Source organism: Podarcis bocagei (assembly GCF_964188305.1).
Source record: "Podarcis bocagei genome assembly, chromosome: Z".
In the NCBI taxonomy this organism is placed as follows: Eukaryota; Metazoa; Chordata; class Lepidosauria; order Squamata; family Lacertidae; genus Podarcis; species Podarcis bocagei.
The window spans coordinates 34,754,333-34,825,174 of NC_138140.1; the positions used below are offsets into that span (position 1 = coordinate 34,754,333).

At 46.4% G+C, this 70,842-nt stretch overlaps 2 protein-coding genes and 2 long non-coding RNA genes across 7 annotated transcripts in view; 3 read left to right on the forward strand and 1 right to left on the reverse strand.

Annotated features, from left to right (window-relative positions):
* Positions 1-628: 628 nt before the first annotated feature.
* On the reverse strand, positions 629-27,485 carry LOC308578909. Its single transcript, XR_014004204.1, has 3 exons — positions 27,307-27,485; positions 1,865-2,035; positions 629-703 (listed from the first exon to the last, which is right to left on the reverse strand). It is a non-coding gene; the product is annotated as an uncharacterized lncRNA (long non-coding RNA).
* Positions 27,486-27,998: 513 nt separating this feature from the next.
* OCRL (OCRL inositol polyphosphate-5-phosphatase) lies at positions 27,999-57,373 on the forward strand. Of its 4 annotated transcripts, none has more exons than XM_081179408.1 (24): positions 27,999-28,217; positions 29,469-29,539; positions 30,943-31,019; positions 31,486-31,524; positions 35,459-35,569; positions 35,659-35,751; positions 36,027-36,147; positions 36,230-36,397; positions 37,662-37,763; positions 38,078-38,192; positions 38,921-39,037; positions 39,172-39,359; positions 40,619-40,730; positions 43,118-43,227; positions 45,040-45,175; positions 45,672-45,782; positions 46,322-46,487; positions 47,208-47,443; positions 47,820-47,843; positions 50,679-50,798; positions 51,579-51,663; positions 52,483-52,610; positions 56,184-56,295; positions 56,379-57,373. In XM_081179408.1, the coding sequence occupies exons 1-24, from the start codon at positions 28,158-28,160 to the stop codon at positions 56,501-56,503; spliced, it is 2,727 nt and encodes a 908-aa protein (XP_081035534.1). In that variant the 5' UTR covers positions 27,999-28,157; the 3' UTR covers positions 56,504-57,373. The 4 variants fall into 4 exon arrangements, with proteins under 4 accessions (XP_081035534.1, XP_081035536.1, XP_081035537.1 ...); XM_081179409.1 differs by lacking the exon at positions 27,999-28,217 and adding an exon at positions 29,116-29,155 and having other exon boundaries at positions 29,458-29,539; XM_081179410.1 differs by lacking the exon at positions 47,820-47,843.
* On the forward strand, positions 31,531-33,350 carry LOC308578903. Its single transcript, XR_014004199.1, has 2 exons — positions 31,531-32,182; positions 32,415-33,350. It is a non-coding gene; the product is annotated as an uncharacterized lncRNA (long non-coding RNA).
* An 11,826-nt stretch (positions 57,374-69,199) lies between the features above and the next one.
* LOC308578384 (uncharacterized protein) overlaps positions 69,200-70,842 on the forward strand; it is a 9,215-nt gene continuing 7,572 nt past the window's right edge. Inside the window, exon 1 of the mRNA XM_081178637.1 lies at positions 69,200-69,689. Within this exon, the coding sequence (XP_081034763.1) occupies positions 69,670-69,689 (20 nt within the window). The 5' untranslated portion in view covers positions 69,200-69,669. The remainder of the gene's footprint in view (positions 69,690-70,842) is intronic.

A 70,842-nucleotide genomic window follows, 5' to 3' on the forward strand; every position in this document is an offset into this window, starting at 1 on the left:
AATTGGTTTGTTCTGCCTGCCTGCCATTGAGTCTGGCTCCACCTACCACTGGGCTCCCTGCCTTATTCCCTTCAAATCCTAGTGGGCATCAGCCACCACTTCAGGCACTAACTGTAGTCACACTGTCGAAGCTGTGAATGGCTGCACCTTCTGGAGCCATGTTTTAAAGGTGGCCGCACAAAACACAACACAAGCAGAACTGGGGAACCAAAGATTTTTCTGACAGTCTGCACAAGGACTGGGAAACCTTGGCTCTGCATTCAGCGGCCCCATGTCACATGTGGTGAGTTCCCATATGGATTGCAGTATATCTCTGGGCAGAGGGGTATTCTTAGGCCCTGGACTGAACCCTGCCCACCTAGTTTTGTGGATGGATTTTAATGGGTAGGAGGGAATATATTAATTACAATTTATCCCTCCAGGAAGTCATGTGGGGGGGTTGAACAGAGTTTTAAAATCCCATCGTTGGCAGCAAAATTAAAAGCATGGGAATTAGGCTGCAAAGCCTCCTTTTGAGCAAATCCAGCTAATGAAGTAAGCTGGCTTCCCCCTTCTTACCCCACTTAACAAAGAGTCAGGCAACAACTTGTAAAGTAAGTTTAAAAATAAGATTTGCTTACTTTATAATCATGCATTGGATCACGGTAAGGAAGCGGGGGGGGGGGGGAACTAAGCAGACAAAATACCAGCTTCAAGCATCTGCCTGTAAAAGAAAACAGAACAAGAGACAGAGAGAGAAGTGCTACATGTTCCTTTCTCTCCAGGAAAGGAGGGGAAATGACATCACACAGAGCCCTCTCTATCAAATGTATTTCTATGATCTGAATATCTGCCTATCAGCAGTACAGCTCTGTGGACTTTGCTCCTTCTCATGCTAACCAGCAAGAGTGCGCATTTGTTAGGTTTGGCTGTTAATCTCTGACTAGTCTGGTCACTGGGCTGCTCTAGATAGGAAGAACTACAAAAGGCTTCTTGCTTGGGCTGAGACTTTCCTGGGGAACTCAGATCTTGCATGGCTCTGAGGTCTTTAGCTTTGACACCTGGCTCCCCTCTCACAGCTGCCTGAAGTCAAGACCTGACAAGGCAGCCTGGTTCGCATATCACCAAACTATGGCTTAACACAAAGGTCAGGGAACCTTTGGGGCCCTGTGGGTCAGATCCTTATCTAGCCCCACCCCATGGGTCAACTTTTGACAGGTGGGCAAGACAGCACACCTGTCAATAGGGATGGGGGAGAAAGCCATATCAGTTCAGCTTTAAAGGCCAACATACTTACCGTATTTTTTGCTCTATAAGACTCACTTTTCCCCTCCTAAAAAGTAAGGGGAAATGTGTGTGCGTCTTATGGAGCGAATGCAGGCTGCGCAGCTATCCCAGAAGCCAGAACAGCAAGAGGGATTGCTGCTTTCACTGCGCAGCGATCCCTCTTGCTTCTGAGATTCAGAATATTTTTTTTCTTGTTATCCTCCTCCAAAAACTAGGTGAGTCTTGTAGTCTGGTGCATCTTATAGAGCAAAAAATATGGTAATTTTGCACTTTCTGAAAAAAAATATGCAAACTGAATACACAGCCCTCCTTCAAAATTTCACACTTTTCTGGATTTTGCAAAACAGTTCTGTAGCCAAATGATATGTACAAAAATGCATACAAAAATGGGGGGGGGGGTTTACAAAATGCACGAAAAGACAGGGATAGGGAACATGTGGCCCTCCGGATGTTGTTGGGCTACAACTTCCACCATCAATGACCAATGTGGGTGGGTCTGATTGGAGCTGGAGTCTTGCAAGATTTCTAGTCGCTGAGCCAAAAGCTCAATATGCTTTAGCTGCCATCTTGGGCTAGGCTGCCCTACCTGGCTGCTTACCTCCTTTTCACCTGCTTCACTTTCCATCTCTGCCAGCTCTCGTCCACCTGGTGTCAGCTCCTCTTATACGCTCCATTTAACCTTTGCTCAGCAGCCTCAAGTCACACGTGCAGCAAAGGTCTCCTAAATGCCAGTCCAGGGCCCTATGAGAGGCATGTTGCCATCACCTGGCTAGAAAGGACAAAGGAGAATGTCAAGTGTCTATCTCTACCGCCCCTGTATCTTGAGGTAGAGAGAGCAGATGTGAAAGGAGAAGGCATTCTATAGTAGGAAGAGATGGGAGAGAGTCTGACTGTGCTGTGAGGTTACCCTAAAAGGTTGGAGACAAAACTTGGGTGGGGTTGGAGGCAAGTGGGGTTACCTCCCTTTCTGCCCCACCATCCTAGTGCCACCAGGTAACCACAACCTGCTTGCCTTCTTATTCACGCAGTGCCTTGTCAGCTTCCACCTTCCTTCTCAGTTTCAGTGTTGCTCTAGTGGAAGTCAACAGGCAGGAGGAGGATGTGGGCCAAACCAGAATTAGCTGGCTCTGTCTTGAAGCAGTTCTGGCTCCACATACTGTTGGTCTCCCTTCATTGTGTCTCACCAGTCCCAATGGCCACCAGCCACCACTGCCCCTTTCTCTTCTTGACATCCACATGAAATTAGGCCCAGGGCCTCATGAAACTGAGCTGAGAGCCACAGGGCAGTCTTTGGGTGCTTCTGGACCAGTGGGGTGGGTGTTTCACATTTTTCAAGACCACTTCCACACTATTCATTTAATGCGGTATCAAACCACTTTAAACAGTCATGGCTTCCGTCAAAGGATCCTGGGGTTTGTAGCTTGTTAAGACCACTGAAAATTATTAGGAGAGCTACAATTCCCAGAATGCCCCCCTGGGAAGGGGAACTGGTTGATAAACCATGCTGGAAACTGTATCTCTCTAAGGGAAATAGGGGTCTCCAAAGACCACCCTTAACAAACTACATTTCTCAGGATTGTTTGGAGGAAGTACTACTATTTAAGGAGTATCATAGTGCTTTAAATGTACAGTACAGATGTGGCACAAGACTCTACAGTGTCATGGCCATCAAAGTGCCTGCCCATATTCCCCCGCCCCTCACATTTTATTTAATCCAGATTTACTCTTCCCAGGGGAGAATCCAGTAATTATTATATTTTTTAAGAACAGCAAGAATGATGCAGTTGTCAACAACATGTCTGCAACATCTGAATGGTCTGCTTGCGATATAGAGACCCTGTGTGAAATAGCCGTTTGATGATGATGATGATGATGAATTAAATGTACAAGTTGCTTTTTTTGCTACAGCAACCCAATGTGACTTACAATATTTTAAGCATAAACAAACACTTACATACATTAAAACCAGCATCAAAAAAGAAAAATCTAAAAGACAATTCTGTTTTTTTTTTTAATTAAAGCATCCCACCTGTGCAAAAAGGCCATAGTTAAAAGCTAAATGCCTGATAAAAAAATGAATGCATTTGACAGGCACCTAAAAATTTATAACGATGGCGCCAGGTGAGCATCCCTGTTTATGTGGTGGCATAGTTGATGTGCTGACACTGAGATTTTATTTTTATTTTATGGAGAAGGAAGGCTAAGTTTGCCTTAATTCTTGCCACTATTTTTCTCTTTCCCCCCTTTTTTTTACAGTGTCGGATCCTTAAAAAAAGCTTCTAGAATTTATTTATGAGCACACAATTTGTCACAGTGCAGCTGCAAGCAGGATTTGTGATTGGGTTTTAAATTGGAGAAGTGGATGTTTTGTTGTCTTTTCCCTTCTCTGTATTTGCAACCTTTATCAAGTTATCCCCCCCCCCCCCAGCCCACTGCCATTCTTTTAATATTGCATTCCCCAGCTGAATGGCTGAGGATGGTGTTGCTCTATTTGTGAGGATTTCACAGAAATCCTTTGAAGCAGCCTTGGCACCAATTAGGGCTTACAGTGGCTTTGGAGGCTTCTATAAATAACATTTCTGATGAGCCAGGTTCCTTTCTAATGCTTTGACACATTTTTCCCTTGGGTTGCTAGCATATATTTCACTCTGGGTTTTTACTCATTTCATTTACATGCCACCCTTCCTCTTAGAGGTTTCCCCTCCCATTTTATCTTCACAACAACCCTTTGAGGTAGGCCAGGGGTAAACTAGAGATTTACTGGGGGGGGGGGTATTAAGTAGTGGGTTGACATAGCAGCCGGCACAACGATTTCTTCAAGTAGCTCTTTATTAAGACAAGCTGGAATAGAACTAACTGCGAACAGCTCAGCCGGCCTGTATTTATAGGCAGCCGGCTGTCAACATTGTAACCACAACAGCTCAGAGTTCCCGCCTAAACTAACTGCCGCGGACCTGAGTGAAAACTATCTACAGACCTGAGTGAAAACTATATACAGTATCCCCCTGTTGGCCCAGGGTGAAACTACACTACATAACACCCCTCCCCACCGAGATAAGGCGTTAGTTACAATCGTAATGGTTTCCTTATATACAGCACTACGCGTAATGGTTCAATTAGGCACAAAAGCATATCGGTTACATTTCCCATACTTAGACCAACAGTGATACCTGTCCAACCACGTAGTCCTTTAAATGAGTTGGCCGCTTGGAAACTCTGCCAGACCGCCGGGGACTGGTAGCCAAGTCCGGAGGGCCACACAGTTCTCGCTGAGGCTGTGGTGCGACCCTAGGTGGCGTTGGAACCAACTCCCCTGGATCCGCTGCTGTGGGTGGAGCCTCCGCAAGTGGAGTGGTCTGAGTCTGTTCTGAGACGGCTTGGTTCGGCTCCACGCTGGCAGTTTGCGAGGGAGGTGTAGGTGGGGCCTCGCCATCTGTACGTGTCTCTTCTGGAGCCGCAAGCGCAGTTGGGGGCACCTCGGTAGTGTCTAAGTCGCCCACCCTGCGCCTAAGCTGGTCTATGTGCCGTCGCCACAAACGTCCGTCCTCGAGTGCCACCTGGTACGAGCGAGGTCCAGTGACTCCCACTACTGTGGCTGGCACCCAAGGGATGTCCCCCACATAGTTCCGGGCAAAGACCTGGTTTCCTGGGACAAATGACCGTGGTGCGTTGGCACAGCCTGGGGGTTCAGCCACGGCAAAGTCTGGGTGTAGCCGGTCGAGCGGTGACCTGAGGTGGCGGCCCATAAGCAGTTCAGCAGGACTCCTCCCTGTGGCCGCATGAGGAGTGATGTGTTACACGAACAAGTATTCGGCGACCCGCTCATGCCAGTCTCCCCGATCCAGGCGCGCCAGTGCCTCTTTTGTCGAGCGCACCATTCTTTCCGCTTGCCCGTTACTGGATGGATGAAAAGGTGCCGTTAGGGCATGGCGGATGCCCAGTCCCAAAAGATACCGCTCAAACGTGCCTGACGTGAACTGCGGTCCGTTGTCAGAGACAAGGACATCAGGACACCCATGCGTTGCAAACAGGCCTCGCAGCACCCGGATGACAGCTTCGGTAGTGGTGGAGGGCATCAGGGCGACCTCCAGCCATTTGGAATAGGCATCCACCACTACCATAAAGGTCCGGCCGTGAAAGGGGCCAGCCAGATCGATGTGCACCCTCGACCAGGGTGTCTTTGGCGTCTCCCAGGTGTGTCCCTTAGCTGCCGGTGGTGCAGGCCTCGACTCTTGGCACGCTTGACAGGCGGACACCCAGGCAGTGATGCCATCGTCCATATTAGGCCACCAGATGTAACATCGAGCCAACGCCTTCATTTTGACAATTCCCGGGTGGCCAACGTGCAGAGCCTCCAGGACGCGCTGACGGAGTCCCTGGGGAATCACGACGCGGTCTCCCCACAGCAGACAGCCGCGATGAGCTGAGAGTTCATGTTGTCTGGTTGCGAAGGGCTGGAACTCCGATGCAAAAGGCCCTTGTGGCCACCCCCTCCACACCCAGTTGAGCACCCGGCTGATGGTGCGATCCTGGGCAGACGCGGAGGCCACAGTGGCAGCCGATACAGGCGCTGCCGGAAGATCCTCAATCAGAAGGAGCGATGAAGCTGGAGCCGGGTCTTCCACAAATGCTGGAAGAGGGCAGCGGCTGAGGGCGTCGGCATGGCCCATCGATTTCCCCGGGCGATGGATGAGCCGGTAGTGGTAGGCAGCCAGGAAAACAGTCCATCGCAGCATGCGTGGTGAGAGGACCGGTGGAGTTGGACGATCACCGGCGAGGAGGCCCAGGAGTGGCTTGTGGTCAGTGATGAGGTCAAAAGTCCTGCCATAGAGGTATTCATGGAACCTCTTCACTCCAGCCACAAGTGCCAATGCCTCCTTGTCGAGCTGGCTGTAATTCCGTTCCGCCGGAGATAGTGTCCTGGAAAAGTAGGCGAGCGGTGCTTCTCTTCCATCTGGAAAACGGTGACTAAGGACAGCACCGATGCCAAAAGGTGAGGCGTCGCAGGCAAGGACCAGCGGTCTGGATTCACTGTACTGTACCAGCACACTGTCTGAAGAAAGGAGAGCCTTGACCGCGTTGAAGGCCGCCGTCTCTCGATGACCCCAGGCCCAAGGCGTCTTAGTGCTAAGGAGTCGGTGAAGAGGCTCAGCCACTGTGGCTTTGTGGGGCAGGAACATGTTATAAAAGTTCAGCAGCCCCAGGAATGCCTGCAACTCCGTTTTGTCCTTTGGGGTGGGGGCCTGCTGGATAGCGCGGATCTTGGATGTGGTTGGATGAAGGCCGGAGGCATCGATAAGATAGCCCAGGAACTCTACCTGTGGAACGGCAATCAGGCACTTCTCCCTCTTTACCTTGAGCCCGGCCTCCTGGAACCTGGTCAGCACGGCACGGAGGCGCTCGAACAGCTGCTGGTGTGAGTCTGCAGACACCAAGACGTCATCAAAATATGGTACCACGCCCGGAAGCCCTTGCAGGAGACGCTCCATAAGGCTTTGGAAGATGCCAGGAGCCACACTCACCCCGAACTGCAACCGGCGGCAACGGAATGCCCCCCGGTGGGTGACGATCGTCTGGGCTTCAGCAGTGGCATCATCGACTGGCAGTTGTTGATAGGCTTGGGCAAGGTCCAGCTTAGCGAAGACCTTACCCTCACCTAGGGAATGCAGCAGGTGTTGGACAACAGGAACCGGATAAGCGTGCTGCTGAAGTGCCTTGTTGATTGTGCACTTGTAGTCAGCGCAGATTCTCACCGACCGATCTGGCTTGACAGGCGTGACGATGGGGGTTTCCCACTTTGCGTGGTCAACGGGCTCCAAAACTCCTTGGGCGATCAGTTTGTCCAGTTGTTCGTCCACCTTAGCCTTGAGAGCAAAGGGAACCCGGCGTGGCTTAAGCTTGATGGGGGCGACTTGTGGATCAAGGCTAAAGGAGATGGGCGTACCAGTATATTGTCCCAAGGTGCCGTCAAAAACCTCGGCAAAATCTTTGACCAGACCCTCAGTCTCTGCGTTAGAGATGCAGTTAATGCCGGTGACTTCCAGGCCGAGGGCATCAAACCAGTCTAGCCCTAGGAGGCTTGGCCGCTGACCTTCGACCACCACCAACCGGAGCAGGCCCGAAAAATCCTTGAAGGCGATCCGGAACCGGCCAACGCCTACCACGGGAATGTCGTTTCCATGGTAGTCTCTCAGGTGTATGCGGTGAGAGTCGAGTTGCCTTTTGGATACTCTGGGTACTAGTCTTTTGATGGTGCTCCATGACACGACGGACAGGGCAGACCCGGTGTCGATCTCCATGTCACATGGAGCTCCTTCAATGAGCACCGTGACGTTCAGCTTGCGTCGCGTAGACGAGTCGGTTTGGCCAATCGTGGTTCCAGACGGGCAGCGGCAGTTGGTGAGAGCGAAACAACTTTCCTTGGCAGACTGGAGTGAAGACTTGAACTTGCGAGTCGATGAAGGGGGGGTGTCAGACGGAGCCGATCGGCAGACCTTAGCGATGTGGCCCCTTCTGGAACACCTCCTACAGATGGCGTCTCTGAATCGACACTTGGCACGGGAATGGTCGCCTCCGCAGCCAGCACATTCCGGTTGGCCCTTGGACTTCTGTTGGAGCTTCCTGCGCTCCCGCTTTGTCTGGTGCACGTCATCGTCTTCACTGGAGGATGCCTCATCACTGCTGGCCTCTTCATGATGCACCGGAACTGGCCCCCTAGCAAGACGCGGGCTGCTGGACTTGCAGATCTCCTGGGCGGAGCGTTCAGCAGCTTCTGAGGCCACAGCCTCCTCAATGGCTTTCTGTAGCGTGAGGTCTGGCTTGGCTAGGAGACGCCGTTGCAGATGGATGTCCCGGACCCCGCAGACGATTCGATCCATCAGGGCATCGTCTAAGTCTCGGAACTCACAGTGCATTGCAGCCTGTCGCAGGGCGGTGGCGTAGTTGTTGATTGACTCCCCCTCTGCCTGGTTCCGGTGGTAGAACGTATGGCGGGCAGCAATCTTGGACGGCTTTGGTGCGTAGTGGTTGCGGAGCTTCTCTTGGATCGTGTCCCATGGTGTTGCCTGGACTGCTTCAGGCGCAACCAATGCTCGGGCCGTCTCAAACACCTCAGGCCCACAGAGGCTGAGGAATAGGCCCCGCTTCCGATCCAATGATACTGCTGTCAGCTCGTTGGCTTGGAGGTAGCAGTCGAACCGAGCGAGGTAGGAGTCCCATGACTCAGAGGCTGGCGCAAACGGCGGTAGAGGCACAAGTGAAGCCATGATTCCGATGCCGGCGTGAAGGGCGATGGATGGAACACAGTGCTCTAGCCAGAACAGTCAGCTCTGAATTGGTTCTGCCCAGTGATTTCGCTCAGTGATTTCGCTCAGTGATTTCGCTCTGTGATTCAGCTCAGTTCAGAGGCTGGCCGCATCTGGCTGTGCGTCCATCCATCCCATCCCATCCTCGTCGCCAGTATTAAGTAGTGGGTTGACATAGCAGCCGGCACAACGATTTCTTCAAGTAGCTCTTTATTAAGACAAGCTGGAATAGAACTAACTGCGAACAGCTCAGCCGGCCTGTATTTATAGGGAGCCGGCTGTCAACATTGTAACCACAACAGCTCAGAGTTCCCGCCTAAACTAACTGCCGCGGACCTGAGTGAAAACTATCTACAGACCTGAGTGAAAACTATATACAGTATCCCCCTGTTGGCCCAGGGTGAAACTACACTACATAACAGGGGGGTTCCCCCATCCTTCCCTTATTGTGAAGATTCCTGAATAGGGATGGAATGGATCAGTCTATTCAAAGTCTGTGTCACCTAAGGCCATCCTGTTTCTGCATAAATCTGTGATTTTTTTAATCTGCCAAAAACATTTTACTCATATAAATAATGCATTTTAAAATGTATTTTCTCACAAAATATACATATCTTAACACATTAATTCTAAAACTTTGCATTTTAAATATTGCATTGTTGATTTATTCATTTTTGAGCCACGAAACTTGGCATGTGAAATGTGGTTGATAAGCAGGGCAGCATACACATCATACATGTAAAGCACATATTTTCCCCAGAGAATCCTGGGAACAGCAGTTTGTTAAGGGTTCTGGGAATGACAAACTACAGTTCCCATGATTCTCTGGGGGAAATCACATGCTTTAAACATAGCTGACATTTCAACCTGCATATTAACTCAGTAAGTATGGATTAGGTCAGTTGTATCAGAATTCACAGCTGAATTCCACAAGCATGCCTATTCCCAAAAGGATAATCATAATAAATTGTAGTTTTATATTTGTTATTATTGTTAAAAGTGGAAACTTAAGGATCAACACCTTATGGATCTCCTCTCCCCATATGAACCCAGACCCTGTGCTTGTCATCTGAGGCTCTTCTCTATGTCCTCCATACCAGAGAGGTTTGGAGGGTAGCAACAAGAGAACGGGCCTTTTCTGTGGTGGCTCCCCAATTGTGGAACGCTCACTGCAGAGAGGCTCACCTGGAGCCTTCATTACATGTGTTTAGGCACCAGGCAAAAACATTCCTCTTTACCCAGATCTTTGGCTATTAAGTAAGTCTGTAAAAGTGTTGGGGAGAGGACTCTTATCTTGATGACTAACTTATTATTAGGTTGTCAGTATGCTTTTAGAAGGACGCGGGTGGCGCTGTGGGTTAAACCACAGAGCCTAGGACTTGCTGATCAGAAGGTCGGCGGTTCGAATCCCCGTGACGGGGTGAGCTACTGTTGCTTGGTCCCTGCTCCTGCCAACCTAGCAGTTCGAAAGCACGTCAAAGTGCAAATAGATAAATAAGTACTGCTCTGGTGGGAAGTTAACGGCGTTTCCGTGTGCTGCTCTGGTTTGCCAGAAGCGGCTTAGTCATGCTGGCCACATGACCCGGAAGCTGTACATTGACTCCCTCAGCCAGTAAATCGAGATGAGCGCCACAACCCGAGTCAGCCACGACTGGACCTAATGGTCAGGGGTCCCTTTACCTTTACAGTATGCTTTTTGCTGTTTTTATTATGTTTTTTATCACTGATGTTCTGCAATGTGCTTTTAAGATTGTACACCCCCTGAGATCTTTGGATAAAGGGTGGTATAAAAACTGAATTAACAACAACAACCTGCAACAAAATGTTGCAGTGCATGTCCAGCTCCTAGCAGCGGTCCTGCTGCTCAAGGGTGCCAGCCCACCATGTCCACCTCCAGGATACTTTGAGCCAGGGGTGGAGAACTGCTTTCATACCAAGGGCCACATTCCTATCTGGGTAACCTTCCAGGGGCCACATCCAAGTGGTGGGTGGTGCCTGAGGAAAATGTGGACCAAGCAACAAATGCACGCTGCTTCCTCAGCACACACTTCTCATCCCACACACTGCCTTTATTTTGCCTGGCTGGAGTGTGTACAGTACTTGAATTCTGACAAAGAGCACGTTACAGCAGGCTGACTATTAACAGTCCATAGGCATCTTTAATTCCTTCAGTGTTTGTACTGGGAATGTAGAACTGAGAAGCTGGCTTTACCTAGGCATAGAAAGTGCTGATTACAGGTACTGCTTTAGAAGTGGACAAAAGTAAGTAGCTGCCTCAATGGGCTACGGAGGTCTACTTTCTTTTCACAGTCTTAATCTTAGTCACACAGAACAGAACAGGCATGGCTCTGGCTCCTCAGAATCTGTGCATCTTACAAATCCCTGGAAATGGTGTCTCCTGCAAAACCCAGAATTTCACCCAGTCATTTGTGGAAGAAAACACACAGATAAATAAAGAGAATGTGGTACCCGCTCCTGGGTGGCATTGGGACTCCAAGACCTAGAATCAGAATTGTTGAGTTGGAAAGGACTCTGAGGGTCATCAAGTCCAACCCCCTGCAGTGCAGGAATCTCAGCTAAAGCTTCCATGATGGATGGCCATTCAACCTCTACTTAAAAACCTCCAAGGAAGGAGAGTCCAAAACCTGCCGAGGGAGACTGTTCCACTGCCAAACAGTTCTTATTGTCAGAAGGTTTTTCCTGATGTTTAGTTAGACTCTCCTTTCTTGTGACTTGAATCCATTGGTTCAGGTCCTTGCCTCTGGAGCAGGAGAAAACAAGCTTTCTCCATATTCTATGTGACAGCCCTTGAGATATCTGAAAATGGTTATCTTCACTTCCAGGGTAAACATACCCAACTCCTTCAACCATTCCTCATAAGTCTTGGTTTCTGGACCCTTGACCATCTTGGTTGCCCTCCTCTGCACTTGTTCAAGCTTATCAGTATCCTTCTTAAATTGTGGTGCCCAGAACTGGACACAGTATTCCAGATGCGGTCTGATGCAGAATAGAGTCGTACTATTAATTTTATTGATCTGTACACTGTACTTCTACTGTTGCAGCTTAGAAGAACATTAGCTCTTTTTTTGGTGCGGCATTACCCTGTTGACTTATGTTAAACTTGTGGTCCACTAAGACCCCCTAGTTCCTTTTCACATGTACTGTTAGCAAGCCAGGTGCCCCCCATCTTATATTGGTGCAGCTGGTTATTCCTACCTAAGAGCAGAATCTTACATTTGTCCCTATTGAAATTTCCTTCCTGATGAAACCACCTTTGCAGCCAGTGGTCCAACTCCAGTATTTATCTCTCTCTTCCTGGGCCACAACCCTCAACAGGAAGGAGTGATGAAAAGACCAGTTGTGCCCCCAAGGCTTTTCAGCTTCCTGTCCAGAGTCTCATAGTCCCTTGCTACACACTGAAGGCTGCACATGGCAGTATTGTTTGGACCCACATGAAATAGAAGGAAGGAGTTGTGGTCAGTTGGCTTTATAAGACTTGGCAACTTCTCTGTCTCATTGTGAATCTTTGCACCTGGAATACAGCACACCTCCCGGGATATCCTGTTTCCTTTGCACACTACTGTCTCTGTCGCTCTCAATAGGGAGTCACCTACCACATGTCTATTCTGGGGAGTAGAAGGAATTGTTCCATACACTGTGCTTTCCAAAGCAACATCGGTGATTTCTATAGTCTGCAACTGCTGTCCTTGAGACTTTCCTTCTTGTCTATTGGATCTTATCTGGGTATTATTGGGATAGGTTACAAAGTCAGGAACCTTATGGTTCAAGTTCTTCCTACTCCTTCCTTTCAACTTGCCTTCTCCAGACTACAATTCCCTTTTTCTGAGATCATTTCCTTGAAAGGTAGCAAGTTGGTTATCATCCATGATCAGTAGTCTTAGATCTTGAAGGGATTAGGTGAAGAATGGAAAACGGCTCCTCCAAATCCATCTCCTTCTGTCTCTTCCTCCTTTTGAGGTGGGGGCGGTGGGGGCAGGAATCAGTTCTGAGCATTGTACAGTACCTTTCACAGTCACCTCGGGGTATTCTGAGGTCAGCAACTGCTTTCCTAGCTCCTCTAGCCCAGAATCCAAGATGAGGGCACAGAATCGATTTTGCCGATCTAATAACACAGCATGGCTCCTAACAGTCCCATTTCCGTGACCCACATTCCTCCAGGGGTTCCTTTCTTGCAATGGGCGGTCTTCCTTCTCTGTAGGGGCACCCTACCTATGTTGCTGTTCCAGCACAGTCCACTCATCTCTATCAAGAAACTCCATTTCTTGTCCTCTAGATTGAAGTTGTGTGCCTCAAGTTGCTGAACCTTCTTTTCCAGCAAGGCAACTCATTTTACACGTTATCCAGCAGGAAGACAAACATGTCACAGGACCTAAAATATCATTACACCCCACCCCAATCTCCACCAGCGGCGCAAGATTCCAGATGTTTACCCAAGGTATGTGTTTCCTTTGGGGAATAAAGCACAGCAGAGACTGTGGTGTCTTCATGATATATGGTTTTATTTTCACATATATACAACCTTCACTTAGATGGAGGGATTGTAGCGCATTCACATCCTATGAGGGTCTGGCTTCCCCATAAGGGCAGCATTGGATTTGAAGGCTAGCAAAAAGCCATCCTCTTTCTTCGTTCCTTCCTGTCATTCCCAATTCACATGGAGTTCTGCTCCTTCCTCTCCTTCTCTCTGCTGACTCCCAGGACCTCCTACCAACCATTCAAGATTGAAACTTTAAACCCAACCTTTGCCTCTGCCCACTGCCACCCAACAAATAAGGGGCCCTATGTCCCCTTGCCCAACAGTCTGGCCCTCTGATGGTTTCCTTGATGGGCCATCGCTAGTCTTTTTTAAAAATATGCTTTTTATTAGTTTTCTTACTTAACAAACACACACAAATGATAAAATAACAAAACAAACAAAAAACATACATACATCCGTAAATCCATACGTTCTTACAAAAGAACTTATGCCACCATGTTCTTAATTCCCAATTCCTTATCTTCCCCAACAGACTTCAGTCTTCCTCAATACGGGTCTGTCTTATCTGTTTAATAAACTGCTTCTTTAATCATTTTGCCATTTCTTCTGTTATCTGAATACTATACTTATAATCCATACTGTGGTTTGCAAAAATTAATCAAAGCATGTCCAGGTTTTAAATATTCTTTTTAAATTTCCCACTTCTTTTTGAACTTTTGGTTTGGCTATCTCCTAATTGTCTCTGCCATTTTTGCCAGTTTGAGATATTAAAATAATTTACTCTGTTTGAGATATTCAGTTTGAGATATTCAAATAATTTACTCTGCCATTCCTCTTTTGCTGGTACTCATTCTCCTTTCCAATTTCTGGCAATTAGCCTTTGTCCCCTGCTAATGGGCCATCCCATTATCCCATGAGAGGGACGCGGGTGGCGCTGTGGGTTAAACCACAGAGCCTAGGTCTTGCCGATCAGAAGGTCGACGGTTCGAATCCCTATGACGGGGTGAGCTCCCGTTGTTCAGTCCCAGCTCCTGCCAACCTAGCAGTTCGAAAGCACAAAGTGCAAGTAGATAAATAGGTACTGCTCCGGCAGGAAGGTAAACAGCGTTTCTGTGTGCTGCTCTGGTTCGCCAGAAGCGGCTTAGTCATGCTGGCCACATGACCCGGAAGCTGTACGCCGGCTCCCTCGGCCAATAAAGTGAGATGAGCGCTGCAACCCCAGAGTCGGTCATGACTGGACCTAATGGTCAGGTGTCCCTTTACCTTTACCTTAATGGGCCATCCAGCTAGCTCTGCCTCTTGGCTGGTTACCCTAACGAAATCCCGGGGGGGGGGGGTTCTGTGTTTAGCAAAGTTGAATCAAACCATTATTTCTGTTACTAAATCATAACACATTTAGGCAAAATCTACCACCACCCCAATCATCACAGTAAGGTAAAAAGGTATAAGACCCCCGGGGGGTTAAGTCCAGTCAGAGACAACAATGGGGTTGCAGTGCTCATCTTGCTTTTCAGGCCAAGGGAGCCAGCGCTTGTCCACAGACAGATTTCCAGGTCATGTGGCCAGCATGACTAAACTAAGGTTACCAGATTTTTTTCAATGAATCCAGGGACACTTTTCAACTTCAATGGATTTTGCATGGGGACTGATCTGTAAATCTGGGGACTGTCCCCGGAAAATGGGGATGTCAGGTAACCTTAAACTAAACCGCTTCTGGAGCAACAGAACACTGTGACAGAAACCAGAGCGCACAGAAATGCTGTTTACCTTCTCACCTCAGTGGTACCTATTTATCTACTTGAACTGGTATGCTTTCAAACTGCTAGGTTGGCAGGAGCTGGAACAGAGCAACGAGAGCTCACCCCGTTGTGGGGATTCGAACCAGCGACCTTCTGATTGGCAAGCCCAAGAGGTTCAGTGGTTTAGACCACAGCGCCACCTGTGTCCCTTTTAATCATCACAGTATAGTACCTAGAGAGCATACTGACCAGTCTGGGCAAAGGGAAGAGTGCTGCACTGATGCAATTTTTAAAGCATCCCCTGAATGAATTTCTGCCCAATTTATCCTCAAGGATGATGGGAAGTGGCAGCTGACTTTTTGCCCTTACTTTGTACATCTGGTTCTGGAGACAGACAGCCACACAAAACACAGTGTCTCAGACAGGGCAATAGCTGGCTATCAATGCACACAACAGAATTACAATACAGCAAGTAAAAGAAGCAAACTCAGCCAGAAGCAAGGATCATTCCAAGGGTAGGTTTGTGTTGGAAAGACAAGGTGTCATTTGATTCAGAAAAAAGGGAATGTTTGTATGATGTCATTTTCTGCACCGCAAAGGAAGTGTGTCCCTCTGCCCCACCTGAGTAACACAACGGCACTGCAAATAGGCCTAGTTAGGTACCCAGTGAACACAGTTTCACAAATCTAATGCCACCAAATAGTACAAACCCAGACAAGTATTTATCAATAAAGATTTAAGAAATTGTTCAGAAATAACATTTGGGTACATTAGCATGTGGTGTAATGGTTAGTATGTCAAATTGGGACCTGGGAGACAGACCAGGGTTCATATTCCCACTCAGCCATGAAACTCACAGGGTGACCCTGAGCCAGTGATTGTCCCTCATTCTAGCTTACTTCACAGGAAAGGATAAAGCAGGGAAGGATAAACAATAAATGTCACCTTGAGCTCATTGGATGTAAATGTAATAATTACAGAAAATTACATGGGCATAGTATTCTAAAAGTTAGCTTTGGCAAGCAGCACTGAAATATTTATGTGCTGAACGGCACCCTGGAAGACCCCATTACTAGACACGTTGTCATAATGAGACTTATATGCTTCGCGCGCACACACACCCCCACCCCCCATTTCTCAACACGAGGCAGGCTACCGTTGGTCAAACATTTGCAAGGCAGTGAGCATCTGATCTTTGTGCAGGAGCATTTGATTAGCTCGAGAACCGACTAGGGAAGCACATGGCATTTCACACGTAACAAGTGCAATCAGTCCATCTGCCAAGAACCATTCACAGCCTACGTATGGGAAGGTAATTGCGGACATGCACTTTTGCCATCTTGGGGCCACATTAATTATTGATTCCTGGAGAGCAAAAGTTCAGGAGCAAAACTGCACAGGAATCAATCTTTCCTTTCTTGCTGATGACACCAGAGACGCAGAAGCAGATGCTATCCATAAAAGGGGGTGAAGAAGAGAGGGCCGAAGTGTGGACTCCAGGGCTAGTGTCAGAAACTGGCATCCTTGGACTGCTGCCAGGGTCCCAGCAACCTAGCAGAACCTACTGCTGACACCTGACCAGAACATCCCTCAATTTCCCTCCAAATCTGATGCACTGAGCAGCGCTTGGCAGCTATTTAAATATCCTACAATGTCCCTGGTATAGCATTAGCCTGGGGAATTGTGTGAAAATAAAATGTCCCATTTCTTCCCAGAGCATTGAGGCTGGCTGGCTGCCGCCACTACTACAAGGAAAGTAAGCCCAACAAGACCCTAGCATTTTGCCCAGTGCCCTCTCAAACCTAAAGGGGTGAAAGGGGAAGAGCTTTAGCTCAGAGGTACATGCAGAAGGTCTCAGATTCCATCCCTGGCACCTCTAGGTAGGGCTGGGAAAGACTCCTTGCCTGAAACCCTCCCAGTCAGTGTAGGCCAATGATCCATCTAGCTCAGTACTCCTATGCTGCTTGTTTTCCTATGTGTAGCCAACTAAGTCAGGCTGCTCTCAGGAGACCAGTCAATACAGAGCAGAGCTACAATGCCGATGATCCTTGGTCCCTCCTCAAGCCTAGGATTCGATAACACAACCTGTTAGGACCCTTGACTGTTCAAGTCAAGGGTGGCATTAGCAGTTGGCATGGTTGGGGCCTGCAGAAAGACAGAACACCAGGGCTCCCAGTTGCCATGGTAATAAGGGGGAGGTGGAATATTAGCTGCCAATCAGCCATTTTACTCTTTCCTTCTGGGCCAAGTCCTCATTGAGTGATTATGGAAACAGCAACTGCAGCAACCACCACTCACCCTCTCCTTTAGGCCCAATCTCCACCAAAAGAGGAGCTCTTCCTCTTCAGTGTTGCCTCCACCATTGACAGAGACTGGGCCCACTGGTACTAAATCAGGGACAGGGAGCCTGTGGTTCTCCAGAAGTTGTTGGACTCTAACACCCATCATCCCTGGTCAATGGCCTTGGTGACCCGGTTGGTAGACGCTGGAGTCCAACTACATCTGAGGCCACATTTCCCATCCTGTACTAAATGGATGGGGAAAATGAAGCCTCACTGATAATCTGGTGCTTGAGGGCCCATATAAACCTGGACCCAGATGTGGTTCGATCTAATATCTCAGGGTCTGAGCAAAAGATGTTTTTGTGGCAACCTCCTGGGCTAAGCCAGACGTGCTGCAAAGCACATCATTAGGAAGCTTGTCATGGTGTTGTTATTTTTAATTAAAGGCAGCTATTAATGCATTGTGGCACACAGAAACGGGAAATTTAGCCTTTTCCTCTGAAGATATCCACCCCCACAACATGCTGCTATTCGGCCTGGGGAGAAAGAACGGAACCAGGGGAGGGAAAGGTAGAAACAATTAGAGCTCTTTCCCTATGCATTGTGCTCCTGAATAAAATCTGCCTCCCATACACACACAAATACACCCAGAATGCATGCTATTTATGAGACGCCCTGATGGGCTTCCTGATGGCACGTTTAACGTTACATCTCATTTGATCCCACAGGTCCTCAATCCAATACACAGGTCTAGTACTGAAATCTCATGGAAAACACCAGACCCCTGTTCCTGTCCACGCTGGATAGGAAAGGGCTAAAGAGTTCTGCATATCTTGTGTCTCACAGGAGCACGCCAGGGGACAGAGACAGCAGCACTGCCAGCCCTCCAGCTCTTGTGTTCAAAATATCGTTCCTATATGCTTCTCGAAGTCTTTTCTTTTTGTGTTCACCGTGTCCTATTCCCATGCAGGAATGTCTCACCCAATGGAGCAGAACCTCAGCTACAGCCTTCAGGCAGCAGAATTGCTGCTGGATGGGAAGGGGGGGAGTGGGAAGCAGCTATAAGTCTGGGGCTGCCTGGTACATTAATTCCACCAGTGCATTCATGAAACCCAGAACTTGCCAATCACTCCTTCCCCTCCCTCCCCAATAAACACCAGCAGTGCTGCTGCTGGGAGACAATTGCTGGGGCTTTCCCCCACCCTCCAACTCAGACAAGCTGATCCTATTCCAAAACAAGTATGTTTAGGACTGCAGCCTCAAAACTATCAGATGCATAGGTTTTAATAACCTTTTCCCCATTATTGTTTATTTTGCTTCTGTATTGGCAGCATTGTCAAAGCCAGTGCTGGGTTATAAAAATCACAGCCTGTCTGATAATATTGGTCCCAGTCAAAATGGTATTGATCTCTACAGCGCCAGAAAAGATAAATCAAATACAGGGCCAATTACAGATATTGTCAACTGGTCCACAATCTTTCAACACGCTACCTGAATGGAACCTACACACCATCAGTCGTACAGAGAACACTATAGATCTCCACTGTAGGGCTAAGTTGACCTGAACCTGTTACCTCTGGCTGGGAAGCTGAGCTGATCAGCCTGATAGACTTGTTAGGAGAAAATTAATTGGCAATCTCATCTCCCCATCGTAATAGGTTTTTTCACAATGTTTTTCAAAATGCTACTCTGTGCTGTAATTACACCTCATTAAAAAAAAAAGAGGACATTCTAACAGATAGATTGTAAATTCCCAACAGCCTCAGGCAACATGGCCTGGCAATGCTAATTCCAACAATAATTAGATTTTAAACTTCGTACTTGCCAGCTTCTTCCTGACTAACTGGGAATGCGCAACAGGGTTTGAGGACCAACACAGGCCCCCCATGGAAAGAAGCCATCAATTTGCCCCATTCTGGCCAGCAGGCTACATCCTTATCTTCCTGCTTTGATGGAAGGACCACAACTGGGCAGGACCACCCATCTGTTGATCCGCTGATGTCAGGTGATGTTGCGCTTTGAAGCCCCAAACATCTAGACTTCAAAGTGCAGCGGGGGGGGGGGTTTCAAACAGCAGCACAGGGCTGTTTACAAAAGAGCTTTCAAACAGCCCCACACGGATTATTGAACCTCCAGTTTTCAGAGTTTCAAGGTAGTGAGAGTGCGCCTTGCTTCAGCAAAGCAACAAACAGGAGCTCATTTTAAGCTCTAGATTGTTCCTTTGAAGCTGCACCATTTTCTGCCCCACATTTGACATCATGTATTATGTCAGATGTAGAATAGATGGGTGTGGATTGCTGAAAATGGTGTTGTGAGCAAAATGCGAGCAAGTTTGGCCCATAGGCCAGTGATTCCCCATCTCTACATGTGTTCAAGTTGGATGAAAGAGTGTACATTTCTTGGTTTATACAGATCAACTCTTGTGCACACAGAATGCACACACGTTGAATGTGACGTGTGAATAACTACAAGTGTACATTTCTGTGTACACAGGTACACAGACTGTACACTCACTGAATGCAGTATGTGAAAACCCAATACACTTCTTAAATAGCTGAGAACAAGGTGACCTTTATTCAGTCTCCTGCCTTTCTTTCAACACTGAATTCACATGGGGGGGAGGAGAAATCCTTACAGTCATTTAGCATTACGGTGTTAGAATAGAACATATATTTCTAATCAATGTTCCACAAGTGCTGGTCCAAAATATCAGATTGCTTCTTCTCCAAAGAAGCCTCTTGAGGGTGAGGGTGTGTGTGTGTGTGTGTGTGTGTGTGTGTGTGTCACTTCTCAAGTACTATCCTCCCTTTACAGGATGAATTCCTCTCACTCTCTGGAGTACCCAGCAATTCCCAGCATACAGTCTTATGCATAAATATTGGTTTTCCTTTTTCCATTTTCGTGATGCTCCAAACTATTCCACCCAAAGCGCCATATTTACTTATCTGTTCATATCCTAGCATGAAAGGCTGTGACCTTGAGTTGTTATTTCGGATATACTGCAGCCTTCAACTTATCCACATTGGATGGTGCATCTCATTTCGTAGCAGCCCAAATGAAGCTGTGTGAAGAAAGGGCGGCAGTTCGCTTGTGGCAGGGAAGAGATACTTGGTGTTTCCAAAGTGCTTTTGTTCAACTCTTGCGTGGGTGGTTCCATAATGGTATTTTTTTGTGTGTGCAATCAGCAAATCACACAATGCCCCCCATGTTCCATCCCCATCTAATATGGATTTACTATTTCAAGGGAGAATCCAGTAAGGTTTTTATTATTATTATTATTATTAAAAAAAAACACCTGCTGCCAACAACCTGTTTGCAATATCTCAATAAGCTTTTTTACAGCACCCTATGAGACTCATACTTTACAGGCATGCAACATAAATTCAGGTTCTGGATTTATGGCCCCTTCCCAAAAACTGAATTTTGGACTTTGAGTGAATTGTGAAAGTTAAGCCAATGTGGTTCAGGAGGAAGCAAACGGAAGCTCTTTCCCCGGAGCACCAAAAGTACTTCTCTTAGTTTCTTTCTGGCCTCTGGCCCATGTATTAACGTATTAAGCTTAATAGTAACTAAAAAGGCTAGAACACTGTTGTTTTTATTTTTGAGGAAATCTTTTTTTTTAAATGATATTTATTGAGAATTTTAAGGTTACAAAGAAATAAGAAGGAAAACCCAGAGGGGAAAAAAGGAAAGAAAAAAGTAGATAGAAGTAACAATTAAACAATACAAATCAATAAAAACCAAAGTCAAAAAGAAAAAACAAAACACACAATATTTTTGAGGAAATCTAAGACTATTTGGATTTAAAGTCTGCACAGTGGGATTATAAAACTCCCAGGTTTTTGCTGGTGGAGTCCCAGCAGGCATTCTGAGATGCTTCCCATTCCTTAATTCTGTTGACTGTACCGCCATGGGACTACTATAGTGTAACCTCATTTTCTGTATGCTTTAATGACGGGGCATCTGTTCTGGAGCTTCTTGCCAGATGCTTCCACAATACACACTGGCAGAGGTGTTTACGAACAGAGGCCTTGTCTAGACACTTGCCATAAAAGTTCATGAGCACATCCTCTCACAAGTCAACTCCCCGTCCAGCCTGAGCCATCAACTGACAAATTTAAAAAAAAAAAGCTGTGTTAAAGCTCCATAAAGTTAATTGGATCCCACCTCTTTTTAAGTACCTGAAGCAGGCGTTTGAGTGAGATTTAATTAATAGACAAAAAGATGCGCTGGATGGGAGAGCCAAATTCTGGAAAGAAGCCTTGATTTCCTGTAGGGAAGGAGCCAGACAGAACTAAGGACAAGGCACATAAAAGTCACTAAGGGATCTTGCAGAAAAAGGAAGAGAAAGCAGCAATCTCCAACATGGTGCCCATGGGCACAGTGGCACCCACAAAGCTTCTGGTCTTCCCCTCACACCCAGCAACTCATTGCCCCTTTGGTCATAAAGCGCTATGTACGTTTTCCCCTCGAAAAGTACATAGAACTAGGAGTTAAATATGTGAAATTATATAATACTATGGATAGAAGTCAAAATGAAAAGAAAGAAAGATGTAAGGACAAAAGAAGGGATGTTAGAAGAAAGAAGGGTGGCGCTGTGGTCTAAACCACTGAGCCTCTTGGGTTTGCCGATCGGAAGATAGGAGGTTCGAATCCTTGCGACGGGGTGAGCTCCCGTTGCTCGGTCCCTGCTCCTGCAGACCTAGCAGTTCGAAAGCACAAAGTGGAAGTAGATAAATAGGTACCGCTCTGGCGGGAAGGTAAACGGCATTTCCGTGCACTGTTCTGGTTTGCCAGAAGCGGCATAGTCATGCTGGCCACATGACCTGGAAGCTGTACACTGGCTCCCTCGGCCTATAAAGCGAGATGAGCACTGCAACCCCAGAGTTGGCCACGACTGGACCTAATGGTGGGGGGTCCCTTTACCTTTACCTTTATGAATAGAAGTCAAAATGAAAAGAAAGGTGTTAATTGAAACAAGTAAATCTTATATGAAAATAGTGTTGGAAAACTGCTGCAATGAGCCATATGGAAACTCAGCTAGGGGGATTCAAGGAAGTCATTCAATAATGATAACTAAACGGGGATTATAACAGTTAGAATAAATGTTTGTTTGTTTGTTTTTTGATATTGTAATGTTTTTCTTTGTTGTTATGTTTGCTACAAATTTGGAAAATCAATTTAAAAAATGGGGGGGGGGGAGAAAAGTACATAGAACTGAAGGAGGAAGTTGAAAGAGTGGTGCCCTTAACAACTTCCTATTTTACTTATACTGTGTTTTTTTTCAAGGTTCAGATGAAATCTACCAGATATGACTTTAACACAGATTCCTTGGAAAGGAGAAATGAATATGAATTCTCTCAGGGAGGGGATGGGTGATCCAGAAAAATGACTCTTCCCCATGACATTATCCATTTCCTGGATCACCATGGTCTCATGTTGTTGTTTACCATGCTTGGGAAAGACAAAGGCATGATACAGGGCCCGATATGCTCACAGAACAATCGAATTGCAGAGTTGGAAGGGACCCCAGAAGCCATCTAGCTCAACCCCCTGCAATGCAGGAACCTGAAGGTAACCCGTAAGGGAATCGAACCTGTGCTCTTGGCGTTATCAGCACCATGCTGTAACCATCTGAACTAGCTACAAGGATAATAGAGATTTGGGGTTGTGAAAAAGGCATGAAGGGAATTTCACCAGCAACTCCCCCCAGTTCTTTTGCCTGGACAAAAGTTGCAGCCCAAGGTGGCTGACATAAAAAATATATTATGACAATTACTGTTAAGTTGTGGGTGAGCATATCAGACGACACAGCGATTCTTCAAACAGCTCTTGTTTATTCACAGGCCAGAACAGAACTGAACTGAAGGGTTCAGTCAGCCTGCTTATATAGAGTTCCAGTACAACGTAACTGTAACAACTTTCTAAAACTATCCAATCGCTGAACATCACTTTTGATCCCTTATTTGCATCTGCAGTATCCCCCTGCTGGCCCAGGGTGAGAACTTCAGTACATAACAATTACGTCTACAGATCTCATCACAGATTGCTGACTCGCATCTGTTTCAGCCTCTGATCGGCATCCTGATGGGCAGGAGCAGAAAACTGATGAAGCCTTGTGGAATTAAGGGAATCAGCTACACTGCCCAAATGCATCCCCCCTCCTTAAGCAGTTGCTGCAGAGTTATGCCTGGCAGTTGGGTTTATACTATGCATTTTGATTTCAATGTGTATGGAAATGTCGCCACCTTCTGCATGCTAACGGTAATGACTGGCAAAATGGGGAAGAGAAAACAGGGCAGGTTGGTAAATGACAGAGCTATAGATGTGCTGGAGAGAGCTTTTTTCCTCCCAGTGGGCCAGATCCTTATCTGCTCTACCCTTCACGTGGCCAAATTCGGCAGGCGGGCAGGGCTGCCCATGACATCAAGTGACATGCCTCTTTGAAAGTGCCTTTCCAGCACACCTTCAAAAAAGCTTGCTCCAGGGTTGTAAAGGTGTTTATACTGAAGCTGCTGTTAAAACAGTTTTCTTTCCCCTTCAGGGAAAAATGCAGTGGCTTTTCCAGGATCCTTTGTGATCTAGGCTCCCATGGCCCATCAGCTGACAGGCAGGGGGGGAAGAACTTACTGCAGCAAATGAACAACTGGGAGCTCACTTTTAAGCTACTGGTAGCTCCTTTGAAGCCACACAAGGCAGGTTGGCTTGCTAGAAATGGCACGTAGGCCAATTTGGACAGCTGGTGGACCCAAGTTGGCCCATGGTCCAGAGGCTCCCAATCCTTTCTATACATGAAAGTGTTGTTGGCATCTGTCTGTCTCAAGACACAATGGAGTGTGCCTCCAGAGGTGAAGCCAAACTGCTGTGCTAGCAGCAGCTAAGTGACTTCCCTGGGGTGCAAGACTGGGCAATGTGCATGGAGGTGCTGGACTGCCCAGACGACATGACCCCCCCCCCCTCGGTCTCACTGATGTGGTCCAAAGGAAAGGAAAACAATCCATTTGGCACCAGCTTGGCTGCAGGTGTTGCTGGAAGGAGGCATACAAGGTGCTATCCAACCACCTTAGGGACTCCACTCCAGATCTGTGTAGCCTTTTCTTCTCCTGAAGATATCCTGCAAGACAGCAGAGGTTTGGGATCAGAGTTCTCCTTCTCCTAGATGGGCTACCTTTCCAGGTTGACGAGCCCCACCTGCCCCTCAATTCTCTCTACTGCATATGTAGAAACTGCCTTCTTGACCACTGAACCCACTATTGGTCTTGTCCTCTCAATTCACCAGAGCCTATCTTTGCATGCAAGGGAAGCCCCTAATTCACCTTACGAGGCTACAGCAATTGGGACTTTTGGTTTAGACAAAAGGTGAACAAGAGGTGACATAATAGATGTTTATACAATTCTGCATGGCATGGAGAAAACAGATAGGTAAAAGTTTTTGTCCCTCTCCCATAACACTAGAACAACCAATGAAAACTGAATGCAGGAAGATCCAGGAAAGATAAGTGCAAGTACTTCTTCACGTAGTGCATACTTAAACTATGGAACTCACCCCCACAAGAGGCCGTGATAGCAACCAAGTTGGATTGCTTTAAACAGGCATTGGACAAATTAATGGGGCTACTAGCCACAATGTCTATATTCTACCTCTACTGCCAGAAGCAACACACCACTGAATACAAGCTGCTGAGAATCCGAGTAGTGTGCTGTTGTGCTTATGTACTGTTTGCAAGCATCTGGTTGACCACTGTGAGAACAGGATGCTAGACTAGAAGGGCCATCGGTCTGATCTAGCAGGCTCTCCTTACATTCTTGCCTTGGGAAGTGTAGAATGGATTAGGTTAGATTGCCTTTAAATGCGAACTGGATCCAATTTCTCCCCATTTCTATTCATAAGGCAATGGTGAAGACTAACTGACTGAATAATGTCCTGTGTGCACGCTCTGCAGAACATTTGAAGTCACCTGCAACATGCAGGAATTCCATAACCAGCCAGCTTATGGGCCAAAGAAGCAAACCCTTACAGCAGCAAGCTGAGAACGCCACACAGTGGATATCGTTTCTGTGCCTGATGAAACACAGAGGAACTTCATTCATATTCATGGAGCCCTAATCTCCAGGGTCGCTCAAGCGAGCAGATGAAACTGAAATTTACAGCACTGGCTGCCACCAGTGATAGAGCGCCTGGGTTAGCCATCACCAGCTCTAATTAAACAGGAAATTAAAAATGTTAACTCTGGCAGTAGCCTCTGGAGGGTTCTTCAGGCATAAATTGTACCTCCTACAAGTTAAAGGATGCAAAAGAGGAAGCCATTAGGTGCAGAATATCAGATGTGTCCCTGCACATAGCCCAGCATGTGGTTCAAGTGGAATTTAACACATTTTAGTGATCCTCTGAGATTTGCTTGCCCTCCCGCCCCCCTTTCCTGGCAACTGTGTATGTGACAGACAGGCAGGCTCAAATGCCACATAGCAGATCTATTATTCGTTTAAAGCCACCCACACCAATACGTCACAATAATTTTAAAAGTAAACCATAAGTATGGGGTGGGCATTCCAGATCAGGGCGCTAGAGGTAGGGTTGTTGTTGTTGTTTAGTTGTTGTTTAGTCATGTCCGACTCTTCGTGACCCCCTGGACCAGAGCACGCCAGGCACTCCTGTCTTCCACTGCCTCCTGCAGTTTGGTCAAACTCATGCCGGTAGCTTTGAGGACACTATCCAACCATCTCGTCCTCTGTCGTCCCCTTCTCCTTGTGCCCTCCATCTTTAAGGCCAGAGGGAGCTTCACCATAAAGGAGTCATATAAGGAAGTTTTTAATGTTTAATGCTCTATAATGTTTTTATATATACTGGAAGCCGCCAAAAGCAGCTGAAGCAACTGTCAGGTGGGTGGGGTACAAATAATAGAATCATCAACATCAGTGGGGACCCCTGTTAAGATCACTGCTTCTGGTGTCTCTGGGCAGCCTCTTAGTGGTGCAGGATTTGCAAGACCTGTCTTTTATTTCACATAATCATAGAATTGTAGAGTTGGAAGGGACCACAAGGGTCATCTAGTGCAACCTCCTGCAATGCAGGAATCTTTTTGCCCAGAGTGGGGCTCAAACCCAAAGCCCTGAGATTAAGAATCTCATGGGAAATGTAAAGAAACTGAAGGTACTTTTTTCACCTTTGGTGGACGTGCCCAAAGATTAAGGCTTTCTGGGAAATGATATATAATGAAATGAAAAAGGTATTTAAATATACCTTCCTTAAGAAACCAGAGGCCTTTCTCCTGGGCATTGTCGGCCAATTGGTGCCAAAGAAAGACAGAACATTCTTTATGTATGCCACAACAGCAGCAAGAATACTCATCGCAAAGTATTGGAAGACACAAGATCTACCCACCTTGGAAGAATGGCAGATGAAGGTGATAGACTATATGGGACTAGCAGAAATGACTGGCAGAATCTGAGATCAGGGAAAGGAAACGGCGGAAGAAGATTGGAAGAAATTTAAGAACTATCTTAAGAAACATTGTAAAATTAATAAGTGCAAGAATGAAGCGGTGTGGGAAATTAAATGGAGTACAGCTGTAAAGATTAAGTTAAAAGAAAAGAAAGGTTGACAATTAGATAAAATTAAGGGTGAGGATTTGCTGAACTAAATATTTGAAATGGGGATGCAGATAGGGGAGGTACGAGGAGGTCGGTGAAGTAAGCTTTAAGAAAATAAGGTTTTGAAATTATACTTGTTTCTTTTTTGTTTTTGTTTGTGTGTATTGTTTTGTCTGATATAATTTGTAAAATCTTAATAAATATTTTATATATATATATATATAAAAAGATTAAGAATCTCATGCTCTGTCAACTGAACTATTCCAGAAGGGGGGGGGGGGAGGTTTAAACAGGTGCTTGTTGGTTGTGTCTGTTGTAATCTGTTTTCGTGTTTATATTGTGTTTCTAAGGTGCTTTGGGTCACATTTGTGAGAAAAGCAATTAAGAAATAAAACTGATAAAACATCCTAACTGCACCACTGAACTATGTAGCTGTCCATTTGGATAAGTAAAGTGGCTGAAGCTTCTCCCTAGTTCCCACTTCCTTTTTTATTACTTGATTGTTAAAAAAACAAAACAAAACAAAACCTCAAAGCAGTATACAAAAAGATCAAACGATAAAACTGAGAAAACTTCACAACCCTACTTTAAAACATACAAAAGTTGAAATACTGAAACAGATTTACCTCATCTTTCTAAACAGCTAGGTAGATTTGTCCAAACAATATTGTTTTTTAGCAGGCACCATAAAGAGTACAGCGAAGGCGCCTGCTTGATCTCAAAAGGAAGGGTGTTCCAAAGTGCCACATTGAGAGCACGTGCTTCCCCCGAAGTTTCCTGGGAGCAGCAATACGGTTCTCAACCTGTGGGTTCCCAGATGTTGTTGGACTACAACTCCCATCATCCCTGAGCTCTGGCCTTGCTAGCTAGTGATGATGGGAGTTGTAGTCCAACAACATCTGGGGACCCACAGGTTGAGAACCGCTGTGTTAAGGGCAGCTTGGACCTGCACCTCTGCAAGGGGTGAACTACAGTCCCCAGAATTCCTCGGGAAGAGCCAACGAGCTCCTGGCCATTGTAGTTCAGCAAAGTCTGCTTGTGAACAAAACAGGGTGCGGAGAGAGGAAATGCTTTATGAATCGCGTGTACTATTTAGTAACAGGAAAACAATATATCTTTATTCTTTTTTTTAAAAAAAAAAAAAAGGCGCGTGGGGAGTGGGCGGGAAGAAAGGGTGGCGCAGCGAACTCCCTCCGGCCACCAGGGGGCAGCGGCGGCGGGATCGGTAGCAGAAGCGAACCGGAAGCGCCGCCGCCGCCACTCTTACCCGCCCTCTGGCGCTGCGCTTGTCTCCTCCTTCTTCTCCGCGGTGCGCGCGGCCGAAGGTCGCCAGGAGTCGGGAGCGCGCGGTCGGTCGGTCGGACCCGGTTAGTACGGCCTTGAGGGGACCGAGCGGCCGAGCAAAGGGCCCCTCCCTTTCCTTCTCCCCTGTCCATCTTCCCCTTTAAATCCCCGCCACGGGGGCCTAGACGGGAGCATGGAGCCTCCTCCGCTGCCCACGCCTGGCAGGAAGGAGCAGCAGCTGAAGAGCCTTCGCGTATCCTTCTCCAGCTGGGTTGGAGGCGTCGGGCAAGGCCGAATGTCACAAGGGGTGGGGTCGCTTTGGAGGGGGTTGGACTAGATGACCCCTGGGGTCCCCTTCTAAATCTGCTGTGATTCTCTGTGGGGACTTGCAGGTTAAGATTTGGGGGCTGGTTCTGGGGGTTGCAAGGGATGGGGGCCTGGGAGGGGCTTTGAAACGGGGGTAGGTGGGTGGGAGGGATTTGGCAGGTAGGGGGAGCCACAATGTTAGAGCCCAGAGCTTCCCGAGACGGCCCCCTCCCCCTTGTTGCCCGGCAGCCTTTTCGCTCCGCTGCGTTTCTCCTTGGAGATAGGAGACCTCCTTCGGTGGGGGGCGGGGGGTGTTGTTCCCTCGGACGTTTGTTTTTAGCATGTTAGCCCGAGATGGCTTTAAAGGGCAGCTTCGTGGAGAAGCGAGTCTTAAATTGACCGCCCTCGGCTGAATTAGAGCCTGCACGTTGCAAAGCAGTGTATCTCTCTAGAGGGTAGGATGCTTCCAAAGTGTTTTGTTTTCCTTCTCACCGTCATGGTTGGAAACAGGATGCCAGGCTGGGTTGCTCTGACCCAGAAACACACTTTTTTGCACTTGCTGCTTTCTCCATGTCAAACCTTGATTAATCATGGAATTGTAAAGTTGGAAGGGGCCACCTAGGGTCATCTAGTCCAACCCCCTGCAATGCAGGAAACTCAACTAGATCATACATGACAGGCCCAGAGAAGCAGGCCAGTCTGGTTTGTTGTTTGTTTTCTGGCTCAGCCCTGGGAGTTGTTTTCAGAATTGGATGATGTTATTAAAGTCATAAATGAGATAAGGGACATGTGTGGAGTGTTTTATCTCAGCCATTGAATGACCATCACCTGCTATCTGCAGTAGGACACAAATTATGGGCATGGCATCCTTTCCAGCCAGCACAGGTTTGGTCTCTGAGACAAGCTTTAGGCTACACTCCTTTTTTGTGCCTCTTTTTCATACAAATTAAACTGGGTGGGAGGAGGGTTCATTGATGAAGTATGAAACTGGCACAGAGCAGTGCGGAGGGCTACCAACACCACAGCTTCAGAAAGAGGGATTCATTTGGTTGTGTAATGGGTAATGGGGTTGAATATGAATTGAATATGATTATGGGAAAATGTGTGACTGGCAGCACACTGAATTGTTTGGGACGATAGGATTTTACACGGGCTTTTTTCTGTACCACCTTCCCTCTTTTCCTTAGCTTGTTCTCAGGGTGTGGAGGTAAAGGGAGGCCAGAAAGTGCCATGTGAACTGAGCCTGTCACAGTGCGGTGAAGAATATGTGTAAGTTGCCACTGGAGTTTGAAGATTTCTACCCCACACATTCATTTGTACTCTGTAGACTGGGGCAGGAGGCAACTCCTTCCATGGCTCCCCTGGTAATCTTCTGGGACTGGCCTTGGATATTTTAAGAACAAGATTCTGAGCAGGGCTTGGACATCTCCCTGTGTGTCCAGATGTACATTGCCCCCTGGCCTTTGCTAAAATGCCAGTCAAGTCATATCAACACTATATTTCACTTTGGGAGATGGCAGTTTATGATTATCGGTGCAAAAATGTTTCCTTACGTTGGGCTGTTGGGCTTACCTTCTTTCCTGCCCTAGTCCTATAATCATAATATACAGTGGTACCTCAGGTTACATACGCTTCAGGTTACAGATGCTTCAGGTTACAGACTCTGCTAACTCAGAAATAGTACCTCGGGTTAAGAACTTTGCTTCAGGATGGGAACAGAAATCGTGCTCCAGCAGCGCAGCAGCAGCAGGAGGCCCCATTAGTTAAAGTGGTCCTTCAGGTTAAGAATAGTTTCAGGTTAAGAACAGACCTCCAGAACGAATTAAGTACTTAACCCGAGGTACCACTGTATCCTTATTCTGACAATGTAGTGGGCAGAGGGAAAGTTGCAGACATGGCAGACTTTGGCTCACATCCTATTCATCTATGGGGCTTGCTCAGTGGCTTTTCCTTGCCAAATTACTGTGAAGAGACACAAATTCTCCAATCTTAAAATTACTGGACTCTCAGAACCCTGTTGAGATGAGAGATTTACAGCCCAATCACACACATTTAGTCTGAAATGTTCATTGGCATTTACTCACAGGAAGGAGCGTAGGTTTGCTGTCCTACTCGCTTGCTCAGGGCTACCCTTTGGGGTTTCTGGCTGAGCAACAACAACAAAAAACAACTACCCAAAAAACCCTGACTGTGTACTTGAAGGGATACCCTTTTGGATGTATGTGCTGCTATTTCATGCCTAAATTCAACCCCAACTTAGTCCTTTGTTCTAATAGCTATAACTAGGTGGACCTTTCAGCACAGGAGTGTGGAACCTCAGGCCCAGGAGCCAAATGTGGCCCTCCAGGCTTCTTTGCCTGGCCCTTGGAACTTTCCCTAAGCTACTCCCCTCACTGGCCCTGCTGTGTACTCCAAGTGTTTTGAGTTCTTGCTTGCCTGGATGGAGGATAACAAAGGTTATTTGTGGGAACTATCATGTACAAAGGTGAAATTTACCTTCATTGCTGTGCTTTCTTTAGCATCTGGTCCTGCCCAGCACTGGCATGTTGCTCTTGGAAGGTTGCCTAGGAAGGAGTATGGCTCTCAGAATGATAAAGAAATAGAGATTTCTCACAGCACCTCCCCATATCCCTTAATTAACACACTGTTACACACCTTTCATCTTGTTCCAGTTTCACTATCCGTTCCCAGGAAGACCCCAGTGTTCAAGAGAGGATTCCCATCAACAGCCGTTTTAAGTGTGTGCAAGGTATCCAGCCTCTCTTGTTTCTTCTGTTGTGGGAATTTGTTGCTTCCTTGTAGCAAGGTGGTGGGAAAACAATGCCCCACCCCAAAAGCCACAAATGGAAACCATGCCTCTCTAACTATGCTTTCCAGACTGGAGTGCAGGCATGAATGCAGATCCCTGTTGGTGCATAAGAGTAACTGTGCAGCCCCTGGTGGTGTGTTGTTCAGGTGTCTCCATTAATGGAATTGACTTCAGACCAAGCTTTGGATGTTGTTCCTCGGTGCTGAACCTTTGCAGATCTCAGCGCCGGTTTCCATGAAACAGGAGATTTGCTGTGGTGTCTCCATTACAGAGGCCCAGATCATGGTTCTCTGCTCCTCTGATAGCACTTGACTTTTCTTTATGGCTAGGCGAGGAGAGATGTTCCTATTGAGGGCCTTCTTGGATGGTCCTTTCTAATTCTTGATCCGTTCTAATTGTCTTTCAGAGGCTGAAGAAACTCTACTGATTGACATAACAGCAAACAGTGAGTCTCCCTTGACCAGAGTGCTGTCAGGAATAGATATTGCCTGTCACTGACATGTCATCTTTCCCTCTTGACTCATCATTCTTGTTCCTGCTTGTCTCTTCTTCCTGACCCTGATGTCTGGATGTTGTGCCCCCCCCCCAAAAAAAAGTCAGACTGCTGCTGGGGTGAAAGGCTTTTTTATTTTATCCTCTGCCTTCATGCTGATTTACAGAGTCAGGACTAGATCAGTGCCCTGAGAGGCTCACAGGGGAGGAAAAGGAAAGCTGGGGGAAAGCATTCAGTCTAGTTACATGTACAGTTTTAGTAAAGGATGGGAATTAAAGATTGTACTAGACACTTCCTGGAACATACAGGATTTGATGAGGGTTTTCAATGAGAAGTTGTTTGGGAGACAGTTGCAGGCATGAGAAGGAACATACAGAGCTGCCTTATGCCAAGTCGTAACATTGGACCATCTAGCTTGGTAATGTTCATGCTCATCTCCAAAATTTTGAGACAAAAGTCTCTCCCAGCACTTCTTGGAGATGTTGGGGATTGAACCTGGGATCTTCTGCATGCAAAGCACATGCAACCACAGGATTTAATATTGCTGGAAACCTTCTGAAGTTTAAGTGTGGTAGAGCTGAAGGAATGTCACAGGCAGGAATGTACAGTGGTGCCTCGCAAGACGAAATTAATTCGTTCCGCGAGTTTTGCCGTCTAGCGAATTTTTCGTCTTGCGAAGCACGGTTTAAACGGCTTAACAAAGTCGCAAGACGTTTTCGTCTTGCGAAGCAAGCCCATAGGGAAATTCGTCTTGCGAGGCAAATCGCGGACGAAAAAACCTTTCGTCTAGCGAGTTTTTTGTCTTGCGAGGCATTCGTCTTGCGAGGTACCACTGTATCAAGATATGAGATCAGAAACAAGAGTTTTGAAGATGGCTGAGAAAGCCACCAGAGTACTGCAACCAGTGTCTTCAGCACTTCCCTTGGGGTCCAGAACTTCTTCTGAGGTCAGTTCTTAAAAACACAGGTGTTCATTCACAAAATGCACCTGTTTCTAAGGATTCCAGCACATGGAAACTGAGAATTAGAATAGACACTATTCTGTGAGGTGTCCAAGATGTTAAAAGCATTCCTTGATCTCTCTCCAGATAGATACAGATAACATAGTTCTTGCACAGGGGTTGCTTGTACATGACTCACAAGTGTGTGCCCACTTCTCTTAAAAGTAACTAGGAAAATTGGCCCATCACCATATCTCAGTGGTGAATTCTCAAGAGCCTGCCAGCTATGCATGCAATAGCTATTTGCCTCCCTGTTGCTAGTGGCATCTCCTATTGACCATGGGGTTGGGGCAGGGGTTGTGTTGCTTGCTGCCCACTCCATTTTCAGGAAATGTGTGCCTCTCTTGCAGATAACTGTTTGCTTAGGATGCTGGGAGACAGTGGAAGATTGAGGGTTTGGCCTTGTCCATCTAAAGCAGGGGAGGGGAACTTCTGGCCTTTCAGTTCTTGCTGAACTACAACTCCCATAATTCCTGGCCATTGCCCATGCTGGCTGGGGTCCCACAACATCAGAGGGGTGCAAGGGTTCCCTATTTTGTTTCAGTGTGTCCCAACTTTTCTCCTTTTTGTTGTCAACTGTATATTTATTTAACTGCCATAAATAGTGGCTTCCAGAGTGTGTAATGTGGTCCCTTCTAACCAACAGACATTCATGTTAGCCTGTAGCAGAGTTGGGCAACCTCCAGCCTGTGGGCCACTTGTAGCCTTGGCCTGATTTTATAAGGGTCACAAGCAGGGTTGGTAAAAATCAATGGGGTTTTTTAAAAAAACAAACCACGGAATTCTTAAAATTTAAATCAGATTTTTAAAATAAAATGCTTTTGGAGGAAAAATATTTCTAAAGATAGTTTTCTATTTAAGTTACATTATACATTATAATCCAAAGGCTATTCATCAGGAAATAAGGATTTGTTTTAAGTTTTTCATGTGTGCTAAAACTCAGTCTAAGGTTTTTTTTTTAAAAAAAAATTGTTTAAGCACATCAGTTAACAAACATGGATACATATGCTATAAAATTACTGTTTTAGTTAAATAAATTGTTTAAATTGTTATTAAGGAAATGATTATTTTTTCCTTCCAATAAAGTACAGCAGAAAAGTTGCCCAAATATAAACAGTTAACTTATTAAACCTCACAATAATTTCATAGTCTATGTATTTCTAATAGTATAACCAAATCAGTAATTTTTGATATAACTCTAAAAACTACTCTGAAAATTTATTGTTCCAAAAATGAAACCTTCATCTGGTTGTAAATATGCAAGAATGAGTCTTTCTGTAAAAAAAAAAGATTTAAATCAAGTCTTACTGACTAGTGATTTAAATCAAGTCTTACAGACTAGTGACTTAAATCGTGATTTAAATTGATTTGATTTAAATCAAATCTACCATGGTCACAAGGAAAGGGCAATGAGGTGAAGAATGGCAGAAAGCAGCAGTGACTGGCACCCACTGGGATTGGTGGAGCCAAAGCCAGTATAGGCTGAGCCAACTAAATCTACCTTTGCCCCCATCCTCCTCTGTGCTGTGTCTCAGGGAGCACTGAGACTAAGGAGGAAGAATCTAACAGGCAGGGCCACCCACAGGACTGTAAGTTAGAAGGCAGGCAGGTAGGGGCTGGCTGAGCACAGACTGAGGTTGGTGGGGTACAGCCTCACTTGCCCTCGTGGAGCAACTTCCGCTGGCAGAGGGGAAAGATGGTGTCCTTTCCAGTTTGGGCACTTGGCTTTCCCACCGTCCACATCAAGATTCCCCCTCCCCACTCCCCCGCTGCCCTGGAAATGCAACAAGGAGTAGGCAACTATTTTTAAATGTACCATATTTTTCCGTCTATAAGACGCCCCCATGTATATGTTAAAAGGTAAAGGGACCCCTGACCATTAGGTCCAGTCGTGACCGACTCTGGGGTTGCGGCGCTCATCTCACTTTATTGGCTGAGGGAGCCAGTGTACAGCTTCTGGGTCATGTGGCCAGCATGACTAAGCCGCTTCTGGCGAACCAGAGCAGCACACAGAAACGCTTAAGTTCCCGCCGGAGAACCTATTTATCTACTTGCACTTTGACGTGCTTTTGAACTGCTAGCTTGGCAGGAGCAGGGACCGAGTAACGGGAGCTCACCCCCTCACGGGGAATCAAACCGCCGACCTTCTGATCAGCAAGTCCTAGGCTCTGTGATTTAACCCACAGCGCCACCTGCGTCCCCCCCATGTATAAGACGCCCCCTATTTGGGGGGACTCATATTTAGGAAAATGGCGCATGATGGCCCCGTGTATAAGACTCCCCCTAATTTTTGACATTATTTTTAAGGGGGGAAACCTAGTCATACACGGAAAAATATGGTACCTTATTTCAGAACTTTTATTTTACAAAATGCAATCTTTCTCAGTTCCTTTATAACTTCTTCTTAGAGTGTTTGATGCTCTCCATTGTGTTTCATTCAAGGTTTTGCTGCTGTTTTTATTTTCATTTACTGTAGTATAAAAGCAGTAACCTTTGAAGTGTGTCAGGTTCCTGTGAACCTGATCAGTGTCTAGAAGTATCTTCAGATGTGGCTGCTTCTCAGCTTCAAGTCCACTCAATTACAGTGCAGTCTCGCTATATCTCTTGTCTTTTGTAATGCACTTCCTGTATGAGCCAAAGCAAGAATATTCTGCTCATTCACTGTGTGTGCCTGTAAGTTCATCCTTCGATTAAGTAATGAATATGACAAGTCAAACTTTACAGCACAATTGTTCCTCAAAAATGAATGGTTTCTTCATTTTTGTTGCCTGTTTATTGTCCTCCCTCTTTTAAAATGTTGGGGGCATTTGAGCAATTTTCCGTGTTCTGCCTTATCAGTGTTGTGCCCTGTTTCCTGACATGTGCTTTTCCTGTGTGTGCTTCAAGCTGGCTGCAAGATCCGAGTGCAGGGTGATTGGACAGCAGAACATCTCTTTGAGATCCCAGATGAGGAGCAGTGTTTGGGATTCCTCGCTGAGGTTCTGAGAATCCAAGAAGGTGAGCAACTCCCATGCCCTGTCTCTGATGTTTGATGTTGGAGATGGCCTAGTCTCTCACATGAGTGTTGTTGTTGATTTTTGTTGTAGTCCCGCGAAACACTTCTTTCCCTGATCTTGCGGATCATACCTCCTGGCACCAAGTGAAAGGTCTCACAGGGCCAGTAGATCCCCCTTCTGCAGGTACAACCACACCAACATGTAACTTGTATGATTTCTGCTTGGAATTTTTAAGTACTTGTTGCCTCCTTTAGAGGAAAGGCCTTGAGGGGAGGAGCTGTTGCCTCCACAATCCTTCCTAAACATGCATTAGCTGAGAGGCAATTCTCCGACAAATGTGGTGCTGTGGGGAGGCAGTAACATTTTCCTGCAGTTAAATATTTTCTAAGTTCCTTTCCCGAAACTTCTCCAAATGGTTCTGAAGCCTCTCTAACTTCAGAAGTCTTTTCTTCTCTCAGGGATTCTGGGATTCGAGGATAACTTCAGTGTTATGAGTATGGAGAAGAAAAGAAACCTGCAGAATCAGCAAATGAGTGCCCGCCGTGAACCTCCACCACCACCGCTGCCACCAAGCAGGCCGTAAGTTGACTTAGAGGTGTACTGTGCCCTCCTGCCTCCTTGGTTTTAAGGACTACTTGAGTTCCGTTCTCATCTCCCTTAGGCGTATCCGTGACAAAGACAGCATGAGCAAGGAGCAACCCAAAGTGACCAACACTATGCGCAAGCTCTTTGTGCCTTCCACACATACGCAGTCCGGACAGAGAGAGGGACTCATCAAGCACGTCCTCGCCAAGAGAGAGAAGGAATATGTCAACATCCAGAATTTCAGGTCAGATCATGCAAAAGTGCAAACACCATGCAAACACCAGTGGAAACTGTATCATAGTTGGGGTTGGAGAAAGCGACATCTACATGACAGCTTTATTGTTGGGTGCCAGGCAAAGTCTGTCCTGTTCATTCAGGCCACATGGGTTGGTAACTTAAAGTATTAGTTGTGGTGGGCAATTTTCCTTGGTGCCACACTGAACGTGGCTTCATATTATGAGCATGACAGCAGCCTCTCCTCCAGGTTTGCACACTTCTCCTCCACCTATTTGGAAGCTTCCACTTGTATTTTAAATTAACCACAGTTTGGTGTGTCCAGATCCTATGGTGGTTAGCAGCTTTGTAAACCCACGATTGGAAGTTGGCTTGTTTCAATGAGCCATAGTTAAAATTAAGCGGTTTGTACAGCTTCAGACTTTGTAACAAGATGCAGTTAATCCAAAACTGAAGCAAAACCTTTGGAACTCTTCCTAAAAGCTGTGCTAGAGGACAAGGAGGTGTTTGACCCCGACCCTTCAACACTTGGTGTGGATCATCCTGATAATGCTAAGCTTACTACTTCAAAGAAAGTTTTTGCTTTGGTCATTTCCTTGTACTGTTAATAGTACCCAGCTGCAATTTGTTTTTCATGTCTGCTTTTATCATAGGTTTATCAGTATGTGGTTAGCAGCTTTAGATCCTACTGTTTTACAGAGGCTGTTTTGCTCTCTCTCCCCCCCCCCTTTACTAGACAGGCTGTATTTCTGTGCTGTCTTCAGAGTCGGGAATGCCATTTCCTTCATGGCCAGCATGGAAACGCAGAAGGCTAGCCATTTGGGAGGTTTGCAAAGAGGACAAGGGTGTTACGGGGTAATCTTCTAGCAAACAAGCTTGGCACAGCAGATCTGAGAGGTGGTTTTCTGCTCCCGGAAAGCCAGCCTGGAAACCAGGTTGCCAGGTGAAGGAAGAATGGAGAGATCAATCAACTCACTTGCCTTCAAAGAATTTCTGGTTGCCTGTGGCAACTGGGATAGTGCTTAAATATCAGGCTGGCTGACACATCTTTAAAAATACAAGGAAAAAGCTTTTTTCTTTCATTAGCAAAGCTCATTTGGGGCCCAGAATAGCTAAGTTGAGGAAGAAGTGGCTGGTATTACTTGTTTGTTCTTGGTCCTGATCTTGCCTGCCCTTGTAATCTTACCTGCCACACACTCCTGTTGTCTTTGCCAGCAAGTCTGTTGAGATTGGAGTCCTATTCCTGCAGCTCCACATCCTTCTCTTTCTTGCAGGTTTTTCGTGGGGACATGGAATGTGAATGGGCAGTCTCCAGACAGTGGATTGGAACCTTGGCTGAACTGTGACTCTGAACCCCCAGATATCTACTGCATTGGGTGAGCAGACATAATAGCTTTTCAGAGACCCCCTCTCTCAGTCTTTGTTTCCCCACAGTTGCTTTCTAAACTGAGGTCCTGTTGTGTGAAGACTCTCGCTTTAAACTTGGAACAAAATAGGAGAATCCTGAGGATTTGTATCTTTTAGCCAGGAGGCAACGTTCTGCCATAATAAACGTGGCAGTGCCATGCTTTCACCCTGTGGGCAGTGGATTACAGCAGCATCCAAGATAGCCAGAGGCCTAGGTGGCTCTGGGGGAAGGATGGCCTAGTGCTAGGGATGTGTATTGTGTCTGATGGCACTTTGGCATTAGGTTCCAGGAGCTGGACCTGAGTACGGAGGCTTTCTTCTACTTGGACTCGTCAAAGGAGCAAGAGTGGCTGACAGCTGTGGAAAAGGCTCTGCATTCCAAATCCAAGTACAAGAAAGTAAGTCCAACCCCACCCATTTCTGCAGCAGCCAGACAGCTGTCAGGAGCTGGAGTGAGGAGGAGGAGGAGGAGGAGGTCAGGAATAAAAAACACCTGGTGTCAGTGGTGCTTTATTCAAAAGAAGCCAAAATTCTTTATTCAAAGAAACCCAAACCGTGCAGGCCTAGTGATCACAGAAACCTTTCCCAACAGGTCTTGCCCCAGTGAGGTAGTTGTGAAGGCTGAAGGTTGCTACCCTCCCACCACTCTCTGAAGTCTCCTCCTCCCCCGGTCCTTCCCAAGCAACCTGAGACTCTGACACCTTGCCTGTCTTTGCTCCCTCCTCTTAATTTCTCTGTGTTCTGGGAGACCAGCAGGGAGGGGAGCTGATCGCAGCAGGATGGGGAGACCCCCCCTGGCTTCTTCAGCAGCCTGCCTGATCTCTGCCTCTTGACCCCTGCCTCCAGCCTCCACTTCTGCCTCGGATTCTGGGCTGCTGTTTGCCACAGAATCTTCCTGCCCTCCTGCCTCTTCAGTTTCCAACACCTCCTCTTGCTCACAGTCTGCTCCCTCTTCTCCCTCTGACAACTCATCATTGTCGTCCCCACCGGTTCCCTGGCTCTTAGCCTTCTTCCCTTGGGGGATCCCCAGTTGCTGCCACCCACCACTCCTATCTGCATCCAGCCGGCCCAGGACAGCAAGCAATGCACAAATCTGGTAGTCATCCCAGTACCTTGCATCTTCTAGGTGCAGCTGGTGCGTCTAGTCGGAATGATGTTGCTCATCTTTGTCAGGAAGGACCAGCTCAGCCACATCAAGGAAGTGATGACGGAGACAGTGGGCACAGGCATCATGGGGAAGATGGTGAGTAGACCCTGGCAGCGGAATTCCCTACGTCTATCTTTCTATCTGTCTATATGTTTTTATAATCTCTGCCAACCAGTTTCCCCCTCTTTGCTGCTTGCTCGCTAACAGCCATCTTTGCTCCGCCCCTGCAGGGTAACAAGGGGGGTGTGGCCGTGAGGTTTGTCTTCCACAATACCAGCTTCTGCATTGTCAATTCCCACCTTGCTGCCCACGTGGAAGACTTCGAGCGCCGAAACCAGGATTACAAGGATATCTGTGCCCGGATGAGCTTCCTGCCCCCTGACCAGGGTCTGCCGCAGCTGACAATCATGAAACACGAGTGCGTTTCGAGGGCTTAGAGGGAGAGAGCCTTGGCTGACGTAACTTGTTGGTCTCCGCTATCTGGAGAAGCAAATTGAGTCACGTTTCTGTAACTTTCCTGCATGTGTGTAGCTCAAGGGTAGGCAGCATAGTGCTCTCCAAATGTTGATGGACTACAACTCCCATAATCGCTAAGAATTGGTCTTGCTGACTGGGGCTCATGAGAGTTCCACCAGGAGGGTGCAGTGTCGGTGATCCCTGCTGCTGCTGCACCACTAAGGTTTCTACTAGAGCAGACAGAAGTGCCCAGAATTGTAGGCTTCTGCTTCATTCAGGGCAGGCAGATACTAAACATCTGTGGAAGCAAGTGCTGGGCTTCATTCATTAATTTTTGTTTATTGTGGGGTTTCTTCCCCAGAGTGGCTTATTTAAAATAATAATCAGAAATGCACCTCAAGATAATTTAAAGCATATAAACAGTACCTTAATAGCAGCAGATCTAAAGAGAGCAACATAAACCTAGTGGCAGAGATGTATTAGATTAGATTATAACAAATGTGAGCAACTTCTCCAGTGATCGGGATGGGGCAGGGGGGTGGGAGTTGCAGTTTGTTAAGGGCAGTAACGCAAAAGCAGAGTTGCCATTTTGCATGGAGAAGGTTCCAGGCTCAATCACCGGTGTGTGCAGATAGGGCTGGGAATGATCTCTGCCTGAAAGCTGCTGACAGTCCATGTAGTCAGTCCTGAGCTTGATGGGTCAATGGTCTGCCTCAATATAAGGTAGCTTCCTATGTTCCTGTGTACTACAGCAGTGTTTGGAGGGCCACAAGCGCCCTACCCATGAATTAAAGAACCAGGGGAAATTTTAAAAGTCTTTGCTGAAAGGACATCAAAGCAGGGGCCAGGTGAGCCTCTTTGGGAAGATTATTCTAAAAGGCAGGGTGCCATTACTGAAAAGGCCCTGTCATACTTGGAAGAGCAGGAGTTCCCTGGGAAAAATTCTAGTCAGTGGAGAAGCAGTGCAAAAATAAGTGGGCTTTCTTCTGGTACCCTTTTCCCAAACCTTGAAACACTTTAAAGGCCAAAAGGGATACTCTGAATTGGGCCTGGAACCAGTTCAAGAGCCAGTGTAGTTCACAGAGCACTAGCCTAATATGATCATTCTGCCCAATCCTATCAGTCTTACTTCATATTGCAGGAATTGGCAGCAGGCTGCCCCCTCTCCCCTCCCCCCTTCATGAGCTTGCCTGTAGCTGTGGTTTCTTCGCTTTTTTCCAGCATTGTCATCTGGTTGGGTGATCTGAACTACAGGCTTTGCCTTCCTGATGCCAACGAAGTGAAAACTCTGATCACTAAAAATGAGCTTCAGAGACTTCTGACCTATGACCAGGTGAGAGACATATTTGTGTTATATGTGGTGGTTTAGGATATTGCCCTATTTATTTCCTATGTCTGGGATACCCCAGCCTAGACTAGAGAAACCACTTTCAGACAGTTAGGAGCAAAGTGTAGCTATAACATAGAATGACTGCTACTTCTACAAATGCTTTGTAAGCTTGCAGTTTTGTGCAACCTTAATTAGAAGCAAGTCCCAATTAAGTTGGATGGTTGCCTTGGAATTTGCGTAAGTAGGACTTATTACCCAGTTATAGGGCTTTCCTAGGTCAGCACACTCTCCAGATGTTGCTGGACTCCCATCAGCTCCAGCATGTCCGTGGCCAATGGTCAGGGACAGCGATAGCTGCCGTCCAGCAATAGCTAAAGGTCTAAGGTTTCCTGCTCCAGGTTTTGCATCTATCTGGAAAATCTGCATTACTCACATCTTATCAGCAGTTACTTCCATTAAATCAAATTAAATTGCTGATGCTTTTCGTTTTTAATTTTTCCCTCCAAGGTTTGTGTGTTCGTAACGCTTACGACCTTTCTCCCACTTGGCATAAAGTCCGTTGCTATTTTGTGTTGAAACAGAGGCCTGATTGCTGCATCTTATGGTGGATTTAAGTTCTGTGAGCGTAGTAATGCCTTAGCCCTTTTAGAAGGATGCTGCACTGCTACAAGGCAAGGGTGGGCAGCCTCAGACTTCCAACATATGCAAAACCATAATAAAACATTAATACCTTCCCTAAAGATTGTATAGTTACTTATCTCCTTGACATTTGACGGGAGGGCGTCCCACAGGGCAGGTGCCACTACTCAGAAGGCTCTCTGCCTAGTTCCCTGTAACCTCACTTCTCGCAGTGAGGGAACCGCCAGAAGGACCTCGGTGCTGGACCTTAGTGTCTGGGCTGAACAATGGGGGTGGAGATGCTCTTTCAGGTACATACTGGGCTGAGGCTGTTTAGGACTTTTTTTTTCCAAATTTTTTTTATTGGTTTTCACAACATTATAAACAAACAAACACATAAGACAAACAGACATAAATCATAGCCTTATTGAAAGTTACACTTATTAACATTGATAAGTGACTTCCTTGCTTCCCCTTGGTTGAATTTCATTCCATATCCTTTTAATGGTTTTCCAAATCACAGTTCTTATAAAATTTGACTTAAACATTAACAACCTTAGATCTTCGCATTATGAAATTAAACATATTAATTCATCACTTAACATAAATAAAATCCTAAGCCAATTAAGTATCTGCAAGCTGTTTTCAGTTAATTTAACTTAACATATTTAACTAAGTAATCATTAAATTTAATCCACTCTTCCTGATACTCCTCCTCCTTCTGGTCGCGGACTCTTCCGGTTAGGTCAGCTAGCTCCGAAAAATCCATCATCTTCATCTGCCATTCTTCTATCGTTGGTAATTCTTGGGTTTTCCACTTTTTAGCTAACAAAATATGAGCAGCAGTTGTGGCGTACAAAAATAATTTAACATCTTTCTTGGGCAATTCCAAACCTGTTATTCCAAGAAGAAAGGACTCTGATTTCTTTATAAATGTATATTTCAACATTTTTTTCAATTCATTATAAATCTTTTCCCAGAAGTCTTTCACCTTGGGACAGGTCCACCACATATGATAAAAGGTTCCTTACTTTTCTTTACATTTCCAACATTGATTGTTACAATTATGATATATCTTTGCTAATTTTACAGGAGTCAAATACCATCTGTACATAATTTTCATTATATTTTCCTTTAACACAGTACATGTGGTGAACTTGACCCCTTTCTTCCACAATCTTTCCCAGTCCTCAAACAAAGCTGTTTAGGACTTTAAAGGTTGGCACTAACACTTTGAATTGTGCTCGGAAACGTACTGGGAGCCAACATAGGATGCAAAAGGATGGTTTTGCAGTTGTTCATAGTGTCGGGGGTGTATTCTGTTGGTTGTTAACAGTTTGTATGGATTATTGGTACATATAACATTGTCTATTGTAGGTATGGCTAACCTGTGGTCTGCCAGATGTTATTGAGCTGCAGTTCCTGTTGGCCCAAACCATCATGGCCAGTAATCAGGGATGATGGGAATTGTAGTTCTGCATTATTGTGAGGGCCACACACCTGCTACTCCTGAGTTAGAGGATTTTCCTGTTGTGTGATGCAGCAAAGTAACTTAAGATGACCAGGGGCAAAATTGCACAAGCATCCTCTACCTTTAATAATTGTGTATAAGATAGGATTTCAACAGGTATACCTCTTTTTTTGCACCTGGCTACCCTACTAGTACTTTGCCTTGGTCTTCCAGCACAATAGTGGCTGTTAATAGACTCCATTGTCAGGCAACAGGGGGTCTTCTGCTTCTCTGCTGATAAGCGATTTCTTTTTGGCTTTAGCTGAACATTCAGCGTACCCAAAAGACAGCTTTTGCTGATTTCACAGAGGGAGAGATCAAGTTCATCCCGACGTACAAATTCGACTCTAAAACAGATCGCTGGGATTCTAGGTAAGCTCCTGCTTGATAGTTGAGCCTTTGTAAATAAGTCCTCAAAATCATAAGTCTGCAAGGCTTGTTTGTTTTTCCTAGTCTACTGGGATGCTAGTAGTGTCCTGCATTTCCATCCTGTTGAGCAAGCTAGTAAAAAATATTTATTTTAAAAATTGCTTTCTGCTAAGCAAGCTGATGGAGGAGGGATAGAGTTAAGGGCAGGATGGACTTCCATTCCTCTGCAGCCAGAATGGACATCAAGCAAAGAAGGAAGAGAGAGATCAATCTCTCCATCACCTGCTCACTTTGCTTGCATGGATTTCCTGGTCGCCAAAGGCTGCTAGGCAAGTTGTTAAATGCAAGGCTGTGATACGTTGTCTTGCTCAACCCATCCCTGCTCTAAGTCTCTGGAAATGTTTTGGCTCCTTTTCCACAAGCAGCCTTTTTTCCACATTTGTCCTGATAACCAGCATCCTCTGTTTCATGGTGTGTATAACCGGTGTTGCGGGTCATTGAAAGGTGCAGCAGGAAGTGTGAACTGGGGCTGAATGAGAATCCTGTTTGTGTCAAGGAAGTCTGGGAATTAGACTTGGTGCTCTCTCAAGATGAGTCTGCCAGGGCATAAGAACATGAGAGCAGCCCTGCTGGATCAGGCCATTGGTCCAGCATCCTGTTCTCACATTGGCCAATGAGATGCCTCTTGGAGCCAGTGTGGTGTAGTGGTTAAGAGTGGTAGACTCGTAATCTGGTGAACTGGGTTCGCATCTCCGCTCCTCCACATGCAGCTGCTGGGTGACCTTGGGCCAGTCACACTTCTTTGAAGTCTCTCAGCCCCACTCACCTCACAGAGTGTTTGTTGTGGGAGAGGAAGGGAAAGGAGAATGTTAGCCGCTTTGAGACTCCTTCGGGTAGTGATAAAGCGGGATATCAAATCCAAACTACTATTCTTCTTCTTCTTCTTCTTCTTCTTCTTCTTCTTCTTCTTCTTCTTCTTCTTCTTCTTCTTCTTCTTCAGGAGCCCACAAACAGGACCTGAGTGCAACAGCACTCTCCCCTCCTCCAAGCCATACTGCTGCTGGTGGTGGAGTATGTTCTGTGGCCATTATGGCTAGTAGCCACTGAGCCGCCTCATCCATGAATTTGCATATTACTGTGGTTATTGACAACTGTAAGAAGCCACCTAGGACTGCTAGTTTAATTTCTCTTGCTTGGTTATGGGGGAATCAAAAGGACAGACGGAACATGTAGTGATGAAGCCGGAAAATGGCAGGCTCCTTTTGGCAGCATTTCAGGTGCCAGAAAGGGGTATTTTTACATTTCCTGAAGCTTGGATCACTGAATAGAAAGTGTCTGAACAAAAATAACGGGGACCATTGTTTTTGGGAGGGATCATAATTCAGTGGTGTGCCATATGCTTTGTATGCAGAGTCTCAAGTTGAAACTCTGTGGCACCTCCACCTGAAAAAGGATTGGGTCACAGAGAGCTGCTGCCAGCCAGAGTAGACTTACTTAATTGTGGAGTTGGAAGGGATCATGAGGGTCATCTAGTCCAACCCCCTGCAATGCAGGAATCAAAACTGGGATAGGTCAGAAATTCATTCTGACCTGGTAGAAGGCAGCTTTTGATTTCCTAACAACTCTCTCCATGAGGCAAAATACCTGCACACCTGCAAGGTCTGCCCCTTCTGAAGCTGGACTTCCAAGTCCCATCATCTCCAGCTGTTGACCATGGTCAAGATCACAGACCGTGTATGGAGTTTGACTTGAGTGAGCCTTGTGTGTTGCCTCAGCCAGTCCAGTAGTCCCGATGTCTCTCCTGTCTCCTTGCAGTGGGAAGTGCCGTGTGCCAGCATGGTGTGACCGAATCCTCTGGAGAGGAGGCAGCGTGAATCAACTCAGCTACCGAAGCCACATGGAATTGAAAACGAGCGACCACAAGCCCGTCAGCTCCCTCTTCCTCATAGGGGTAACACCTGCCCTGGCCAGGGCTATCGTCTATTAAGGTTTTTTAGTTGCCTGCTATGTGGCACCTCCTTAGATATGGGCAGGCCCTGACCACAGAGCTCCTCCTTGACAAATGCCTTCTGGTGCAAGGAGTGGGCAGGTCTTGGCTCTGTTAAATCCCTATGCTTCCATTCTCCACTGTTCTGAGTACACACTGCTCCTGCAGGCATGGCAGACCACATGGGCTGAACTGCACACCTTAACAGTTGGCTCCATTCATGCAATGCAGCTTCTGTGGTACTTGGCTTGGAGCATTTGGCTTCAACCCATTGGGTCTGGAAGTTACAGCTGCTGCCATCCCTGGGGAAGTTCTCAGAGTTACTTGCCTCTTTCAGGGCTGGGAACAGGGTGGTGCATCAGGCATTTCTGCTCTTGACACATACCCCCCCCCTTTTTTTTGAGTCCACAGCCCCAACAAGTGTGCTCTGTTTCCCCCCCCCCCACTCCCACCCTTATAGGTGAAGGTTGTGGATGACCGACGGTACCGGAAAGTGTTTGAGGATATTGTTCGGTTGATGGACAGGATGGAGAACGAATTCCTTCCCTCACTGGAGCTCAGCAGGAGGGAGGTAAAAACGAATAAGATCCTCTCCAACCCCTTAAAGAGGGTTTGCTGCAAAAAGACCAGGGGAAAAAGAAGCCTGCTTTATATCATGCCAGGCCCTTGGCCCATCTAGCTCAGTCTTGTTTACACTGTCAGGGAGCAGTTCCCCAGGATTTCCGGGGGATCTCTCCCAGCCCTAGCTGGGGATAGAACCTGGGACCTTTGCATGCAAGGCAGATGTCCTTCCACTGAGCTGCAGCCTCTTCCTGTTCCTCGCAGGGGTATCCAGTGTGCTGCCCTCCAGATGTTGGACTACAACTCCTATCATCCCCAGCCAACATGGCCTGTGGCGATGGGAAGTTGCAAGTGCAGCAATATCTGGAGAGCCCCAGGTGGACACTCTAGAGCAAACGTAGCCACTGTGAGGTGGCATTTGGACCTGTTGCATGTGCAGTCCCTTAAATGAGAACCCGGCGCCAAGGACAAACTTCCCCCTGGAGCACGTTTCCTTGCCGTCTGCTGAAGGCAAGCACTCTCTTTCCTCCCCCCCATTTTGCTATGCAGTTTTCGTTTGAGAATGTGAAGTTCCGGCAGCTGCAGAAGGAGAAGTTCCAGATCACAAACAACGGGCAGGTCACCCTCCATTTCTCCTTCATCCCCAAACTCAATGACAGCCAGTATTGTAAGCCATGGCTTCGCGCTGAGCCCTACGAGGGATACTTGGAGCCCAGTGAGTCTGCCTCTGGAATCATAGAATTGTAGAGTTGGAAAGGGACCCCAAGGGACACCTAGGGAAGGCCTTTGTTTCCTTTTCATCCCCCCTTTTCTCCTCCTCTTCCCAACCCTCCTCCATCAAACCTTGGGAGTTTTGTAGAGCAGGGGAGGCTTAACATTTGTGGGCTGCATTGCCCCATGCTCAAGTCTCCAAGGGCCACATGTCAAAGCAGCTGAGCCCAAAGTGTGAAAGTGGGTGTGACCAGCTTTAGACACGCGCACAAATGAATTGGAGCAAAGAAATGCTGGAGGGTCCCAAAAAAACCTTTTGGCATCGCAGGGAACCAGTTACATTGGGGGCACAAAAATCCTTTAGGAGACAAATAAATGCTTTCCCTTTTTATATATATATATTTTAGGATCACTTTCTCTTACCCCCCAGTGTCCTGTCACCATATTCTGTGCAGCTGCTGCTTTGGAGGAATAGAGAGGAAAGTGGGGTGGGGGTGGGAATTGAGGAGCTTCTGTTCCTAATTCTTGAAGTTAAGGTTTCCCACATAAACCTGTGAGAACAGGATGCTGTACTAGATGGGCCATCGGCCTGATCCTGCAGGCTCATCTTGTGTCCTTCTGTTAAATTATTCACTATCTTAACATCTAATTTACAAACAAACAAACAAACAAACAACCCTGGCTGTTCCAAAGATTGTACCTACCTGACCTCTTCCCATTTTAGATGAGACGCTGGACATTTCCCTGGATGTGTACGTCAGCAAGGACTCTGTGACGCTTCTCAATTCAGGAGAGGATAAGATTGAGGATATCCTTGTCCTTCACCTTGACCGTGGCAAGGACTATTTCCTCACCATCAGTGGGAGCTACCTACCAAGCTGCTTCGGGACCTCCTTGGAAGCCTTGTGCCGGATGAGGCAGCCGATTCGCGAAGTCCCCGTCACCAAACTTATTGATCTGGTAGGGAAAGGGGTTGATTTACCTGGCAGGTTCATTTGCTAAATATCTAACCTTCCCACTCTGCTTGCCTGCTTGAAAAACAGCTGCTCTTCCACTCAGAAATGTGTGTGGTGGGGGTCCTTCGCTTCATTCATGTAGCTGGTCACTCGCTTCCTGTGTGCTGTTCATGTTTGCTGTTGACTGAGTCACCCCAAGTTCTTGTCCTCCCACCTGCCCTTTCACAGGGCCACTAAACCGTGTGCATTTCCCTGCCATCTGCCCAGCGATGTTCAGCGAATAGGCTGTTTCTTTCTCTTCTCAGGGCCTGTGCCATTAACATACTTTGTTGTCTTTTTTCCACTTTTCTTTTGCTCATGCCTTCCTCCTCTGATCTCAGGGAGAAGACAGCTTCCTAGAAAAGGTAACAGTTGGTTTGATATCTCTCTTGATGTTCTTGTAGCGGGCTCAAATCAGGTACGGGCAACTCCCCATTTACACGGGGGTTGCGTTCCGAGGTACCGTGCGTTTAAATGAAATCGTGTATATTGGGGACAGCATTGGAAAAGCCTGCAAACACCCGGAAACCCCTTTTAAAGGCCTTTTAAAAGCCAGCAGCACTTGCCAGACTCCCTGCAAAACTCCTTGCTCAAACTCCAACTCTCCACAGGCCTCAGAGGTCAGTGCAGAGGCTCCTGGGAGGGAGTCTAGATGCTGTTTCCATGCCGTTTTGCCGCTTTTGTGCTCTTTGGGGGTACATTTTTGCCCCTTCAAGTGCCACTTCCAGGTTTGCAGCAGTGCGCATGTGCCTCGAACGCACATAAATGGAGTTGCCTGTACTGGAAGGCGCTTGTCAACGATCAGCAGCTGCTCCATGCAGTGGCAGCTGGTCCATTAGGGCAAACCAGCCGCTACCCCACCAACCTCACTTTCCTCTCGGGCAACCCTCACCTGCCTGCCTTCTTACTCAAATCCAGTCCAGGTGGTGCTTCCTCCTCTTCCCTAGTCTCAGTTTGGCCCTTATAGAACTCGGCAGAGGAGAATGGAGACAAAACCAGAATTTGCCATCACTGCTTGTAACTGATTTTGCTCTGCTTGACTCTGGGTCCACTTACGATTGGCAGCACGGGAGGCAGAAAGCCCAGTCTCATTGTGCAGGCACCAGCCCCCTCTGGCCCAAGAGTCAGTTTTCTCATTGTCTCTGTGCTGAGCAACTGCTGCACAGGCTATGCCACTCCTGCTTACTCTTACCACCTGAGCACTGGCATTTGGGAAGCAGTAGTGGCTGCTTTGGGGTGGTTCAGGGAAATGTCACTCCTCTCGAAATCAGATATACTTGGGTGTATTATCCTAGCCACAAGGAGACAGTGGTGACTGTCAATTTGGACAGCTGTAGACATTTAGAATCATGGAGGATATGTTTATCAGTGGCTACCGGTCAGGGCTATTTATTGCCACTATTATCATAAACCACATACTTTTGATTACCAGTTTCTGGGGAACATGATGGACAGAGTGTTATTGTCCCCGTGTCCCTATGGACTCCCAAGGGCATGTGGTTGGCCACTGTGGGAACAAAATGCTGATCTAACCCAGCAAGGCTCCTGTGTTCTTCAGCATGTATCTGCTACTCTTGCACTAAGACTCTGATACAGTATGTGTCATTCCCCACACTAATACACACACTCTCTCTCTAGAGACGGGGGCGGAGAGTATTGGTAGGGAGGATGAATTGGGTCCTAATCAACAGCTTCCCTGGGGATGAGAGGAAGTGGAGTTGGGATCAAATTCTCCATCCTTGCCAACTCCTTTTAGGGATGGGCTGCTTGCCATTGCTGTGCTCCTAATGTTCTCTTGCTCCCCCCTCCTCTCTTTCTCTTTCTCTTGAATATGGTAGCTTGAATTTTATTATTACAGTCACAGACCAGTTCCGGCTCACTTACAATATCAGGAAAATCATAAAACACAACAGGAATACATTGAATTGCAATTGGGTATAACAGAGACAATTCAGATATAGCGGCAGTTAAAAATATATATTAAATCTTGATCACTAAAATATTAACTAAAATTGTCATTTAAAACCTTAATCATTTTGGTAGTACAGCTTGTTCCCTAAGTTTTATGGCACTCGCACAGAATTTGGCCACCCCTAGCGTGATCTCTAGATCCTTGCGGTAGCTTGAGATAAAACTAACCACTCTGAACATCTCTGGAAAGGAAGGAGGCAGGAGGTATTTTTCAGCAGCTGCTGTGTGCTGCATTGCCCAGACAAAGTAGTGAGCTCAGGCTCCAGCTGTTGTTCAGTCTCCACCACTGCCTCTGCAACGTGCTCTAGATAAGGGGCGGTGAACATGTGACCCCATCATCTCATCATGCTGGCTGGGGCTGCAGCCAGTCAACCTATGAAGGCCCATCCATGTTCTGCTGCTGTTTTTGTTACTTATTTCCTGCCCTTCACCCTAAGGTCCCAGGAACAGGTTACAAAAATTAAAATAAAATGTTAGCCAAACCGCATGTCCACAGCTGCATATTCAGTAAGCTTCTGGGTGAACTGCACATCCGGAGTGGGAAGATTACTAGCTGCATATTAATAGGGGGAGGGGGAGCTTGGATTTGGGGTGTGAGCAATTTGTTTTTTGCTTTCCCACTTGAGATGCTTTTTGTGGCTAGGGCCGGGTGATATGTCAATATATATATTTTTTCAAATCGGCTTGAAGTCTATATAGTGATACTGGTTTCATAATTTCTGACCTGGCAATATATTGCGAATCATAATGTGTGTGTGTGTACTATGCAAAAAAACACAATGTGGGGGGGAACTGTGAAGCCAGACAATCCTTCTCTCGATTCCTGCAGCCCCTGTTAACTCCGCTGGCTCTGCTTTCCCCTGCCCTCCTGCAGGGGGCAGCAAATCACCAAGAGAGCAGGCGCCAGCAAAAATAACAATTCGGGGGGAACCGTGAAGCCTGCAGGGGGCAGCAAATCACCAAGAGAGCAGGCGCCAGCAAAAATCACAAAACCGTGAAGCCAGCCAATGCCTCTATATAGCCCCATCCTTATTTCAGACATCCTGATACATTGGTATATTGCAATGTTTAGCTAGTGATATATTACAACACTGAAAGCCAGATATCGCCCAGCCCTAGTTGTGGCCTCAGAGGGCAAGACTTGTCCACCCAGCTGGAGCAAGGAAAGAATGCATAGAGGCACACATGCCAGTCTCTCATGCCAGTCCCGCTTGTCATTGGACCTCCAGGAGAAGCAGTTTCTGGATATAGTACCCCAGGATGGTGATGACTCCACTGAGCGGCCTTTGCACATACCCAAGGAGATATGGCTCTTGGTGGACCACCTCTTCAAGAATGCCTGCCACCAGGTGAGCTGAGGGGGACTGTACCAGGGTGTTGGCTGGAACCAGTACCAGTTTTGTGGTGTGCAGGTTCCAAACGTCACAATTTATTTATATCTTAGCTACCGACTCGCTCTTACAAACTACTGCTGTGAGTATAGTGGCACCTTGGTGGAGCGACAGCGGGTGGAACATCCAGCATACAGTATTCCTGAGAGCAACTCAGAAAAACCCAAGTGTTCACAACTATTGTCTATCTAGCCCTAGTAAAGCGGCTCTCTGAGACTCGCCACTAGAAGAAGCGGGGAATGATTTCACTCTCCCACTGCCCAAAATCATGAGAAGGGTAGTAGGAATGCTACTGTGGAAATCAGGCGGGATAAAATTCTCAGCCCTTGTGCAAGTTCTCTTGGTGATTGGCTTCTTGGTGATGGGAGAGCCAGTGTGGTGTAGTGGTTAAGAGTGGTAGTCTTGTAATCCCGGGAACCGGGTTCGCGTCTCCGCTCCTCCACATGCAGCTGCTGGGTGACCTTGGGCTAGTCACACTTCTCTGAAGTCTCTCAGCCCCAATTACCTCACAGAATGTTTGTTGTTGGGGAGGAAGGGAAAGGAGAATGTTTGCCGCTTTGAGACTCCTTCGGGTAGTGATAAAGCAGGATATCAAATCCAAACTCCTCTTCTTCTCTCCATTGTTGCGTTCCTTGACTTCACATTATGCACCTCAGGGGCTGGATTGTTCTGCATGCTGTCCAGGATGTACCCCATCCTTTCCTAACTCATGTGTGATACTCTACTTCTGTCTGGCAGGAGGACCTCTTCCAGACCCCGGGCATGCAGGACGAGCTGCAGGAGATAATTGAGTGCCTGGACACCAGCATTCCCGAGACGATCCGTATCCTTGTTTAGCTCTTGGCTGGAGTGGACCTCACTTTTATATACAGTGGTACCTCGGGTTAAGTACTTAATTCGTTCCGGAGGTCCGTACTTAACCTGAAACTGTTCTTAACCTGAAGCACCACTTTAGCTAATGGGGCCTCCTGCTGCTGCCGCGCTGCCGGAGCACAATTTCTGTTCTCATCCTGAAGCAAAGTTCTTAATGTGAAGCACTCTTTCTGGGTTAGCAAAGTCTGTAACCTGAAGTGTCTGTAACCCAAGGTACCACTGTAAAAACAATCAAAATGAAATGCCCACAGTAAAGTCCAGTCATGCATCCAAACAGCTTAACAGCTTTAACCCCCATTTGAAAACATCAGCCTGGCTAGATAGAGCAGAGGTGGGGAATCTTGAGAGGCCTGCAGGCCCCACGTCTAGCATCATACGTGGTATCAGGTGTGGAGACAGGTAAAGACATGGCTGCAAAGGAGCTTCAAGGGGGCGTTCAATTGTTCTTTGGCAAGCAGGGTTTGTTGACCACACTTTTGAAGTTGACCACTATTATTCACTGTTTGGATTGAGACCATGCCTGCAGATGGACATTTCCTCTGCAGATCAGCTTTGCAGGCAGCTTCGTCAAGAGGGGATGTGTGGGAAAATTACAGTGGAATGGCTCAGTTGGTAGAGTGTGACACTCTTAATCTCAGGGCTATGGGTTCAAGGTCCAAAAGGTGGGCCCAGATGTATAAGGACAAAACTTCTTGCTTTGGACCAGCCTAGGAAGGAGGCAGGATGCAGGTAACAGGATAGAACCCTTTCCTTGACAGGCTGTCAATAGCTGGCAGTAACCACTCGGTGGCCGAAGCTCTGCTCATCTTCCTGGAGGCACTGCCAGAACCTGTCATTTGCTATGAACTGTATCAGCGCTGCCTTGAGTGCTCACATGACAGCCGCCTCTGTCGCCAGGTAGGTCCCAGAGCCCCATCTCTTCCTGGCTGGTCTGCGGTGTGTACAGAAGTATAGAATCAGAAGGGATTTCAAAGGTCAGCTAGTCCAAATGCCGCAGCAAGTAACAGGAAATCCACTAAAGCATCCCTGAAAGCCAGTAAACCGGCACGCTGGCAGGAGGGTTAGTCTGGTCTGGGAAGCCTTGTTAACTGCAGAGGCTGCTGAGTGTTGACAGTGGGTGCTCTTGGATTAACATGGTAGCACAGGGGTTGATCACTTCCTGGTGCAACTGGACTTCTCCGCGACCCTTCCCCTCTGCAGGGAGGTGGGACCAATTCGGATGGTCCGCCCCCGCCACTTAATGGATCCAAATGGTTTCCAGAGAGTGGTAGGGGATGCTTTATCCCATGTTGATGGCCTTTCAGCTGATTCCCTGGTGGCCCGCTGGAATGCGGAGTTAACCAGGGCTATCGACTGTCTGGCTCCGAAGCGCCCTCTCCGATTGCATGGAGCCCGGACAGCCCCGTGGTTTTCTTCGGAGCTGAGGGTGATGAAACAATCGCTGAGACGGCTAGAGCGTCGGTGGCAGAAAACTCACTCCGAATCTGACCGGACACAGGTTAGAGCTCAACGTCGAGCCTACCAAGTGGCGATAGCAACGGCGAAGAAGACTTTCTTCACCGCCTCTATTGCATCTGCAGAAAATAGTAGCAGGAGACTCTTTCAGGTGGTCCGCAATTTAACGGAACCACCTTTACCACCGGGGCCTTGTAAAGACCCCAAGATCTCCTGCAACGATTTTGCAAAGTTTTTTGCAGATAAAATCACTCCTATTCGGAAGGAGCTAGACACCACCGTGGGAGCAGGGCTGGGGCGGGAGAGTGCTAGAGCCCTGTCTGGTCAAGTTGCATGGAATCAATTTCAATCCGTTACCCCCGAGGATGTGGACAGGCTGCTTGGACGCGTGAAACCAACCACCTGTCTCCTTGATCCTTGCCCATCCTGGCTAATAAAAGCGAGCCGGGAAGGGCTGGGCGATGGGCTCTGCGGGGTGGTGAATGCTTCCCTCTGTGAGGGAACATTCCCAGATCCGCTGAAAGAGGCGGTCATTAAACCGCTTCTTAAAAAACCATCTTTAGACCCGGCCAATTTGGACAACTATCACCCAGTCTCAAATCGGCCATTCTTGGGCAAGGTGATTGAGCGTGTGGTTGCTGAACAACTCCAGGCATGCCTGGAGGATGCGGACCATTTGGATCCCTTCCAATCAGGGTTCAGGCCTCATCATGGGACTGAAACTGCCTTGGTCGCACTGGTTGATGATCTCTGGCGAGCTAGGGACAAAGGTGAGAGTTGTTTCCTAGTTCTGCTGGATCTCTCAGCGGCCTTTGATACAATCGACCATAACATCCTTCTGGACCGTCTAGAGGGGTTGGGAGCTGGGGGCACTGTTATACAGTGGTTTCGCTCCTTCCTCCTGGGCCGTGTTCAGAAAGTGGTGGTGGGGGATGAGTGTTCAGACCCTTGGGCCCTCACTTGTGCGGTGCCTCAGGGTTCCGTCCTCTCCCCCATGCTTTTTAACATCTATATGAAGCCGCTGGGAGAGATCATCAGGGGGTTTGGACTGGGTGTCCATCAATATGCAGATGATACCCAGCTCTACCTTTCTTTCAAATCAGAACCAGTGAAGGCGGTGAAGGTCCTGTGTGAGTGCCTGGAGGCGGTTGGAGGATGGATGGCGGCTAATGGATTGAGGTTGAATCCTGACAAGACAGAAGTACTGTTTTTGGGGGACAGGGGGCGGGCTGGTGTGGAGGACTCCCTGGTCCTGAATAGGGTAACTGTGCCCCTGAAGGACCAGGTGCGTAGCCTGGGAGTCATTTGGACTCACAGCTGTCCATGGAGGCGCAGGTCAATTCTGTATCCAAGGCAGCTGTCTACCAACTCCACCTGGTACGCAGGCTGAGACCCTACCTGCCCGCGGACTGTCTGGCCAGAGTGGTGCATGCTCTAGTTATCTCCCGCTTGGACTACTGCAATGCGCTCTACGTGGGGCTACCTTTGAAGGTGACTCGGAAACTACAGCTAATCCAGAATGCGGCAGCTAGACTGGTGACTGGGGGCGGCCGCCGAGACCACATAACACCGATCTTGAAAGACCTACATTGGCTCCCAGTACGTTTCCGAGCACAATTCAAAGTGTTGGTGTTGACCTTTAAAGCCCTAAACGGCTTTGGCCCAGTATACCTGAAGGAGCGTCTCCACCCCCATCGTTCTGCCCGGACACTGAGGTCCAGCGCCGAGGGCCTTCTGGCGGTTCCCTCATTGCGAGAAGCGAAGCTACAGGGAACCAGGCAGAGGGCCTTTTCGGTGGTGGCGCCCGCCCTGTGGAATGCCCTCCCATCGGATGTCAAGGTGATGGACAACTACCTGACATTCAGAAGACATCTTAAGGCGGCCCTATTCAGGGAAGCTTTTAATGTATGATATTTTAGTGTTTTTTGGTTTCTGTGGAAGCCGCCCAGAGTGGCTGGGGAAACCCAGCCAGATGGGCGGGGTACAAATAATAAATTATTATTATTATTATTATTATTATTATTATTATTATTATTATTATTATTGATGTCTCCTTTGATAACCATCCCTCTTGGTTGGGGATTTCTCACAAGTTGTTGTAACAATAACCCACCTGTTTCAGTGAACCTCGCTTGAATTTCCAACACAGGAAGCGGCCATATACCACTGGGCCGTCTAGCTCAGTATTGTCTAAATGGACAATAATAATGATGATGATGATAAATTTTATTTATACTCCGCCCTCCCCAGCCAAGGCCGGGCTCAGGGCAGCCAACAACCAATAATAAGAACGAGATGAATGAATACAACTTAAAAACAAGATTAAAATACAACATTAAAACAATTAAAATGCAGCCTCATCACAGGAGGAGAAAAGAAAAAGAAAGAGAGGGAGGGAATCAAATTGGCTCCAAGCCAAAGGCCAGGCAGAACAACTCTGTTTTACAGGCTCTGCGGAAAAAAATCAGATCCCGCAGGGCCCTGGTCTCATGAGGCAGAGCGTTCCACCAGGCCGGAGCCAGAGTTGAAAAGGCCCTGGCTCTGATTGAGGCTAATCTAACTTCCTTAGGGCCCGGGACCTCTAGGCAGTGGCTCTCCAGGATTTCAGACAAGGGATGTTCCCTACCCTACCTGGAGTTGCTGGGGGTAGAACCTGAGACTTTCTGCATGAAAAGCAGGTTGTTTACTTCAGAGCTATGGCCCTTCCTCCAATATATCTCAGTTGGTAGAGCATGAGACTCTTAATCTCAGCATCATGCGTTCAAGCCCCACGTTAGGCATTGCAGGGGGGTCGATTAGTTAACCCCTGTGGTCCCTTCCGACTCTACAATTGTATTATTCCCCAAAGTTCCCAGCAGAGTTCTAGTCCAGTTACCATTTAAAAAATTCCTTTTTTTATTTTAATGCCACGTCTAAACCTGCAAACATAAAAAGTACACTGTGCTAGTGATCCATGCCCCTCCTCCACCCAAAGCTCTGCATGGAAGCTCCGAGCTGACTTCCCCTGTCTTGCAGGTGATCTGCCAGTTGCCACGGTCGCACCGGAACGTCTTCCGCTACGTGATGGCCTTCCTGCGGGAGCTGCTGAAATACTCCGAGAGCAACAACGTCAGTGCCAATATGCTAGGTAAGGCCTGCCTGTCCTGGATGGGAGCTGGTCTTCCTCCTGCTTCTGCCTCCTCTCACACTAATGTTTTCGCTTCCCTGCAGCCACCCTCTTCGCCAGCCTCCTGCTACGGCCTCCGCCCAACGTTCTGTCGAAGCAGAGCCCACAGGAGCGCCAGCGTGCCATCGGCTTCCTCCTGGGCTTCCTGCTGGGGGCGGATGACTACTAAAGGTGCCAAGCGTTGGCTCCACGCCAGCCACAAGGCAGCCTGGAGATGAAATTGGGAGGGAAGAGGCAAGGCCCAGCCTCTGTTCTGTGGTGCCATGGAGGTGAAGCGATTTCCTGCCCTTCCCATTGTGCCATCTTGCCATGTGCCAGCTCCCTTCCCTGTGCTTCGCCCTTTCCACCTTTTCCTCTTGACTCCTGACACAGTTGAACACTTGGTTTTCCACATGGTTCCAGGGCATTGGCAGGTTAAGGGTGCTTTGGGAGGGACCTTGTTGGAGGACAGTCATTCCCCTGCCCATCCTACCACCACTGCTGCTCTCAGTCCCTGTGCAGTCTTCCACTCCCTCCCCTTCTGCTGCAGCTGAGCATGTGATGCTCTTGGTGGGTACAAGGCATAGGAATTCCTAGTCTGTCCTGGAGTTGCAGGGCATCTTTCTCTGTCCTCGTCCCCCCAGCGTTGGTGCTGGTCGAGAAGGGGCAGGGCACCCACTGTGGCCCACGTACTACTTAGCCTGCTCTGTGTAGTTCAGATATCTGTCCCCATTCTGCCAAGTAGAGTGTGTGACGCATATTCATAGTCCTGCCAGTCGTCCCCGTCCCCCAGTTCTAGGGTGTTCATTCTTCACGAAACACTAAGCACTGCCTAAAGGGATCAGGGAGGAGGAGAGGGCGCAGGCTGGGCAGCAGGAGGGGAGCTGAGGCAGTGGGTACAGCTGGGTTGGGTTGGGCTCCCCACCTGACCCAAGTTCTGCAACTTTGTCTTTTTGGTTTTCTGTCCTGGATACCTGTACTTCGTGCACACTCTTTCTTTTTTAAATTGTATAATTTATTGGAAAACTGTTGTTTCAAAATAAAATATCCATTGTGCAAAGATTGTTCTGGTGTTTGGAGGGGAGCTACACTTGCCTTTGCTGGTTTCTCCACTGCTCTGAAGCTCAGCCAGACCTTCCAAATGTAGCCTTCTTGGGCTCTTGCAGCACACATGAGAGAGAGGCTGTGGGAAGGGGGCGCTCCATGGGGCATCAGGATGTGCAGATACCATAGAATCTGATTTAGCTTGAGAACAACTTTTTAACAAACAAACATATATATATATATATATATATATATATATATATATATATATATATATGCAGGTTTTGGTGTTTTCGGGTATCTTCCCGTGTAAGAGTTGGGGTGTCTAGGCGACGTTTCGACGAGGTCTCACTCGTCATCTTCAGGCTGGTGCTTTCGGCTTCTTGTTACTAGAACAGAGCAGGATCTCAGTGTTTGAGTTCCTATAAATACTGTGGAGGGGGTGTGGTATTTATAGGAACTCAAACACTGAGATCCTGCTCTGTTCTAGTAACAAGAAGCCGAAAGCACCAGCCTGAAGATGACGAGTGAGACCTCGTCGAAACGTCGCCTAGACACCCCAACTCTTACACGGGAAGATACCCGAAAACACCAAAACCTGCATTCCTGTACCCGTGAAAATCTACGAAAGCACATATATATATATATATATATATATATATATATATATATATATATATATATATATATATATATATATTATAAAGACGACTCTGCTTGCAGCTTGCAAGTTTCAGCCCACCAGCAGCAGCAGCTGGCTTCGACTTATTGCATAGACTCTTGAGGGGAGGTCTGCCCTCCCCTCTCCCCATTAACCTTTGTCTCCAGGGCTCAATGGTAGAAGGGAGAGCAGAGGAAGAAAAAGAACTGGGCTTGGCTTAATTGGGGGGGTTATGAGAGCATATGTGCACCTGGTGCTAAAGGATATGGCTGCAGAACTGAGCAGAGCACATTTAAGAGCAGGAGGAGCTGAGCCCTGCTCCCGCCACCACCAACAGCAACTCCTAGATGTCCAGCTGTTCTTCTCAAGGGAGTCCAAAAAATGGCCAAAGGAGACTGGAGCTCTCAGAGCAGGTATGGAGACTGCAGAGTCTGGATAGGAGATCTTTTATTATTTATTTTCGTTTGAAGCAGAGTGGAGTGGAGACTAGATGGATCACATTGTGTTTTTTTATAATAATTTTTTATTCATTTTCCAAACATTTTTATACAATCAACTCATATTAACTCTCACAATCATCAATTTTTGACTTCCCTCAGTTTCTCTGCCAATCTTTCGTTAAAATTTCTCTTGTTAATGCATTTCTGAACTTATTATTGCCTTTAACCATTCCTCTTCCTTTCTCCTACTTTCTTTTTTACAATATTTCTTAATTTTTCACAGAGACTCTTCAAAACCAACAAGCGTTGTCTGCGCATCACATATGCTTTTCAGATAATCTGTAAATTTCCCCCAGTCCTCGATAAACTTTTGGTCTTTCTGATATCGAATCTTCCCAGTCAATTTATCCAATTCCGCATATTCAGTCAGTTTCATTCTCCATTCTTCCATAGTTGGAATTTATTCCTGCTTTCATCTTTGCGCCAGAAGTATTCTTGCCGCTGTTACAGCGTATTGGAAAAGTTTACAATCTTTTCTATTAATTTCATTACCTACCAATCCTAGTAAGAAGGCTTCTGGTTTTCTAACAAATGTATATCTCAACATCTTTTTCAATTCCTTATATATATTATATATTTTCTAACAAATGTATATCTCAACATCTTTTTCAATTCCTTATATATCATTTCCCAGAAGCCTTTCACCTTTTTGCATTCCCACCACATATGATAGAAGGTTCCTTCTTTTTCTTTACATTTCCAACACTTGTTACATGTTTTATACATTTTAGCTAATTTAACTGGTGTTATGTACCATCTATATACCATTTTCATTACATTTTCCTTCAACGCGGTACACGCCGTAAATTTTAGCCTAGATGGATCACTTTGAGGGGAAGCAGGTGGAGAGCAGTGGAACAGGATTGAGAACTTCCCCCTTCCGCACTGATATAATCCAACTGGGCACCTTAGGAATTGGCAGGGCCAACCTGCGCATGAGGCGTTGCAAGGCCATTGCCTCAAGCGGCAGAACCAGGTCCATAGAGCACCAGGCTTGCAGCCATATCACTATTGTAACCACCATGACCACGGTCATGCCCTTGTGAGTGTTTCACCAACACAACCTGCTCCTCTCCAGCCTCCTTTCCTGAAGGAGAAGCCCAGGGCTGGAGGAGGAAGCAGAGGCAGCGCTCAGGGTGTTTCTGCCTCAAGCAAAAGCATCTGGGGCTGGTCCTGGGAGTGGACATTAGAAATTGCTTTCGATATGGAAAAGAGTGGAATGAAGGAAAGTGGGGGGAGGGGAGTGTGTTAAAGCAAAATGGATGAGTTTTCCAAACTAAAATTGGGATTGAAGCAGAGTTCTGTTGATTCACAAAAAGGGCTTCTTCCAGCCCAGTGGAATTTTTGGCTCCCCTCACCCCAGCGTCTTAAAACACAGGAAGAGCTTGGGGAATAAATTTTGTCTGCAAGGTAGATGTTTGGAATTGTCTGTCCTTGGTGTGAAAAGAGGATTCTTTCAATGTTTACTTTGGTGAACTACATCTCCCACAACAACAGCTCTGAAGGTGGCACAGATGTTCAGAGCGGGTTGCTGATAATGCCAAGGTCATAAGTTTGATCCCTGTATAGGCCAACTGCCTTATTCCTGCATTGCAGGGGATTGAACTAGATCAGTGGTTCCCAGTTAGCTGAGGACCTCTTATTTTTTCAAAAGCCAAGCCACAGACCCCCTACTTTTGAAAATTTTGATAACTCTATGGTAGTTACCTCTGCAAAGCAATTTTTTGAACAAAATGTGGGGTAATAAGCAAAGGATTTTAGGTATACTAAAAAAAAAAGCCCATAAAATTTATGATATTGCCATGCAAAAATGACAAAAAATTAGTTGGAGGGAGGCAAGGGATGGGGCCACAGACGCCTGATTCGGAATAACTCAACCAGATGGTCCTCTCTGTGCCTTCCAACTCTACAAATCCCATGATCCTGTGTCTTAAACACAAATCTTGAGGAATAAAGCCTTTGCTTTATTCTGATTTGCACTTGTGTCCCTACTTCCCACGTGTAGAATTGCTATACGTTTGGATTTTCCTGGACATTAAAGCGTTTCCCTCAAGGACACTTGTTTCCAACGGCCAAATCCTGGCAATTCCAGGCTGATGGCAACCCTACCCACTTGTGCCAGATTGCCTGGCATACATTGCAAGCATTCAGACACATAGATTATCCAGAACCCCAAGCAGCGACATTGTGAAACTTTAATAGGAATAAAAGGTAGGGGGAAAGGAGGCACAATGTCAAGCAGGCTATAGAATAAACCAGAGCACTGTGGGTCTAATGAATGTCTTGCTCCCCACTCTGCCCTTCTAACAATAACATTTTTTGCTTGCTGGATGACTGTGCATCGAGACCTCAGTCACTGAGGATGGGTGCTGGCCCAGTCGTAGAAATATGTGCTTGGCATGCAGGCAATCCAAAAATAAATTCAAGACCAAAATTCCAGTTCTCATGTTTTCTGTATAAATGGCTAATTAAAAGGGGAATAACATGGTGCCTTCCACAGAGTCAGACCACTGATCCACCAAACTCCTTAAGGGAGGACCATAGCTCGCAGGTGGTGCAGGTCCCAGAACAGTCTCCAGCATCTCCAGGTGAAACTGAAAACATCACCTGTCTGGAACCTTGTAGAGCCACTGCCAATCAGTACAGACAGTGCTAAATTAGGTAGCTATGATCCATCCACCATCATCATTTGCCCGAAGCAAAGGCACAATGCTGGTCCAAATCTTTTAAAGAATTTCCCTGCTCACCAAGCCACCTGCCCTGCTTTATACATTGTCGATGGCTTATCAAAGGTATCCTCACTGAAAGTATCATCAAGGCAGATGGCTTTATGAAATCTTGGTGGCCTTTCTTACAAAATGCTAACAGGGACAATGGCACCAGTTGCCATCTGGACTCGCAGGGTGCAGCTTATTTTGGAGCCATCAGTTGGAATGGCCCTTGAGAAATTATAGTCTGCCTATATTCAGCAGCTTACCACCTTGTTTGTTAAAAATTAATAAAAAGCATGCTTAAAATAAAACAGGAAAAATTGTGTTTTTTTCTGGCTTCTTGAGAAAAGAATAATGTCTAATTATTTGTATCTGCTTTTAAATGTTGTGTCGCTTTGTAATGAGTTTTACAGGGTCTGTGGTCTCTTTAAGTTGCTTACCATCACTAAAATATATAAATATACTCAACTGGAAACTTTTATTATACAAATTCAAACCCACTTTTCTTTCTTAGAATGTCCTCCAAGGAAATTAGATGATGAAATGGATAGCAAAATTCTTTGGGTGGGGAGGAGGGTTCTATGTTATAATAGATTAGATAGGGACAGTCCTTCAGTACAGCAAAACTTGACACTTTGAGACCTTTTAGTCCTTCCCAAAAGGACTTCACCCACTATTTAGGGGGGAAGTATGTGGTAACTGACCTTCTGCAGTACTTATTTCACATTCTTGGACTCTTAATCTTATACGTAAATTAGAGCTGGAACCATCTCAGGCCCTATGGCTCTTGAGATGACCATGACCTATTGAGCAAAACCACAGAATAGACCTCCCTGGTGACTAAACCCCACTTGCTTTTACAAAATAAATTAACAGAGGAAAATCATGGAAGAAATAAAATGGCTTTTGAAATTAATGAAGGAGATTCCTATTATCCACATGTATTACGGGACATGTTAAAAGGGCCCCCCTAAGGGGAAATTCTGTAAGCAAAGGTAGCAGGCTTTGAAATGCTTACGCAGATGCACAAGGACACATTGCTAAAGGAAACAAAGGGATTTGGAGTGACCATGAATGAACAGGTAGTACAATTCTGTACGGAACGTACAGAATTGTACCTAGAAGAAGGTTACAACTGGATTACCTTTTTGTAAACAAAACAAAAAACAACCCCAAAAATAAAACCGGAAGCAGCAGGACTCCTTCTGAACTCTAAAAACAAAACAAAACACAAAACTACATATCCCTACCTAGTCACCAAATGTGAGGGAAAATGTAAACAAGCATCTTACACTGCTTTAAATGATAACCAGATTCTACAATTTTTAACCACACCAGAAGTAAAAGCAAGGGGCATTAATAAGTTTTTGAAAAACCATGCAATTCATTTGTAGGCAAGGGAAAGCTTTCTGAAATGTACAAAATCTTACTAAGACACACAACGGGTTGAAATGACTAAGCAGCGGATGATTTTCAGGGGGGACAGTGATTTGCTGCATGGGGAAATGTTCCTTTCTATTCATCTTAAGCAAAGATGCGGTGACCTTGTACATCCATAAATAACTTTCAGAAATGTATTTCATTACTTCCCAAACCTTACCAATGGGCTACCAAATGGCATTTCTTTCTATTTTTGATGAAACTGGGGAAGCAGCTTTAGAAGAAGGGGTTCTTGACATTCACTGGCCTGGAAAACACCTGATGCCCATAGTGATGTCCGCAAATTGTGGGTGTTGCATTGATGGAGAAACTAAGGCAACCAATGGGGACATGACGCAACCTGTGTTCTGAAGATACAAATCGTGCAATGTGGGTTTTCTTTAATAAACATCTAAAGATTATACCGGGCTTCTTCAAACGCACATAGCCTCTTACAAGCAGAGGTTTTAGATTAATTTTTTTGTAAACGTCTGTAATAAATAGTGGTTACTGAAAATACGACCAAACAATGCAATGCTGGACTCATCCCTCCTGACAACGTGCCTGGGGAAGCACGGGTCCGAGTAGTTTCTGCCTTACTCTGCTCTTTTCTTTGTGAAAGCCTGCTCTTTAGCTTTTAGATCAGAGCAAACGTCAATCCACCCCCTCCCAAATAAACATTTTTTTTTATGAGCCCCCCCTACTCTGCGTGTGCTTTAAGCCAACTGCTTTCTTCGGCTCCTGTCTCAATGTGCAGAAATTGAGCACATGAATTTTTCAGCATCGTGAGTTTCCCCCAAGATAGTGTCGAGATAAGCCGTGTTTGTGTGGCTTCACATTGCACCAGTCAAGCTGCACCTTGGTTTTCAAACATTTTCAAACATTTTTGAAGTCAAATGGACTTCGAGAGCAGATTAAATTTGGTGCTTTTGTTTTTGATCTGTATTTTGCATTTTTGGTTTTTGATGCTTTTTCGGTTCATTTGCTTTTGTGACTGTGTGGAACCCAGTGCTTGATTGATTGTGTGGCTGCAGAAATGGATAAAAGCCCCCATCCTAACAATGACTATCATTGGTGCAGGTAAGGAAATAATAGTATTTTTATTATCATCTACAATACTGTCTTATTTATTTTATAGGCATAGTACATTGATGATTGCTTTCATTTTATGGATCAATGGTCTTGTTAGATAGTAAAATTCATGTTAAATTGCTGTTTTAGGGGTTGTTTTTAAAAGTCTGGAATGGATTAATCCATTTTCCATTACTTTCCATGGGAAAGTGCGACTTGGTTTTGGAACAGACTTCCGGAATGGATTAAGTTTGAGAACCAAGGTACCACTGTAGTCCTATTTGGAGATGTTGGAAGATTAGACAGCTCAGTCAGCAGAGCATGAGACTCTTAAATCTTAGGGTTGTGGTTTCAATGGGCAAAAGATTCCTGTGTTGCAGGGGGCTGGACTAGATGACCCTCGTTCCTTCCAGTCCTAAAATTCTATGATTCTACAAACATGGGACCCTGAGTTGTGGCCCTTCTAGCACTCTAATTAGAGGGGAGTTTTGTGGTTACCATAGTTCCACTTTGGGACAAGGAGGAAGTACTCAGAAGTCTGATTCACTTTGACAAATATTTTTCAGATCATGGAATCACAGAATTGTAGAGTTGGAAGGGACCCCCAAGGTCATCCATTCCACCCCCCTGCGATGCAGGAATTGCAGCTCAAAATAATCCCTGACAAATGACCTGACAGATGTTTTTAACTGTTTTTAGAATGTTTTGGTTGTTTTGGAATTACTTAAGAAAAAGTGTCTTTGCCACTTTGGGCTCCTTCAGGAGGAAGGTTGAGATATATAAATTCTTTTTTTTTTTAAGAAAATCTTTATTAATTTTCACATAAACAAATATACATGGGTTACATAACATAAAACAGAAAATGATACAAATGAATAGAAACAATGAAATAAGGAAAGTTAAAGGAACAAATGTAAACAAATACAATATATTACACTTACATGACAGATTAAAATATATAACTTCCAATAGTTCTCATTATACTACTTTTATTATCTGTATTCCTTGCACAGATTCCTATTATTTTGTCTTGTGTATGTATATATAATCCACTATTATATTTTATGTAATTCTTAGTCACCAGTGTCACTCTATTTCTGCAAGTATCTTATTGCTCGTACAATACATTTTTAAATATTCCTTAAATATTTTCCATTCCCTATATATCTTCTGGATTGACACTCCTTTAATTTTTTCCAGTCAGTTTTGCTAGTTGCAGGTATTCTATCATAAGAGTTTGCCACTCTGTAATCGTTGGTAAGATTTCATTCTTCCAATTTCTTGCCACTCTTATTCTGGCTGCTGTGATTGCATACATAAACAATGGTCTTATATAATATATATATTTTATTTCCATTGGTAATATACCTAACAGAAAAAATTCTGGTCTTTTTTGAAATGTAAGTTTGAATAGTTTTTTTAATTCACTATAAATGTTATTCCAAAATTCACGGATAGCTTCGCAGTTCCACCACATATAGAAATATGATCCTGTATCTTTTTTACATCTCCAACATATTGGTGATCTGCCTTTATACATTTTTGCAAGTTTTAGAGGAGTGTAATGCCATCTGTATAACATCTTCATGGTATTTTCTCTGAGGTTATAGCATGCTGTGAATTTTATATCTGTCCTCCATAATCTTTCCCACTGTTCCATGTAAATATTGTATCCCAAATCCTGCGCCCATCTTACCATTACAACTTTTATCTTGTTCTTCTTTTACTTCCCATTCTAATAAATAGTCATAAATTTGTGATATGTGTTTTCCTTTATTATGGGTTAACGCTTTTTCAAATTTAGATGTTTCTTTTGCGATACCTTCTTTCTTATCTATGCACAGTCTTTGGTTTAACTGGGGATATATAAATTCTATCATCACCATCATCTTAACCTTTGAGTGCACATCCCTTGCTACCTCTTGGAATAAAACAAAGTGGCTTGAAAACAAAACAGTCTCATGGGTTTACTTGAAAAGCACACACAGAGAGGGGGGATACTAATGCTTTTTGTTTGATATCAGGATGCAAGGCACTTAGGAGAGACAAAGGTGTTTGTAAGACACGACTTTGATAGCAGATAATATACTAAAGACCCAATAGCAGAAATCCAGCCTCTACAGCCAAAGTCCTGTCCGATGCCATGTCAGGAGAACATTAAGCATAGCCTCCTGAATCCTGGCTGGTATTGCTTTCAACAGAACTCTTTGGTCCAAGTTTGATCCCACTTGCGCAAATCGATTTGCAGTTGCAGGTCCGTTTCCCAAATCTGCTACAAACCATGATAATCTCCAGTACCCTTGCTAATTAGCTGCTTGTATTTTGCCAAGGCTGCATTGTTGAGTGCTGTTTTAGGATGAACCAGCACCGTCAGAACCTCAGTATTAAAGTGCGTACCCCAAGAAGGAGTCTCTTGCTGCCTCTTGAAATAAGATCAATAAGTGAATTGGTATTTATATATTTTATTTTCTTATTTGGAGCATTTGTACCCTGCTTGTCAGCCAAAGAAGGCTCCTAGACTGGCTTGCATACAGTCAAGTAAAACAAGACAGTACCTGTTGGAATCTTACAGTGTTAACAACACAACACACAAAAATGAAAAAGGACAGGGAAGGGGAAGTGGGGGGGGAGCAGATTTTAAGACAATGTGCCTCTTCACACACAAACTGAGCACTAAAAACATTTGTTCACTTCAGAAGCCAATGTGAAAGCAACTATTTACAAAAACCTAGAGGTCCAGGAGAGATTTGATTCTGTCGGTCTTTAAAAGAAAACTTGCCTAATCTATGCTACCCCAAACAAGAAGCAATGGAATTCTGCGGTGCAGCAAAAATTGTATGGGAAGGGAGTGTGAATGAAAAGCACATATTAGTCAAAATAAATGTCCAATCTAGAGGGTCACATTCTCCCCTGTCTTTCAGGGTTATTCAGTTAAGCACCCTGTCTGGGGAAAGGTTTGACATCTGAGACTAGATCTGCAGTACTCATAAACATTTCACTCTTTGGAGATGAGTAGTCTCCAAGTATAGGAGGAGGGGGGTGGGGGTGGAAGACAGGGTTGAGGAAATAGAAGAATGCATTCAATCTCCTACACGAAGCCAGAACCAATTATGAAGCTTTACCAGTTGGTTATAGATCAAATGCATGGATCATGCAGCTGCAAAGAGGTCTACCCAGCCGCTCCCACAAGCAACATGGAATTCTTCTGTGCAATTTACAGTGGTACCTCGGGTCAAGAACTTAATTCGTTCCGGAGGTCCGTTCTTAACCTGAAACTGTTCTTAACCTGAAGCACCACTTTACCTAATGGGGCATCCTGCTGCCGCTGCGCCGCCACCGCGTGATTTCTGTTCTCATCCTGAAGGAAAGTTCTTAACCTGAGGTACTACAACGGACGCTCAGGTTGTGAACATGATCCGTGCGGGATGCACGTTCGCAACCCACAGCGTCCGCAACCCACAGCGGCACGTCTGCGCACGTGCGGGTTGCGGTCCGTCGCTTCTGCGCATCCACAAAGCACGATTTAGCGCTTCTGCACTTGCGCGACCGCTGAAACACAGAAGTAACCCGTTCTTGCACTTCCGGGTTTCGGCAGTCCGCAACCCAAAAAACGCAACCTGAAGCGTCTGTAACCCAAGGTATGACTGTATTTCTGGGTTAGCGGAGTCTGTAACCTGAAGCGTCTGTAACCTGAAGAGTCTGTAACCCAAGGTACCACTGTATTATTATTGTTATTACTAATAATAACAATAATAAAGATGTAAGACGAGCCTATATTGCACTTCATTAAAAATGCCAGGTCACTTCACAACAATATACAGTGGTACCTCAGGTTAAGTACTTAATTCGTTCCAGAGGTCTGTACTTAACCTGAAACTATTCTTAACCTGAAACACCACTTTAGCTAATGGGGCCTCCTGCTGCTGCTGCACCGCCGAGGCACGATTCCTGTTCTCACCCTGAAGCAAAGTTCTTAACCTGAAGCACTATTTCTGGGTTAGGGGAGTCTGTAACCTGAAGCGTATGTAACCTGAAGTGTATGTAACCTGAAGCGTATGTAACCCGAGGTACCACTGTAATGATGGACTCAATAGAATCAGCAATAAATATTGGGGCACGGGCCTTGGCCGGTACCCTGAAATGCACAGCCCCTGCACCAGTTCTGAAGAAGGAGGAGGCTCAAGGCCAGGAGCCAGCAACCTTTTTTCAGCCGGGGGGGGGCGGACTATATTTTTTTTGGGGGGGGAATTCCTATGCCCCGCAAATGCCCCCCAAAGGGGCAGGGCATGCGTATTGGGGTGTGGCACGTTGCCTGCAGGGGCGGGGCACCCAGCGCAGGCGGGGGGGAGCCGTGATGGAACCCCACCAGGATCGCAATGCCGGGGGCGGTGTGCTCCCCCCACACTTCTTTTCCTCTGCCAGTGAGTCAACGTAGTCAATGCTAAGTTGGATGTTCACAATGGTCTGATGCAGAGTAAGGCATGTTCCTATGTCTAAACCTTGTGCATAAGTTGAACTCATTAAGCTTAGAATGTAAGTCAGGCGTCAGCAAACTTTTTCAGCAGGGGGCTGGTCCACTGTCCCTCAGACCTTGTGGGGGGACGGACTATATTTTGGAGGGAAAAAATGAATGAATTCCTATGTCCCACAAATAACCCAGAGATGCATTTTAAATAAAAGGACACGTTCTACTCATGTAGAAACCCGCTGATTCCTGGACCATCCGCGGACTGGATTTAGAAGGCAATTGGGCCGGATCCGGCCCCCGGGTCTTAGGTTGCCTACCCCTGCTCAAGGCAATGACTCTCTGCACTTCACGTTAACTCCGAAGAGAGCCCAGTTGTGCTCAGATGCTCAAAATTCCCTTTTCACCTTTGAAACAGGAAGTCCGATGCCTGGTCCTGCAACTTTCTGCACATGTTAATGCAGAAGACGGCCCAGTTGTGCTCAGATGCTCAAAATTCCCTTTTCACCTTTGAAACTTTGGAGGGTCTGTTTCAATTGACAGCTCAACTGGCAGTGCAGCAGCTTTTATTGCAGAGGCAGAAAGTTTCCTTCCTTTCATATTCAGGGTTTCTGTACTTACATAAAAATTATAAAATTGTTTATGCTGCTTGTTAAAAGTCATGAATGAACTCTCACAACTTGTTGATAAGGTAGCTTGCTTGTGTTTCGATAAATAGTGTAAGAGGAGCATTCTTAGGAAGTTGCACTTTACAATCTAGCTTAGCACTGCCTACACTGACTGGCAGCAGCTCTGCAGGGTTTTCAAACCCGGGGCATTTCCAGCCCTATCTGGTGGAGATCCAGGACTGAACCTGGGATCTCCTGCCTGCAAAGCAAGTCCTCCCTAGGCTCAGGAGGCATGAGTTCTCTTACTGTATTTTAAAAAATGTTTGGATGGGCTCTCTTTAGAAAAGTTGCAAGAAAATGTATGAGCTGGTTTGTGATAAAAAGGGATCTGTAAAGCTGCAAACAGCAAGTGTCCCAAAGTGAGGGAGAAAACATCGGAACTAAAGAGGGGGGAGATTTGTTCAGGGTCAAGGTGGGTGGGTTGCCATGGAAACAGTGTCCTGCCCATCTCTGTGACATCTATTGCTGCTTGCATAAAAGACAGCAGTTCCACATCTCCTTCGCGAGTTAGTTGGGAGGAGTTGGCTGAGATAGAAGTGGGACGGAGGAGCAAGCAATCTAGCTAGCTACGGAGCGAGCGAGCGAGCGGCCAACAGGGGAGATAGGTGTAGACTTTTCTTTTATTTGCTTCAACTTTTATTTTATTTGCTTCAACTTTATCATTTCATTTTTCATTTGGATATTTCGTGCACATATTTTCCCGGGCATTTTAGACGGAGAGGAGTAGCAGTAGGGTTAGAGGCAAAGTTCGGAGTTAGTGCTGCGTGAGGATTTTTAAGGAGTTTATTTTAAACCGGAGGGGATTTCACCTGAAGAGATGGCCAGCATCGTCAATATGTAAGTAGGATTTCTTCTGCCTCTTCTTTTTAGTCTTCTGGAGCGAGGGCTTGGGGTCCCCGACACGGCCAGACAGCATCCCCTTGGAATTTAACATTTTCCCGAAGAGCTTAACTTCTCTTCGCGCGCGCCCCCTTTCCCTGCCGTCCCATTCTCCCTCGAATCTCATTGTAGCTCCTCTGCTTAGAGTGAGCTGCCGTTACCGCCAAGGATGCAGGTTCGATACCCATAAGGTACAGCTGCATATTCCTGCATTGAAGGGGGTTGGACTAGATGATCCCCAGGGTACCTTCCATGATTATTATTTTATTTTGGATGCTTTTTATTACATTCATAGCCCACTTTGCATCCAAGCAGTTTAAGGTGGCCTTTATGGCTTGCCTTGTCCCCTGATTTCCCCCTCACAACAAACCTGTTCGGCAGGCTAGGATGGGAGTGACTGGACCCAATATCAAACAGCGCACTTCGTGACTGAGTGGGGATTTGCGCTCGGATCTCCTAGTCCAGAATTCTAACCACTATACACCCCCCGCCCTCGCTCTACCCCTTCTCCGTTTCTCAACTCTTCGGACGCTCTGTCAGTCTTCCTGTCAGTCACTCTGGCACTAAGAGAGTTTTAATCGCATTCTTCGGCTCGTCTATGCCTTGATGCTTTGACGACCCTCCTAGAAGCCCCCTTCGTTCTCCCGGCTGGGCAGGGTTGTCCTAAAAGCATTACGCTGAGGGTTCTTTTAAACGCGGGAAATGCTTCCCTTCTCTTTGCTTTGCCGGGGGTGGTGGGGTGGTGGTGGGGAGTGTTGGAATCCCCCCCAAAACATGAGGTGCACTACTCTGTTCCTGTGGAGAGCCGTTTGGGGTCTGTGGGTGTATAAAAAACACGGAAATAGCTCTGTTGCTGGATCAGAGGGAAAGCCCATCTAGTCCAAACAGATGTGTCCTGTAAAACTCACAAGCAGTAGCCCGCTCCTGCGGCTTGTCTTCTAGCAGTTGGCTCCAGAGGTAGAGTGCCTCTGTTCATGGAAGCTCTATATAGCGATGTTCGGTAATGGTAAAAGATGCCGTTTTTCTCCTCCAACAATTGGTGTAATCTGCTTCCCAGCCCGGCAGGCTACTTGTCCTTTGAGCATCAGGTGCCTGCAAATTTCAGAAACTG

Coding starts and splice junctions, on each gene's coding strand:
- OCRL (XM_081179408.1), top strand. CDS start 28,158: ATGGAGCCTCCTCCGCTGCCCACGCCTGGCAGGAAGGAGCAGCAGCTG. Junction 43,228..45,039: donor ACAGATCGCTGGGATTCTAG/GTAAGCTCCTGC, acceptor GTCTCCTTGCAG/TGGGAAGTGCCGTGTGCCAG. Junction 50,799..51,578: donor TCAAGAATGCCTGCCACCAG/GTGAGCTGAGGG, acceptor TCTGTCTGGCAG/GAGGACCTCTTCCAGACCCC.